Here is a 72089-nt window from a genome sequence, read left to right on the forward strand (position 1 = left end):
TCATTAGTCCACTCTATCATATTTATGGTTGTTTTTTGGACTATCAGTTTTTGCGATTTTTCTGGACTACTACTTCCTTCTACAAGAGGGGGGAGGCATCCTCCACATGGTCTGTAGGAAATGAGGAATGTTCAGGTATAAGGATTTTGATAACAAATTAAGAAATAAACATACTAGCTGTCAAAATATACAAACCAGACAGAATGACAAGATGATATATAAAGGGAGGAGAAAGGTATGCAAGATTATTTGCAATTTATACATATACAAATATGATAGACAAGAAATATGTTTGAGGTCTTAAACAGTAATTTAACAAAAGAAAAGGTAACAGTAACACACAATGTGAAGTACTATACATGGAGGACTACAGATAGGGAAAAAAGAGTGGACTGCCAAATATTTAAAATAGTGGGATTATGTAATATGTTCAAATGAAATGGAAGAAAAAGGCAGAGCACCGTAAGAAGAGTAAGGTGAGAATTACGAGAATAATGAATGGAAAGGAATAAAAAGGTTAACTGGTGAAGTTAGTATGAAAGAAGAAATGAAACTCAAGAGTAAGAACTTATGGGAAGAATATATGAAAATGATGAGTGTTTTAAAGAAAAATGGTGTATACGATTGGTAGTCTTTAAAATATAAAAAAAGTGTGCATAATGGTACAAAACAGAATAAAAAATAAGGAATATAATGAAATAATGCAAGAATTTCAAACTGGAATTGTGAAAAAAATCAAACAGAACAATACAGTTACAAGAAAGTTATGTCATATGACAAAAACAGACAGTTAAAAATGTATTATTTAGGCAAATATGTTTTCTTGAAAGGTGAGAAAGAGTATGTATCATTTTATTTAGGAAAACAAGTAAGCTTAAAAGAAGGAAAAACGTATGTGATATACGATGAAGAGGGGAGTGTAAGATATAAACAACAAATAATGGAAACAGGAGACACATTTGTAGATAAAAAGCATGAAAATAAAGAAGTTGAGAAACCTGAATGGTGTGTTAAAATATGTGAGAGTACTAAGGCAGAACTGGAAAGGAAGTTACTACTTAAAAATGCAGGAAGTAATACAAGAAGGGAGAAAAAGTCAGCACTAGGATTAGATGGATTAAGTTATGAGCTGTACTCATGAATGGAGATAGAAAAACAAGTGGTTTTCTGTAAAGTATGGAATGGTTGGATAAAAGGATAGAGCAGGAAGATAAAGTATGTAATGGGTGATAAAATGTATACGGAAAATAGATGAAATGAAAGACATAAGAAATTGGAGACCTATAATGTTAAGGAATATTGATTATAAAATATGTATGAGCAAACAAAAAAGGATGCAAAAAGTTTTGAATGAAGTAATAGGAAATGGCATGTTTGATGTAAAAGGGAGATACATAAAGGAAATATATAATTTTGAAAGATAAAAATGAGGTACTACTGGTTATGTGTCCTGCACAGAAGGCATTCAATAAGGTAAGTCATGAGGCGATATTATACAAGCATATAGAATAAGTATAAAAAAAAATGAAAACTATAAAAATTTGTTATGACAATTCATGGGTTAAAGTAATAGTAAATGGATGCATGGGTGGGAAAAGACATCAGTTTAAGAAGGTGAGTTAAACAGGGGAGTCCCTTAAATATGTGTATTTTTGTTCTAGTAATGAAATGGAGTTACTCTAACTTTATGTCAAAATAGATAAAGTATTTTGGAAGATGAGAACGGAAATGAGGCATCAGGATATCTATCTTATGTAGATGATTTAGTTATTCTAGCAAAAAAAAAATACTAGAGAATACATGAATTGAAGTGTTATAAGAATCAAAAAGTAATTGAAAGATAAGTTTAAGACTGAATAAAGGAAAAAAGAAAGGAGTATGGTAAAATAAAGAATGGATTTCTGATAAGGAGGAGAAAATTAGTACATTAGGGGTTGAGTTTTGGGAACTATAAAACCATATTTGTCAGTGAAAATTGAAAATGTAATAAATAAAAAACATACTGACATGGTTGAAAATGTTTTAATTTGTCATAGAATAGAAAGGTGTAAATATTACATACATACATTTTAGGGAAACATCCTTATGTTGAGGGGACTACACGTTTCCATGAAAAACAGAAAATGAACTGCTAGATTTTTTTTTCATTTTATACGGGGTTCATGACTGAACCTATTAAAAGAGGAATGATATACAATAAGTGTCAAAACCTCTACTTTTAGCATAATCTGACCTATTTTGGGTCATTAATAATGTGAAAACCGGAGAATAAAATGATGGGAAATTGTTATACGAGAGGTATGAAAAGACAAGTTTAAAAATGCATACAGTTGGGAAGTTTTTAAGGAAATTAATAATCCCAGTTGCCTTTTACTTTCTATGATTCTATGCAGGATTCACTGGCTCAGAATATTTATTTATTTGACATTTGTTGACCGGGTACATCCGACTGAGCAAGTGCCCATTTTCAAAGGAGGCTCAGGGAGAAAGTTCCACACAGAATACAGAGTAATGCACTGTGGCACAGATATCGAGAGACAAGTAACAATTATAATGTAATACTTCAGTAAATAGGTAACAGTAGATACCAACATACATGATGATAAAAAAGTGACATTGATAATAAGGTGCTGTAGGCAGTTAGGTTCATAGGTTCATACTAGGCTATCTGCCCGAGGGCATTTATAAGCCTAGCCCATTGTTTTGTGGCTTACGCCACCCCTTTAGTATGGGGAACTATACCCATTATTTTGCTGTGCCTCTGTCGAGCAGTGACACTGAGGTAATTCCTGGGGTATATCTGCGATCTCCCATCCATTGGACAAGATTTCTCTTGAACAAGGCCAGCGAGGTGCTCTGCCTCACATGTACCGGGATTTTGTTCCACAGCATAGGGAGTCTTTGGGTGATGAATCTATCCTCCAGCACGCCCCATTAATAGCCGCGGTCGAGGTTTAAGTCTCCCCTTGTGGCTCTGATGGATCTAGATTTTTGAGGTGAAGCATATTCATCAAATCTGGGTTTGACATGGCCTTGTATGTTAGGCAAAGGTCACCTCTGAACTGAATAGAGCTGGAGTTCTTTCAGTCGGGCAGCATAGGACAGATTTTTGAGACCCTTTATCCTTTTGGTGAGGAACTTTGTGGCCTCTCCAGCTGCTGCAAGTGTCGGGTCAGATACATTCGAATGGGGCATTGTACTCAATCATTGGTCTGATGAGTGATGAGTAAAGGGAGACTATGACCTCCCTTGATCTAGATGAGAATCCCTTCATGATAAGGTGGGCAATGTAGAAGGACTTCCTAACTACTTTAGCTACATGGGTGTCGAATGACAGACTACTATCAACCTGGGTCCCCAGGTCCCTGATAACTTCTTCTGTGCTCAGTGGATTGCCACCTATTTGGTAGCTAGGGGTAACCTTGTTTTTCCGAAGGGTATGACTATGCATTTTTGGCATTTAACTTTAGGCCGTGGCTCTGGCACCAGTTATCCGCTTTCTGTGAGACCCTTCTGAAGGATATCTGTGTCAGATGTTTTCTACTATGCGCCCAGTTTGCAGTCATCTGCAAACTTTGTCAGCCATAACCCTCCTGTGTTTGCTTGTACTTTGGAAAAGTAGATGCCAAACAAGAGTGGGCCCAGGACTGAGCCCTGTGGGACACCACTTGTGACAGGCTTTGAGTCTGACATGGCGCCAGCAACTCTGACCCTGTGGGTTCTGTCACTCAGCCAGTTTGCAACCCATCTTGTGATGTATGGGTTAACATTTAAGCTGATGAGTTTTTCAATGATACCCGAGTGGGGTATTGTATCGAAGGCCTTAGCCAGATCGAGGTAGGCTGTATGGACTGCCTTTCCCTCATCAATGGCTTTGGTGACTGTATTTAAAAGGCATGATCTGCCTTTGACAAAGCCAAACTGGGTTGGATCCAATGTCTGCAAATTCCTATGTCTTTATTTATGAGGTCCATTATGATCCTCTCCATGGCTTTGCAGATAAGGCTTGTCAAGCTAATGGGCCGGTAATTTCCAGGGTCTGTGGAGGCACCGCCTTTGTGAAGTGGGACCACAGTTGCAGTGCGCCACTCCTGGATCCAGAGGTAAGACTTTGATTAAACAGCTGTCCTAGCTGTGGGTTTAATTCCTCATTGATTTCGTGGAGCACACAGCCGGGGACACCATCGGGTCCCATGGATGCTGTGTTTTGCTTTGGAGAGAGCAGTTCTCACTTGGGCTGGAGATGTTTGGGGGCTGCACTCATTTGGTATAGATATCTCTCCTTTTGGGGAGGGGAGAAGTTTGCACTGAACCTGTCAGCCAGTATGTTGGCAATGTCTGTAGGATCAGTAATCTTCACATCATTTTGAACTAGTTCTGAGCATATCTGGGAGTTTCCTCCTAGGTTTCTAACATAGCTAAAGAAGGCCTTATGATTGTCTTTTGAGTCTTTAGCTATTTTTCTCAAATTTGCTTTGGATGATTTTATGAGAGCTCTTAGTTTTTACTTATAGTGATCAAGGGTGTCTTACCTTTTAAGGATTTTGCTCTATCGTAGTAGCTTCCTCCTTTGTTGTAGAGTTTGTTTATGGCTGGGGTCCACCAGACTGGACGCTTGCCTTTGGTACAAAGAGTCTTTGTTTTGCTTGGGATTGCCTTATCCATGCAGTCCTGCAGGTGCTGGTAGAAGGCGTTGGTAAGTGATTCAGCGGCTTGAGTATTGTTTTCTCCGCCGCTCGGGGCCTGAAAGGAGACCACACTAGTCTTTAGAAGTGTGAAGTCGGCTTTGAGAAGTTCTTTACTGTGGTCTTTTTATTTCAGGTGGGGGTGGGATGAGGACCTCCAGCGAGATTAGTTTGTGATCTGATCTCACCAGTGAGGGGTATACTTCGGTGTTGAACATTGTGCTCCCATGTTCGTGATGATGAGATCAAGTATGTTATCTCCTCTTGTGGGGATGGTGACTAGTTGTTCCATGGCATTTGAGTTTATGAATTCCAGGAACTTTTGGGCTAGGGTGTTTGGGCTTGAGTAGTGTTCCCAGTCTATATTAGGGTAATTGAAGTCACCTAGTATGATGGTGTTTGGTGATACATTTATCCCTCTAGTGTTTTCAGGAAGGCCATGTGAGTTTCCTGAGTTTGTGAGGGTGGCCTGTAACATGCTACAATTTGCAGAGCAGTCTTGCCTATGGTTAATTGCACCTGGATGGTCTCCGATGCATCGACCAGTCTTGAGGTGTGGGTGTCCTTGATGAATATGGATACCCCTCCTTTCTTGGTATTGTCCGGATTTTGGGGCGGAGCATGATATGAGGTAAAACCTGATAGCTGGGGTGCTCTCAGGAGCCTTGAACCAGGTTTCTGTCACAGCACAGACATCGATGTTCTCCATACTGAGAAGGGCCTGTGCATTTTGAGATTTAGACTTCTGGCATTGAGCAGCATTACCCTTAGTTTTTTCCTTTTTGTGTTCTAGGGTGGTAGGTTTAGAATTTGAGCCTTGCCTAAAAAGGCACTATGGGGTGGCAAGAGCCTTTGCCAATATCCGAATCCCAGGGTGACAGGTGCAAGCCGCCCTCATGGCAGCTGGCTTGTCCAGCATGTCATCCCAGGCAGACAGATACTGGATCCCCTTTGAATGACACCAGTGTTTAAGCCAATTGTTAAAGCTGATCATCTTATCTCTGTATTGTGGCATCATTCTTGGTGAAGGTAGGATACTGCTCAAGGTCAGGGTCATACCTGCCTGGGCTACATAATCAGAGAGCTCCTCAATGTCTCTTTTCATGTAGTCCAAGGATTACACCAGCGTGGACAATGACTGAGTCATATTTGTACCTGCTGTTGAGAGACCTGTATGTGGCGGATTCTAGCGCCCGACAGGCAGCTTACTGTGACCTTCTCCTTACTCAGTCTGGTGAGCGGGACATCAGTGTGTCTGACTATGGAGTCACCAATGACTAGTGTGTCTGGCATTGTGTTTGGCCTTAAGGGCTGTGACTGTTTGACACTCTGACTGTGAGGTCTATGTGTTGCGGGTGTTGTGTTCTGAGGTGGTGGTTGTTTGGGTGTCTGCTTTGGTGGCCTCTGCTGTTTTGGTAGATTTTTGATCAGAGCCTCGAGTATGTCTTTGTGTGTTTATGTGTATGATTTGAGGTTGTAATGGTACTATGTGAGACTGGGCCTATAGTGTGTGTGGTAACCTTCTCCTCCTGACTGGTCTTGCCAGTCCTATGTTGAGAGCTCAGCCTCCAGTTTGGCCGTATAGTTGCATCTCTCGCATGTATTTGTGTTTTGTGGGAGGAGGAAAGGGTTGGTACATGAGGCAATTGAAACATTGCCTCAATATTCCCAGGTTCACCAGCTGAGCAGGAGAGGACACTAGCAACTGATCCCTCGACATGCTAGAAGGGTAGCGAAAAACTTTAAAAAAGATTCCGGGGACGTGGGTGACCGAGAAATGGGGGTTGCCTTTTGGGGTACTATCTATGACAAGAGTGCATCAAGGTAATAAGTACTGTAGGAGCAAGTGCTAGGTTTAATAGATAGAGAATAGTCTACTTGGAGTCAAGTAGAGTTGATCTTTTAGTTATAGGATACGCTGATTTGATCAGTAGTATAGTTCGAGGAAGGTAGTTTTAAGGGAAAATTTGAAGAGTGGATTTTAGGTAGCCCGAATAGTTTAAACCTGCTTAACCGGCACTGCCCTAGTGTGCAACAGTGGCAGCTCCGCTAGCGCATTTTATACCAGGGGGCTGGAAAAAGCTAGAAACTGGCCCAAAACGACCAATAAACTACTAGTTACTGGCTGAAACCTCACAAAACTGGACAAAAGGCAGCTCAATGCTTCCCACTCCCACTGGTAAGCAAGGTAGCTTCCCTTCCCCCAAATAAGGCAAGGAAACAGTACACAGGAACTACAACCAAAGCCCAGGAATCAGCAACTCTGAAACTGGACTAAACTAGTAAAGCAGGAAAAACAAGAGATATTTTTTTCTTTTTTTTTCTTTTTTTTCACAAAACAGGCAGAAACAGGTACAGCAAACACTTATAAATGCTATGAATCAGCTACTACAGCTTACACAGAAGAATTTGCTACAAATACAGTCAAATAGTAACAAACAAGGATTCCAAGTGCAATATTAAGTTAAATGCAGTAAAAACAGGAGAATATTACAGTCTTCTGAACCTGTTTCTTAAAGGGTTGCCATCATCCACAATTGTTAAGCCAAGAAAGACTTCAGGCATGCTTTTCTTTTTTGCATAGTGTGTGGGTTATAAACTAGTTTTTAAATTACACACTGTAAATGACTAATGTTATGCTAGTAAGCATTTCATGTCGACTGAATGAAAGTAAGTGTAAAAAAGGTACAAATTTAATCATGATACTAAATTGAAGAACTTTTTTAATGCCGTAACCCTCAAAATATCTAGACAACAGAGCATCATCAATCCTAAAAAGCAGAAAGTTTTTTTTCACTCTTTGCCCCTGCCACACGTGCGCACGCTCACACACACACACACACACACACACACACACACACACACACACACACACACACACACACACACACACACATCAATCATCAGTCCAATCTCCGCCAATCAGCCTGCCTTAAGCCATTCACCATGTATGCAGCTAGTGAAACACCAGGGAAGAGAAATGCAATGGGCTGACGGCAGAGTTCATCCTCTCACTGTTGCAAGGGGTATTCTCTAAAAGTAGACATCCACTCCCCCTTGATGCACTTGGCATTAGTTTCAAAGGTCCCAACAGGGAAAGTGCCCTGCTTTTTTGCCCCCACATATGCACCTCCCTCAGGAGAAATGAGTGGCATACACCCCCTCACTTCTCTGCCCTTCCTGTCTGGCTCCTTCAGTGCTAGGGCTTCTATTCAAAACCTGACTGTCAGGGATACGGTTATGGCTCCATCCCTCTGTACCACAGAACTAAGCTAAAGAATTAATTTTGTTACTCACCTTCTGTGTCAGGAAAAATATCAAAGCTATATTATTTATGGTGTGTGAAGTTCAAGCCAAGTCAATCAAATTAATCTGCAACAACAGCAGCTACCAAGTGCAATCAAAGAAGTGAAAGAAAAAAATGTGTGTGCTTATACATATAAACACACACACACACTAAAGTAATTAAAAAAAAATGCTTACAGCGTGCACACTTACCTGTAAAAGAATGGTATTAAGAAAATAAATATATTAAGTAATGTATCATGAGAGATTTCCAATGGATAGCATACATGTTCATTCTTGTGCCAAAGTAAATAATCCAACAAAAATGGCCTGTAAAGTTTACATCTCCATTTGTTCATGCCACTTGTAGCAGAATGTTTGCACTGGCAGAAAATACCTTGGGGTACCATATTTCAAACTAGAAGCAGCAAGAATACTAAACATGCAGAGCTTAAGTATCCATAATAAAGTATAAAATATTTAAAAGCACTAAGCATTACAGAAACTGATCTCAAAATCTGCTAGCAACTGCTCTTCAAATAAGCTTTCAGAATCCATTTCAAATCATTATCAGTGCATACACAAACTATTTTAAAACACAACCAAATTCAGTAAATGTTTAACACCTTCAATGTGGAGAAGGCCTGAATAAGGCATTAGTGACAGAAATGCGAAATGTTTGCATTTGTCATCCAAAAGGAAACTATACTACTTTCAGGCAGTTATGTTACTATCTGATTATTAATATATGATCATGATGCACAGAATTTGTTTTCTGGAGTTGCTTAACCTGATTGCTAGAATTCTTCTTAATATTTGCTACCTGAAGGTCTACGAACCAAACAAGGCATGTACACTCATATATGTACAGACACAACATAACACACATATCTTGACGTTTACAAAGTCGACAACAAAATACCAATTTTGCAAGTGTCGACACTCTACTACTCACACCTCTAGTGACAATCTTGGCACATGCATAACTTGACATAAATAGTTTTAAAAAAATTGTTGCCTTCCCCCTCCTGCACTTCCTACACCTCCTAATTATACATAATTACTCCAAGACTGCACAATTTTGAGAAAAGGGAATATTTCTGAAACCCCAAGAATTGTGTCATCTTGCACACCTGTCGATCATCTGTTAATTCAAATTTTGTTGGCTAAATGAATGCTGACCAAAGGCAAAGTCAAGCAAATTCAATCAACCTATATATATATATATATATATATATATATATATATATATATATATATATATATATATATATATATACACACACACACACACACACAGTGTCATGTAGTTTTATATATATATATATATATATATATATATATATATATATATATACACACACACACACACACACACACACACACGTAGTATCATGTAGTCTGGGAAGGCCTCACTTTTAAGTCCTAATAGAGACAAGAAGTGAAAAGGAAATGCTTCAAACCGCAACCACCTCCACCCCATGAATTTAATACAAAGCACTTAGAACTCATATAGGTCAGTCTTAAAGCATCATTCAGAGGTATCCAATAAGATAACTGCGAAACTCGGACCACATACCTCTCAACTGTCCACATTTCGTCTCATATTTTTTGTCCTTTCTTCATAAAATTTGTGGTTTTCTGGTGCATCACTGGGATGATCTGAGGATTTCAGACTTCAAATCCTTCAGAAAATATATGTTGATACAAACCCAGTTTCTCTAGAAACTTTCTAAGTATAAAAGAGCAATATTTAAAATATATCCCTATTTCTGGGCCTTTGTCCCCACATTTTAGCGGGCTTTGTCCAGATTTCTTGCACTAAGAGGTTTGAGAGGTATGAGTCAGACCACAATGTCTTCACAGTTGGCACTGCTACCTTTCTTAGCAGCAATGAATTCTTCTGTTGCCAAAAGCAAATGATAAGCCTTAATGCATCAGATATGTTACTGCAGGCACATATTTCTGAACACTAAGCCTCTGGCACTGGCATTTAATGGATGCTGAAATTCAGAGGAGGTAAAACTCAGTCCTGTGTACTGCATATCATTTCCTGATCATTAGCACTCATCCTAATCACACTATAACCAGCAGTTAAGTGTAATTCGTTTTCTTCTTGGTGAAACTCAGTGCAACTTTAGCAATCAAGGTTTTCTTTTTTAGCATTTTTATTTAGTACTGTGAGATTGCTATTTGTGAAACATGTACTGAATTCAAGGCTGACATGCTGCTTGGTATGTTATCACATTAAGTGAATGTGGTATGTGACCAGTGACTTTACTGTCTGGAAATAAGCTTTTAGTCTCATCACTTTCCTGTAACAATATCAAGTCCTTGACAGTCCTTCAGGTGAGAACTACATACTTCAGACCTTGTATTGCCAAATTAAATCATACAACGTCAGTTCTCAATAGTTCCAGTGAGTGTGTGTGTGTGTGTGTGTGTGTGTGTGTGTGTGTGTGTGCATGATTTTAATGAGAACAAGCTGACTCTTGGTGGAAGATACATAAAGCATGTAGGATATACATTACAAATGTGCCTGATTTTCCTACAGCAACAGATGGCAAGTTTCAGTCTGAAAAGACTATTCTTCTGAAAAGGCAAACCAAACTTTAATTTCTACATACTTCTCTTACAAATGAACCAAAAGTGAGATTAAATGCACCCTTTCATTGAGGCCCTGTTATACAGAGTTCTGCAGCTCTGAATACCTACAGAATGTAAAGATGAGCCACGTGTATCTGGCTACTAATTGAGTGATTCTAATCTAGAAGGAAACACATCCAAATGCATCTATTATGAAATTATGGAGGATGGGGAATCTTCTTCTTCTTTTGGCTTTTTCCCGGTTAGGGGTTGCCACAGCGGATCACCTGTCCGCTCATGATTGGCAGTGGAGTTTTACGGTGTCGAGTTGCCAGCCCGGCGCCCAACCTTCCACAGAAGGCACACACAAGCACACACTCACACGTAGGGCCAATTTAGAGTGTCCAATCCACCTAAAGCATGTCTTTGGGATGTGGGAGGAAACCCACGCAACCACAGGGAGGACATGCAGACTCCGCACAGAAGGCACCCCAGCCGAGAATCAAACCGGAAAACCTCTTGCTGTGAGGCGGCAATGCTAACCGCTGCACCACCGTGGTGGAGGATGGGGAATAAAAAGCTGAAATGATGCACAGGGTCTTGTGTGAGAGCTGAACTTCCTGACTATCGGTAACATGCACTGCACTTCCTCCTTAGTTATTTTCAAAGCCAGACTTTTAAAAATGTCCCACAGTGTCTCTTCTGACATACCTGCAATAAACTTTCCCAAACCTAACTGCTGCAAAGGGATGTGATCAACAATTCTGCATTAACAACGCCAATTCTGAACAAAATATTACTTTAATTCAGATAACACTAAAGCACAGATATAACAGTCATCCGTTAGTCAGTCAATGTGGGAAAGAAAAAAAACAATTATGGACTAGTTATGATGTGGCAAATGCTTACCACTCATTTCCACTTTAATGAAAGCCACATAATATTGTGTTTTTTAACAAATGCAGTAACAGACAATTATTTCATCTGCACAAAGGTAGACTACAAGTGTAAACCATTTTGCAGAACAAAGGCATAATGATGTTTGTTCCAAAGGAAGGTTTACACTCATTTTTCTTTCAGGTGTGTTAAATATTCTAAGGTTATTCAGTAATGCAGTAGGTATATGGGTTGTAGTATAGAATACTGGGAGGCAACTTAGTAATTAAACAGAATTATACTAGGTGAAGCAAAAAGAGGAAAGATGATACTGGCCCTGAAGTTTTGCACAAAAATAGGCTGAAGGGTTAAAACAGGTGTGGGCAGGAAAACAAAGGGGTTTGATGAAGCACTGCAGGGAGCAAGGCAATGATTAATCACATGCCTGAGGTGATGGCCAGATTTGCATTATAAACATTAGGAGCACTTTTTCGAGACCAGTGGAAGTTTTTTTCAGTTTATATCTGAATGTGGTCCTCAAATCTAAAATACACTGAAAAGTTTAAGCTAGAAAACAGAAATGGGTATTTCTAAAGGTGTTATGTTCAAATACACATCTTGACTAAAAATATATTTCTTGAATCGTACACCAACTTCCAGAATGTAGTTAGCTCCTCAAATACTTTTTAATGTTGTGCCACCCCCCACCAAAAGAATAAATAAATATAATACTTAAGCAAAACAACACATTTCACCAGTCAAACATTCTGACAAAATAGCAATTTAACAAAATCTATAACTTAAAAATCCACCAAGGCTTTTAAATTAACTTCTAACATATTATTGCCCAAAATAAAGACATATTTTAAGAAGTGTACACTGTAGCACATATGATGTATACCTGTCTATACTGCTGACAGCTACTAAAGGTTTACACAGCTGCCTTTCGGTCGGCCTTAAACAACAATGAATTTCTATGAGGACTAATTGTGACACTATTTCAGGGCCATAATACCCACTCTATGAAGCTTGTATTTTTATAGCGCATCTTAATCGCTTCTCCTTCTAGCTGCCATCTGTGTCCAGATCTCGTATAAAAATCTTATCTGCCCTTCCCTGCTCACATTTAATGTGTAAGTCTGTATTTCAAAGCCTTCCGTGCTAACCCAACCAACCATGTGATCCCCTGAGAATTATCAGCGACTCCCCTCACTATCGTATTGATTCTGCAGGCTTTCAATTAGCCTAATTTTCCATCCTCTTTAAGTAAAACAAAATAATGTGAAGTGCTCCAGCTGTAGCCTTACCAGTGCTCTAAACCAAGGATGGATACCGGAATCGTCCCTAGATTCCGCTCATCATAATATATTCTCCAGCATCATGGCCTTTGCTACTGCCCATTCAAACTGCTTTAACTTAATTCAGTTAAGGTAGTTATGTCCATACCTCTCAACTGTTTACATTTTTGACTTATATTTTTGGTTTCAGCCGTGTAAAATTTGTGGCTTTCATGCAAATCATTGAATACTGAAGTGACAAAATAATGACAGACATTTACGTTTTAGACTTCATATCTTTCAGAAAATACATGACAATACAAATGCTTATTCCAGCAACTTTCCAGTTTATAACAGCAATAATTAAAAAACGGCCCTATTTTTTAGGCCTTTGTCCCACATTATTTTTGGCTTTGTGCACTTTTCTTATGTTAAGAGGTTTGGTTTATGTCCCATAGTCTCTTCTGCTTATGTCTATTTCAAGATCAACCCTATAAAGTCTATGCTTTCTTTGGATAGCACCCCCCCCCCCACAACACACAACCTTGATCTTTTTTCCCTTTCTTAAATTCTATCTGCTTCCTAGCTTCCTTCAGTGCAACTAGCCACAAGTATCTCTAGAGATGAAGTACATACCGTCATCATCCCAGAGTACCACATCAGTTTTTGATGAACAGTAAGTTGATTTTCCTCAGTGTGCTTATGCAAAGAGAGAACACTCGTTGAAAGGGGTGGGAAATGACAAGCAAGTGAGGTAGAATGCCAGTAAGGAAAATCCAGGGAAAAGCATGAGAAAGTAGGCAAGTATTCTGAAAAAAGGTATCCAGATTTTTACAAAAATTAAAACAATTAACATCTCTGCAATACAGATCCAAGAAACTTGACATTTCTCAGAAACAGTCTGCTGAACACTAAACAATGTGGATGACCATAGAATAGGTATGGCACAATTTCTTGAGCAACAGAGAGACAAGATGTTGATTTTAACAAGCCAGTTGCCCCCTAAACGGCACTTATTTTTACCTTATCTTGTCACCCTCATTCTCAAAGATGAAAACCAGAATTATTAGGGTCTTCCTGGAGATAGGTCCTGTAAGATGAGCTTGAGCAACCAAAATCACGTCCTTAGCATTTCCGTGGCAAACGAGATCTGAGGGTTACAACTCAGCAGGGGATTATGGGGAGGGGAGGAGCTTGGGCTCTGGATCTGTCCATTAGTTGCCAGCTCGGATCCAAGATCAGATCCAAGACCCATCCGTGATGAATAATGCACAGATAGCATCTGATCAATGTTTAACTGGAAGACAGATCCATTTTTCTCCTTCATAAAACAGAAATCTCAAGGATTTCTGTATACTTCTAAGAGGTTTCATGCAGTGAATTCTTTTGATTATTCTAACTACCTGCTAATGGTCACATCACCTAGTATGCCAGCAGAAACAGACAAAAGACTATTTTGACAAAATAATCTGAATGCAAAAAGGAAACCTAAGTGAAACACTTAGCAATTTGAGAACTATACTGCGGTGGTGGTGCTGCGGTAGCATTGTCGCCTCATAGCAAGACGGTGTCCCGTTCGATTCTCAGCTAGAGCGTCTTCTGTGTGGAGGCATACGTGAATAGGACGTGCCTTAGTTGAAGGTTGTGCGTCAGGGCTGGTAACCCGGTACGTAAAAAATCCACTACCAATCATTAGCGGACCGGAGTTCCGCTGTGGCGACCTCTAACCAGGAAAAGCCGAAAGACACAAACTTCAGAAATCTGTTCTCTGAAAATGGTTCAAAATACCTGACAAGTACTCACCAAAACTGAATTTCATGAAAGAGACTGTGATTTCTGACCCCAATTTCCTGACTGTCAGGAAAATTTCCTGAGAGGTGACAACCTAAGCATAGCACATATGTAGAAACAAGTGTAGTCAGAATTTACAGTGAAACAGATACCTTTTCAAAATATGTGTTTGTTGGGGGCGGGCAGGGTTGCCAGACGTCCCTATTTGGGCAGGACTGTCCCGAGATCAGCAGCCTGATCCCGAGTCCGCCCTGCCAGTTTAAATCCCGACCAGCCTCCGCTTTGTTATTTATTTATTTTTTTTTTTTTTGATTGTCCCGTATACCTGGCATACGGGCCAATCAAAAATTGCTAAACACGGAGCTTCTTGTGTTCCGCATTAAACACGAGAAGCTCCGTGTTTAGCGATTTTTGATTGGCCCATATGCCGGTATACGGGCCAATCAAAAATCTCTAAACACGGAGCTACTTGTGTTGAATGCGGAACTGCAATGCATTAAACACGAGAAGCTCTGTGTTTAGTGCAGAGCTACTGAGTGAGCTCAGTTCTTTAATGTGGAACTCTGTTCCGCCTTTTTTTTTTTTTTTGATCTTCACTTGCCGTGAGAGACCCTCTTTTTTTTTTGTCCCTACCTGGGGGGGCTGGAAATCTGGCAACCCTGGGGGTGGGAAGCATTGCAGCTGATCAACAAATGTAAGGCTAGTTCATTAAATTGTTTGTGCACATGCTGAAATCCCACATTATGGGTTTTAGCTGTCTGTGTGTGTTCCTTCCTAGGAACTGCAAGAAAATATGATTTATGTTTATTTGCCACTGCTTTTTAACTTGCAAAGTGAACAGAGAAAAGGACACTGCAACTGTTTTTTGAAAATTCAGGCCTGTTTTAAGTATCTACTACTACAGTACCTTCCCTCCAATAAGTTCATACCTTTTAAAATTTAAATTCAAAGTGAGCTGCCATTTCACAACTTGCTTATCATACCATGTAAGCTTCATTTCCTCAGGTATCTTCTTTTCTTTTCCATACCTGCCTACATATTCAGTCAATTTTAAACAAGTAACAGTTTTGCGCACATCCAATCTTCTGTTTTATTTTTTTCCCAAACACCTTTATTGAATTACCACTTGTAACGTGGGCAAATTTACATTCAAATAAAAGTAATCGCACTATAATTAACATAGCAAACATTTTACTTAACATAAACTGCTATACATCATATAACCTAAGCAACATTACATAAATTAGTCAATTCCTGCCTTTTTAACAAGAAACATCTTTATTAAACCCTCACTTACTACATATTCAATCATTCATTTATACAAATGAAAACAAACCACACTGATAAAATCCCACTTGCATTTTACATCACAAACCATACTGACACACTCCCATTTGCAAACATTATACATCACTTATAATCTACCCAATCTTTTTCAAACATTACATAGCTCATTTATGTCCTGCCGCAATTTAAACCACATTCCTCCCTAGTATGTATTGTTCCCACAATTCCCATTTTTTTCCTATGTAGTTTGCTCCTACCCTTTTCTAAATATCTGAATTCCAGTTATTTTATCTCTGTTACTATATTCACTACTTTTAATATAGTTGGTTTAGATTTCGATTTCCATTTTCTAGTAACTGCTATTTTGGCAGCCACAATTACTAGGCACAGCAAGGTCTTACCATGCCTAGGCAATTCCGATTCTTAGTGCTTAAGTAGTGCTGTTGCACATACACATATATACATACATACATACTTTTTTTTGTTTAATTATTTTTAATGCTGTTTGAAATGGGAACTTACTTTACTGCACAAAAATAGGCAGAACCACGAGCTCTTATCATAAATAAAACACTTTCTGCACTTGGTGCCAAAAAGGCAGCAACTGATACATGATCAAAAACCACCTAATTTATACGAGCAATCTGAGCTAGCAATGTGCTTGCACCACTAAACTCTCTAAGACACAAGGTAAGCTTTTGTGACAACAGCACAGCAATCTAATACAGATACAGTAACAAACAGAGCTACTTTTCATAGTGACAGACACAGCATACCATATAAATACTACTTTCATTTACGTACAGACACTAATTCCATGTTCACACGGAAAACACAAAATAACCTGTTCCGACGGTAAATATGTAGGAAGCAGTGGTACTGTGAGCTAAAGTTGAACTAATCTGTTCTCAAATAGGTATTTAGAGCATCGCTGTTAGGAACAATTTTAGTAAAGTAGAAAAACTGTCTTTCATTCTGTGATTCTACTTTTGCCTGTATATGAAATACACAAATTACTGTGTGAATCACGTCAACAATGTATAGCACCTCCACATTTGTACTGATTTACAAAAAACAAACAAAAAAAATAGTGAATTTGAAATGCAACTTGTAACTAGCTAAATAATCAAAGCTAAACTTTCTGAGACTTTCCCAAATAATGAACTGTGAACCCAAACAAAGTAAGAGCAGCCTTGTGCAGTTTAATGAATTAAGATGAGTGGGCCCTAAGCAGTGCACAGAGGCTGCAGAAACAAGTGTAACCAGACTGTACTGTGTGAAAAACGTTACTACTGGAAGTGGTATGGCTGATTAATACCTACAAGAACACCGCACCTTTGAATTTTCTCTCCAGACCTACCATCACTCACTACTCAGTTAATTAAATTTGCTTTTGTGAAAAGCTCCTGCCTCTTCCAGGATTTCAATCCCTTTAAACCACTTTAAAGTATTATTTATGCAAAACTCAACTTCTGTCCTATTTCTGAAATCCTTCCCTCCATTGTATTGCATTGATGTTTCCGGCTAGTTATTATATCATTCCTTGCTCTACTTATATGAAAACACTCTAGCTTGTCTTATTAGTTGAATTCACATACGGTTTCTCCTATAAGCAGGAAATGTGTACACTTCTGAATATAATACATGCAGCATAAGTGTCACTGCTTGTCAGACTTGCTGCAAATCTCCTAGATTTTTTTTTGTTTGCCGAACACTACAAGCTGGACTGGTATGTTATTTACTAGAGCATACAAACAGTTAAACAAGTTTGATGGTAGCTGCTACTGTGTTATAAAGCAGCAGGTTACAGCTTTGCTGCTGAAGAACTCAGAATTATTAACTGCCACATACCCACAGGCTGATTCCATATCACATATATGAATCATTCCCTCCTGCACACCACAGTGCATCTTCACAGCCACAGCCTCCCACCAAGCCGAAGTTTTAGAACATTCCACAATTTTCAGCTCTGTAGTAGACAACTGGTTTCTACTCGTATCCCTCACCAGCAGCGCGCTTCTCTTCATCTTTCATCCTTCAACTACTTTTCCAACATATGAAAATTCATTTGAGCCTATGCCTTACACCTTAACTTCTAAAATCCTTCCACAAAACTTAAACAATTATACTTCATTTTGAAACTTATTCAGTGTTAATGTGCCCACCTACATACTTACCTGAACCATTGTCCGATTGTTTTTTTTTATTTCCTTGTACTTCTTATGCAACTACGTTATATCTTACTTGTTTAATAAATGTAAATAAGTCTTCTCTTAAATTCTTGTATAACTGTATGAGAATGTCTTAGTTTTCTTAAGTATAAATGAGTCTATTTCAGGTATTTGCCATGTACTTACTTTTGTACACAGTTGTTCTCAGAACTCTTGTCCCTGGCACTTGGCTGAAAATGGCCTGTCCCAGTCGGACTTTGGCAGCACACAAAAACAAATGTATCAATAAATGAAATAAAATAAAACTCCCCCACATAATAAATATACCAGAAAAACTGTTACTTGTGTTCTAAAATAAGCTTGACTTCAGCAAATTCAGTTGTCACAAGTATTCTTACTCTTAAATTCTTTGGTCAGAACTAAAGCAGCCTGTATAAATTTGTCACTGTGTTACATTATGCTTTGGCTGCTTGATATATGATTTTGAGTTAGTTTAACAGCAATATATGAAAGTAGAAATACTTATTTCTTCCTTTTGCTCAGTCATAAGGTGATCTAGCTTGAAGTGGACGGTGCAGTGGTGCAGCGGTTAATGTTGTCGCCTCACAGCAAGATGCTGGGATGCCTTCTGTGCAGAGTCTGCATGTCCTCCCTGAATTCATGTGGGTTTTCTCCGGCTGCTAAGGTTTCCTCCCATATTACAAAGACATCTGTCTGGTGCATTTCTCCCCGGGTCTCTACTGAAAATTGGCTTGTTCCAAGTCGGACTTTCCCAGTAAACAAATGTTAAACAATAATAAATAAAGTATTTGGCACCCTTGAACACATTACACTTTGACTAGGTATGTATTTTGCAGGGCAGCTGTGCTCCTAGTACTAAATATGGTCTTAAACAAAGAGCTCCTACAAGTACCAGAAGAGAGACTGCTAGCCTCATGCCAATGATAAGTGTCATTAGGATGCTAAAATACACACACTTACTGACAAGTGCTACAACATAATTATTTTGCAGAGAACATAGTGAATGGGTGTGCCTTCGTTGAAGGTTGGGCATCGGGCTGGTACCTCGGCACTGTAAAAATCTACTGCCAATCATTAGCGGACCAGAGTTCCGTTGTGGCGACCCCTAAACGGAAAAAGCTGAAAGAAGAACAAGAACAACAACAAACAGGAGGTTCATGCTATAATGCAAAGTAGTGCCTTTTTAAATTAAAAAAAAAAAAAAAACTCCTGCAACTTTCAGCAGAAGGCTGCCAACTATTGTCCTATTAAATACAGTACTGGCCCTTCTCTGCATCTTAAGAGAGGGTACTTATCTGTATACCAATCTCCCTCTGCTCTCACTGAAAACAGTGAAATAAACCACAAAACAGGACTTCAATGCTTTACGCAATAAGATAGTATCCTCCTCAGACATACAGTGGGCTACCATAAAGCCCTCAAAGTGAAAAATATCAATAAAATAACAAACAAACCACGACTGAAGGAAGAAAACAAACAAAATGTAATGAGAAGTTAGCACTTTTACGATCCAAACTGATCGCTTCTTCAGACTTAAATCATACTACTGAACATCCAAATTTAAATTAAAAGACAGCCTATCACAGGGGAGAATGCACTAACTAAATTGGAAAGTGCATTTATCTAAAAGCTTTAATTACTTAAACGCTAAAAATATTTAACATCTGACACACAATTTTACTGTTACAATGGTCTGGCTTTCAAATTAGGTTTAAGTAATACCATACCATTAATTCCAGGGGGTTTATCAGCCTGCAGTTTCATAATCCACTTCTGTTCAACCTCCTTTGTTCTGTTCTTAATATCTCTACCTCTTAAGCTTTCTGATAAAATCTCTAATACAAAAAAGTTAAAAACATGATGCATCCCTTTTTCTTGTACATGCTTAGCCAGTGCACTAGTTTCCTTAGTTTTTACAATGTCCCGGGATTCTATCTTCAAGGCATCTATTTGTCTTCCCGATATAAAAAGCATTGCGGTGTTTACAAAACCGAAAATAGACCACATTCTGTTTTACAATCTGCATAGAAGTCAGCCTCAACTTTAAATTTCTGACTTTTGTGCAAAAAAGAAGAGCCTGAATACATGTAATTACAGGCTGTACAATTTCTGCAGGAGAAGGTGCCTACTCTGTTAGAGCATTTCTTGCTGGTCATTCTTGAGGACTTATAACATTGCTGCCTCTTAAATGACTTTCTATTAATAAATGATAAATGTGGTACTGTAACAATTGTATTGTCTAGTTCAGTTATCGATGTTAATATATTCCAGTTTTTTTTTCAAAAATGTTACAAAGTAACTTAATATCACTAGAGTATGATACTGGAAATCTAATTCTGTCATTATTAGCCCTAGAATTACTAGGGCTCACTTCTGTTGAATAGGAAAAATAAGGTTTGCCACTACTATTACGTACTTCGTATATATTTATTTATTTTATTTATTTATTTATTTTACATTTGTTAACCGGGCTAGTCTAGCTGGATATATTTCCATTTTCAGTAGAGGCCCGGGGAGAAAAGCTCCACATATAGAGATAACAGATTACAGACTGGTAGGACTTAGACAAGGAGTATTGTTATCCAAACAAGAGTAGGAGTTAAAAATTTCTAGACAATCTAAATGACATCATAATGAATATTATTACATAGTTTAAAAAACAAGGAAACAAAAAATTGAAAGACCAAGGACAGAGAAATACACATTGTTACCAAAAGGAAAGGAGTTTAACTATCTGGATAATCTAAAATAACATCATATTGAACAATTAAGACCAAGGAGGAGAGAGAAACAACAATAGAGAGATTAGAGATACAGGTTTACAGGAAAAGAGTCATAGCAATAGAGGGGAGAGAAATAGAGAGAGGTATGTAGGGTGGAAGGAAGCTAAGGGGAGAAATGAGGAGGCACAACAGAAGGGAGAGAAAAGAGGGTTAAGGGGGGAAACAACATTTAGTCAGGATTAGAGCAGGGACACATCCAGTGGCTTTTGAGGTATGTTCTGAGTTTTTGTTTAAACAGAATAGTAGATGGAATGGAAGTAAGTTTGGTAGGAAGTTGGTTCCAGTGTTTATCGATGGAGTTTGAGAAGAGGGAGTCACCAGCTAGGTTATTAGATTTGGTTAGGGTAACTAGCAGTTTGCTAGATGGAGTTGAGATTAGCATGGGTATGGGTTAGAGGTTTGAAAGTAGTGTGTTAAGAGATTGGTAGAAAGCTCTTTGGACAAATGTAAGTTGGGAAAGAAGTAACATGTTTGCCAGTTCAAGCCAGTTCAGTTGCTGCAGATTCAGACAGTGGTGAGTTCTGAAAGGCTTCCCAGTAACAAATCTAGCTATGTTATTGTAGGTAGTAGACAGTTTGGAAAGATTGTTTTTCTTGAGGTTAGTATAGATGGGAGATAGTTTTGGCTGGAGAGGTTAAGAAAGTCTTAATTCTATAGAGAGAGCCAAGTTTCCTATTTACACATTTCATGGTATTGTTGATATGACAGTCAAAGGTAAGATTGTTGTCAATTGTGACACCTAACAGTTTGGTAGTAGGGTCGGGTGTTATAATGGTTCCATTGTTAGATAAGATAGTGAAATCTAAAGCTGGGGATCTGGTAATAGGCTTAAAGAGTAAGAGTTTGTTTTTTTTGAATACAGCTTGAGTATTTGTTTGAAGTTCAGAAATGGATTTAGCAGAGCAAATTAGTGTGGAATCATCAGCATATTGTATACAAGTAGCCTGGGGAATAGCTACTTGTAGGTCATTTATAAAGAGGGAGAAAAGAAGGGGTCCAAGGATAGAGCCTTGGGGGACTCCGAGTGAGATTGGGAGAAGAGATGAGAGTTCCTTATTCCAGAGAATGTCCTGTTTCCTGTTAGTGAGATAGGAACTAAACCAGTGGATAGCGTTAGGTTCTAAGGAAAGAGATTCGAGAATTTTTAAGAGGAGAGAGTGAGAAGAGCCTGACACTTTCATCTATCTCAGTTTGATTATAGCCCCTATCCATGAAATCTTTCCTCAATGCAGAGACTGTTGCATTTAACCCATCATCTGTGTTATGTATCCTGCTCATTCTCAAGAACTGCCCCTTGAGAACATTGTTACTCACATGTCTAGGGTGCATACTTGATTTGTGTAGGATGCAATTTTTTCTGCTAGGTTTTTTGTACAGGTCTGTAGTTAATCCCCCAGGCTATATCTTACTAACTTTTACATCTAAAAACTCTATTCTCTCAGAGTACTTATAAGTGAACTTCAGGAAGTTGGTAGACATATGAAGATAATCAATAAATTGTTCTAATCTTTCTACTATACTTCCCCATAAAAGGAAGATGTCATCTACAAAACGTACATACCGTAAAACTGCATCACTAAAATCATTGCCTCGGAGTAGAGTATTGTGTTCCCATTGTACCAATGCTAGGTTGGCATAGCTATTGGCACAAGCTGTGCCCATAGCCATGTCAACCTTTTGCAAGTAAAATGTCTCATTAAATATGAAGAGATTATTCTCCAAAATAATCTCAAGTAGGTTACATATCACGTTAATTTTAGTAGAAGTAAACTTTTTTGGTAAATAGCAATTCACGTACATTCTCAATGCCCCATTCATTAGGTATTACTGTAAAGAGAGATGCTATGTCCATCGTAACAAAAAGAAAGTCATTATTCAGCTCTCTCATTTTAGCATAAAGTAAGCCAAGAAATGTCTTAGTGTCTCTTAATATTGTACCACAAGTTTCCAAAACGGGGTGCGAGCTCTTCTCTACAAAAATGGATATAGCTTCAGTTATCCAGCCTCTACTTGAGACTATAGGTCTCATTGGGGGGGGCACGTCAGATCTTATCTAGAAATACTAGATTCTCCATCAAGGGATTATTCTCAATAAATAACAGTCGACTAAAACGGATCGTGAAAGCGCTAACTTCTCATTAAATTTTGTTTTCTTCCTTCAGTCATGGTTTGTTCGTTACTTTGTTATTTTTCGCTCTGAGGTGAATACCGAGCGTTTTACCCAATATCTGTGCCTTTTAATTAGGAAAAATATCAATATCAGAAATGTGAGGAAAATACCTGAGCTTTTAGCAAAGCAACATATTATATATATATATATATATATATATATATATATATATATATATATATATATACACACACACACACACACATATATATATATATATATATATATATATATATATTCAAAAAACAAAGTAGACTATGTGGATAAACCAGTGCTCTCACAACAAAAAAATATATGTAGAAGATATATATGTAAAGAGCACTGAACCACGGCTAGATGAAATGCTGGCTTAATGAAATAAATGCAATGGTGAGCACTTTTGCAGTCAAGCTGCTTCCTCAGACAATTTAAACTGACACATTCAAACATTTAAATACACTCCCCACACAATGACATCACATCAGTTCAACATTTAAAGAAACAACATAAAAAATGTGTGCATCAAGAATATATATATATATATATATATATATATATATATATATATATATATATATATATATAAATACAAAGAGACCAACAACTCAAAAACAGTCCCTATCTAATCATAAAAATAATAGATACATATTCATAAAAATCATGCATTCATTCATTCATAAGAGATGTGTTCATAAAAATATTTTCATAAAAATGATTCCATAAAAACAATGCAACATCCTCTCATCTATGTAAAGGTCTGTTGGCTAATATGGGTTGAATGGACAACTTATCATTAAGTCCTTTACCCATATTCACCCTCATTCTAATGATCCATTTAAGCTCACTGTTTTCAACCCTATTCCTGACAGGGCCCTGTCTGGCATTAGATGGTACCATCTCTTTAACCATAAATCTGAACTCATGTTCTATACCCACGGTCATGACATGTCGTGCCAATGCATATATATGTGGTTTCACTTCATAATCTCGAAATACCGAATTTTAGCATTCTGAGATCATGAATGCCGAACCATTCATAATACTGAAACCCACAATCACGAATCACACAATCACGAACATACATACCACATAACACACACACACCATTCCACCCACAGCACACAAACCACACAACCCTACACTACATTTAAGCAGGGGGGCTGCGCCCCCATGCAACCCCATGTGATGGGTTGCATCACCCCACACCCCTCTACTCATATATACCAACTCCGAGATCGCATATAACATAAAAACAAAACCTAACACCACGGCATTCTCCACTCGCACTTACACAAATACACATCATACATAAAACACCAACAAATCCAACACTCACACTTACACCTCCCTACCCTTACCCACACATACAACATACAAAAACACACACAAACACTCACTCACCTCCAATTTCAGGCACCATAACACTACACGCAACGTACCAGAAATGCATAAGCACGAATTTGAGATATTCGAATTCGATCTTATGCACTTTCGGCATTCTGAATTTTCAGCTTCATGGTCTCGGAATGCTGAAATTCATTATTTCAGCATTTCGAGATTATGAAGTGAAACTATATATATATATATATATATATATATATATATATATATATATATATATATATATATATATATATCAAGCAGACATTACACCATTATTTGAAATATGCTTAAGCTTTGAAAATCTTATAAAATAGTCTGTAAAAGACTATCAATTTTACACAACCCAAGACTCTCCTGTAAAAGGAAATACTTACAAGAGCAGGAATGGCTATGCGTGGTACGAGCAAACATGATCTTTTGAGGTAATTAGGACCTCCAGGCACCAAAGGCTGAGAATAAACTTACATTACTGTAAATGGGAGGAGGGGTAAATAGACAGATGAAAATTAGCGGCATTTATATTCAACCTGAGCAGTTTGTTTCCCTATTGGAAAGCTCTGAATTTTATTACCATCAACAGTAAAATTAAGACAGTTAAAATTTTACAAGCTTCCTACTTCACACAGTACCTCTGTGGAGTTACTTTATTTGGGTTCATAAAAATTACCCTTCCCAGGAGACTAGATCCTGTGTCTGGGACTGTAAGCACCCTTACAGATGGAATGTTTATTTGACATCTTATTTTATGTGGTAATCGTACTTTATTTATAAATTTACATCTTTAACATCTTTCACACCTCTGCTTCTGTCCCATCAGTATTCACACATGCTTTCATAACCCCTCCATCCAAAACCACATCACCTGAAGTTTTAAAGGATTACAGACCTAGCTCTAAGCTGTTCCCTACACAAAGATATTTGAAAAACTTCTGTTCAACCAATTACTAAATCACATCAATACTTATGGCCTGCTCTCTGATTTTCAACACTGCTTCTGCAATGCATATAGTACTTTTCAGACCTTCTAACTGCCACAGACATCATTTATTACAACTTAAAGATAGGCCAAATTACAGCGGGGTCTCTCTGTAGAAATGAGTAGGGAATTGAAACTGTCAACCATATTATCCTACTGAAAAAGCTAAAGAGACTCAACTTTGGTGAAAATACCATTCTGTGGCTTAAGTTATCAACATAACAGATCCTTCCACGTTTACTACAACCACTCCCTCTCCTCAGTGGGAGTACATAACACAGGTATGCCACAAGAATCACTGAAACTCAAAACTATACACTTTTTTGCAGTCCAGTTCTGCACAAAAAGACTTACAAAATAAACTGCACAAAAATGTTGCTCATCTATGTAACTGGTCCATATCCAACAAGCTTGTCATCAACACCCCAAAACCTTTTGTCATACTCTTCATTAAAATGACCACCTACTATCCTTCCCATTCTCATAAAAGACATAAAAAGGGAATACTATTCCCAGTGTCACAGAACAGAAATATCTAGGTGTAATACTTGACCCAGCTCTTTCCTTCACAGTTCACAACACACACAGATTCTTTAATAAAATCCTTGCACAGCTGAAACTGTATTATAAAATTAGCCACAAGTTCTCCCTTATGGCCCAAAAAGCTATTGCCAAAAACATATCACTACCTAAATTAGATTATGGTCTTCCATTTCCTGTTATACCTTGTGCTTACAATATACACACAGGTTACAAATCATAAGAGAACAAAATTTGTATATTTATGCTTCTCAATTACCTCTTACTCCATCACTGCAATTTGCTTGAAAAAAATAAATGGATGTTTCCATCAGGTCTATACTGCTACTGAATGATCTTATTTTCAAGGTACTGAAAGGCGAGTGTCCTTTACTGAAAGAGAAACTGCCTATCCAGAATAACATTTATGATCTAAGAAGCTTAAAAGTCTGCTACTTCTCCCACAGCTGCCCATGCTTAAAAACTGCACTGGGGGAAAGGGCCTTCTCTAGACATGGACCGCCTGCCTGCTGAAATTCAAAACCAGGAAACCTTTAAAGATTTTGAAGGACGCTCTTAATGAACATCATGCTGAATCCATCTGCAGCATACGTCTGTGTATCTGCTTGCATTTATTATCCTACTCCACATGTATTTTAACCCCAGTATACTGAATGAAAAATCAGCTTGGGGGCTGTTGTAAGGAATTGCTATACTTTTGTGAGCGCACTTTGTAGAACTGTATATATTATTCTTTGAACCCAGGTCATACCTAAAAAGGGTCAATGTACCAGCTCACACAGACAGTCATCAAATATCAGTGAATGAAAAAATAAATAAACCAATGAAATTAATTGGTCCCAGGTCTCTTTTTCAACCATGACCCAGGTCAATGGTACAAAAAACAGTTACATACTACTACCTGTTCTAGTCACAGTTCAAATAATATTTACTAAGACAGTTTGAATGCAACTTTCAGTCTAAAGGATATGTGAACTTACTGCTAAGCTACTCTGGCATACTGGCAAAGCCTTCCTGAATGTCCTCTCTCCCAGTGCAAGTATAAATGTGGGTCACAGTAGGCCAAAATCATCCTGATCTATAGACTTTAGGGGGTAGTGCTAAGTTACTATTAGCCATTTATGTGTCAGATTACATCAATTTTCTCATTTTAATAACTTAAAAGTGAGTGCATTAAATAGTATGGTGGACATGCCTTACTGGGTAGCCATTCTGGCCTAGGAAACAAACAAAAGTGTTTTTCAGCATACTATAAGTAAACAAATCAACATACTTTGTTCACAGCTGTCTGTAATAGGTTGTACATTGCAAGGTGAATGAAAGGGCAGAAGTGAAGTACATACTCAAGTACAGGAATGACAATATTAACAGGAATAAGATGATTAAAAGCAATTGCTTTTCTTGCTTATCAAATCAGATGATTGGAAAGATTACAGCACATCTAAAATTGCTTTAACACTGTCATTCACTATCTTAGTGGACAAACTGGGGTCAAGTTAAAGGTCTAAATACTTAACAAAATAAATGAAATATAGATGAGTCTTCATGCTCCGAAATGCAAGCTATCTGCCTTTATTAATTTTGCAAGGTGCCAAAAAGCATGGTAGCTGGAGCTGAAGAATTTACAATAAGGTAATTATCCATAAGCCTGTTGCCAACTTCACTGAATGCCATACTGGAGACCTTTCTGAACATGTCCAACAGATTCAGTTTCATGTAGAATAATCAGGCCATCAGCACTTAGTGTGATGTGAAACCTAGGTAACGTGTAGAAAATTTTTAACAGACAGCTGAAAAAGATGACGTCTAAACTGAGTGTTGAGGGATGCCTGCATGTAGTCTGCTCTGTTCTAAGAAGACACTATCTAAAGAATCTTTGAATGTTGGAACTTTAAGTTCTACAAAACTAAATGAATTCTCATTTTCCAAAACTATAACTCTTACAGCCTTGTTAGAAGAAAGTGGTCAATCATTTCAAAAGTTCTGAGCAGAACCACAGAAACTGGAGCAGTGAGTTAATCACTTTCTATATTAATAGAACTGATTATAGTAACGTCTATTCCTGTTTGTACTATATGTATTTCTAAACCCAACTTATAAACATGCATGTACATCTAGGTCCAAGGATGTCATTATTCGACTGCACTCAGCCCTCATCAAACCAATCATTGAGTAAAACACCCCATTCAGTATGCATCTAACTGGGCATATGCAACAACTGGGGCATCCACAGAGGTTCCACACAAAAAGAATACAGGGTGTAAACAACATGTCCTACGTGGACTGCCCCAAAACCCTATCCTTGTAATCGGTCTCCTACATATCACTGAGAGCGACCTATGCCTGCCCTAAAAGCATCTTCTGATCCCACTCGGATGGCACATCCACAAAACCAATAGCATCAGACTTGCCCACTCTAGGGACCTAGCTCACAAATGCAACATAAATGGGGCATGATGGAGGGACAGGTATGTGTTTCAGAGACTACCCCTTCTATAGAAATGGCTCCCAGTCATATGAAGCAGAGTTCTTCCCTACCAAATTCAATCACAACTTGGGCCAGTGGATGGAGAATCTGAAATTTATACCTGGTCTGGCACCAATGTGTCTGGTAGATACAGATTGCCTCTAAGTGCTTGCCACCCATGTCTACACTTACACATACCCCTTAAAATAACCCTAGGATATCAAATCTTGTCAGATAAATATGTGAAGAATGGCTAGGCTTATAAAGGCCCCTCCTGGAGATACTAGCGCAATAATCACCCATGAATGGACAAGAAGCTCACATCTGAAGCACTGCTTGGGGCAGTTGTTGATAAACCACTTTGTCTAATGTTTTAGCAAAAGTACTAAAGCTGAAAATGGGTCAAAAGTCACTGCTCATGAAAAGGTACGGTACTTCAGTCCCAGGAACTTTTGCTGTATGTTTAAGCAGAGATGGACAATACAGGTTATCAGTGGTAGGCTAACACATTTGTCTACAAGCTTATCAATTATAAGTGCTGCCATTTTAACACAGAAAGAATGAAACAGCATGTGTGAATGAACTCTTATCCTGTACCTCCTTTATTTAACTTGATACAGTTTTGGTGGAATTTATCTTGAAACAAAGTATTAGTGATGTGGATAATGGAAGTATCAGAATGCCAAGAATGTTAACGCTTGAAACAGCAGAGATGAACGGCTTAACACCTGTGGCAGATGCTCCCAAAGAAGTTGGGCTACATAAAAGATTTGAAGAAATCTGAAGAGGGCCTGCATAAAATATTCAAAGAAATCTAAAGAGGAGGACTGTAGTTTATCAGATGCTGCACTTTCTGAATGTTTTGGACTGATCGTCTAATACTGCTGGCTTCTTTCTTAGAAGATACAGCATATCTGTAGTCACACTGCATTCCTTTCATTCTTTAAGGAATTCAATATTTAAACCAACCTCTGTCTTTCTTTCCCAATCTCTTTACATTTTAAATTCCCTGCTGTTAAAAAGATCCTTCACTGTAAAAGGAAGCATCTGTCCGTGTTTAGCCTTATCATCTAAACTGGAAAACATTCTTCGACTTCAAATCAGAATGTCATAGAAGTGATCATATGCTTTAGTTACACTAGAATGAGATACTCTAATCCGATCTTACCTACAAGTTCTGCTAGCAGAGTGTCTTCCACAGTAGAAGAAATGCACTGCTCTGTGACAAATTTTTCTTTTATTACTTGTAAAAGTCACAGTACTTGTAACAGGTCATACTTGGGTGTATCTCAGCATTAATCCATCTGTGTACGATGTTTGTTATTATCATATCCAGTAATGAGTCACTGCTCATTCTTTAAGTCTAGTGGGTTGAGTAATAACATCAGTTAGGTTATAAAGTGAAAGAGTTCTAATTAGTAACTGTTTTACTTGGACTCAGTCTGAAGAGCAGTATCCTACAACAACAATTTTTCAAGAAAAATCTTTGTAAACAGCTAACAGCATGACTTCAAGACACTACAAAGCTAATTGTGGAGGTATACAATCTACAGCAGCAATTAGTATTGTATGGTCTCTCATAGCTTGCAAAGAAACGAGCCAGTTTACTGATCCAGTTCCTTTCCCATAGTTACTCTTTCTTTTAAAGCAGCACAAAAATATTTACTACTAAGAGCATACCTCTACCAGATGAATGATTTTTACTGCTGCTAAGAAAGTAATTGTAGTTCAGGTTTATTTGAGAAGACAATATTACACTATCTTGCAGTCATGTTTTACTTAATCTACCTACAGCTGGGTTTTTATTATAAATCCAGTCCTCAACCAGGACTCCCTTATTATTAATATTACTTATATTAGTAAGAAATATTTGGTCCTTGTTAAACTAAACATCAGTAGCGCTCAGTATTTCTAAGACAGCCCAGAACCAATTATGGACTAATTTGTTAATACAAATTAGAAAAGGGACTCTCAATGCATGGCAGGTGCACGGATATGTTGTGTTGTTTAGAAGAAAGCCAGGGCATGATATGCAAAGAATCTTAAACTGCTTTGCATATGAATAACAAAACTGCAGTTCTGTACAAGAACTAGGGTCAGGCAAAAGTCAGGAAACTATTCTTGAATGAAAATGATGTCTCTTAAGAAAATGAATCAGTTTATGCACACAAAAAGCAGGATTACAACCAAAATGATGTAATCTGTAATAGTTCAAAATGATAATTAATTATAGCTGTTCGTGCCAAATAGTGAATATTCCCTCAAGAAGTAACTGAGGTGTGCACTGGCCAGCTATAAAAGCAATGGCAAGAGAGGCTGGTAGGAACTGGGGTGGATAATGGAGCAAAGGTGCATTCCCTTGTGAGACAAGCAATGGGAATATGTGCATTCACGATGTAGACAGGAGTTTGACCATTTTACTTTTCTAAAATGTTTCATTCTAAAGTGACAACCTAGATTCAAACACAACAAAAGCATGAGCAATTATAAGGTGTAGGTGTCAGTCAGCAATTAAAACTTAGTAGTTAAAAATTAGTACTGCAACTGAACTCACAAGGAAATGTTTTAACAAATCTTGGCTAGTCCAGTCACATCCACAGCAGAAAAAAAGCCAACACTTCCCAAAGACTGCACACTTATTAAACACAATCAGCTTAAGAGAACGATAGAAAATGTATGGATGCCATGCCTTGTGTTTACAGGCTGTAGCAGACACAGGAGGAGTCAGAAAACTCAACTATATTCCTACCTTGCAAATTACATAAAAGAATACACTGCATGTTGACGTACTAGATCCCCTCAAAATATTATGAGGGATGTGAAGTTTACTTATAGACAAATATGCCACTATTTTTTTAAAACACAATGTAACACAAGCATGAGTTGCTCTTGCATCTGATAAAACCTGCAGCAGACAAAATAAAAATAAGTGATTTAAAATTCAATGCATAATTTTCAGTGGCATATAAAGATGTATTAAACTTGTTATCTTTTTCTATGAAAGTAAAAAGAAAATCTATGGAATTTCTAACTGAAGATGTGATATAGAACATTCTACTTTCTGTTGATAACCGATGCAATTCCACACAAATGTGAAAATGTAATTTATCTGCCCTGTAATTACAGCATCTAAGATTTTTCCTAGGCCAGGAAGGTAGGATCATAAAAATGTAATTAATGTATTCTTCAAAGAAATAGCTCACCAAAAACAAGTAAACATGTTCATTAGCATGCAAATGTGAACATCCTCCCTGGTTACATTTGTGGCTTCCATACAGAGTACAAAGCTGAAGAAAACAAAATAACAGATTAGAATAGTTGAGATGGAATGTTACCTGGAACTTGTGATATGCAGCATCACAGCATTTCTCTCTCTCTCTCTCTCTCTCTGCAAAATCAGTTAAGTCTAGCTTAAGATTCAGTAATTCATCATAGTTCAAACTATTAGCTGTAGCTACTTGTTTCTTTCTTCCAGTCTATTTCTATGTGCAATTCTTGCTGTACATTCAGTCAACTGTATTGCTCAAAAGTTTTCTAAGCATTTGCATTTATTCACTTTTTAAAAAAAGCTTGTGTTTATTTATCTTTATAGGTTTATAGGTTTATACTAGGCTATATGCCCTAAGGCATTTATAAGCCTAGCCCAAAGTTTTGTTTGTTAAAAAATACTGTGCCCATTAGTTTGTTGTGCCTCTGTCCAGCAGTGACACAGAGATGATTCACTTATTTATTAATTGAAAATAGGTTATTTATGCCTAACCAGTGACAAGCTGTTGGTATCCCACCTCCACTGACCAATATGTTTTTCTATACACTATAATTTGTGATTACTCATTTTTGTTAACTGGGAAAGTCAGACATTTAGTGGAGGCCTAGGGAGAAATGTGCCACAAAATGTTTTAAGTACATAAATTGTAGAATAAAGTATAGACTGTAAAAAATATTTCACTTGATGTACAGACATGAAGAATACTTTTACACTAAAAGGAAATAACTTGCAGGATATGCACAGTAAAGTTCTACAATTAAAGGGAAATACTAATTTTCATGGCATGCATGTAACAGTAACCAAAGCAATATTTCTGTAAAATAAAATAAGTTGATGGTTTAGAAATGTGTACACTGTAGTAGGAACTTAAAGTATTGTGTAAAACTGTTTAGTCAGAGGGCTGCAGATAATAGGTGTGCTTGCTGGAGTGGTGAATAGAGCTCAGACGTTAGTACAGAGCTAACAATTTAAACGGGAGAAGAGCTGGAGAGTGGAAAGTTCATGAAATAGTAGATTAACAGTCAAAATGAAGGGTGATGGTATTGAAATAAGAGGTTAAGTTATGCTGGTGATAATATGAAGTGTAATGAGAATAAAGTGGCAGTATAAAAGTTCTATATGATATACAGTAAATGGCGAAGGGGAAGGTTAATCTGGTAGGCATGTCATGCATTCTTTAATAAGTACCTTCCTCTGATTAAATGCACCAAAGCATTACAACTTCTACCAATTATGTTACTTCAACACCCGCTGGCTTCTCCTTTCCCACATCAAGTGGTCAATAGCTTTTTGTGAATTTTAACTCTCTCTACAATACACTTGAGGGGTCCATTTGCTTAAATAAACCTTACTCTGGGCACGTCTTTCTTCCATTTCAAACACTATGCCCATCAGCCTGCAAACATAACAGTAGGGGTAATCCTTATCTTTCATCTCTATGCAAATGTTTTTTTTTTAATAACTATAATTTAGATCAAAGATAAAAAAAAGACTCCTCATAAGGTTTACTTTTCTATCAAAAAATTCATCTGTCACAGTCAGGAGCTCTTGTTTAAAGTAAACCACTTCCAGGCATTCCCCCTCAAAAAAACATGTAACCAGGTCCTCTTAGCCCATACACATACTTCCAGCAGATATTATTAATTTCTGTGGACATCGTTTTCAATTGAATTTTTCCATGCCACCCTGGCATGCCGATTCTCACCGAGAAACTCTCGTACTTTATTTTTCTTAAACTTAGAAAATATCTCTCAACAGGATGGGCTAAAAGAAGGCCTAACCTAGGTGTACCATCCATGGAACTAAAAACATGTTAATGTAATCCAAATCCATCATCATGGTTTTCCATTTCAAAATTTTATTTAATATCTTTGGTTCTTCCAAGATGGCCACATGCTGATCAACAGCTTAATTTCTCCTCTCCCAGTCTGAAAAAAGAAACTGAGAAATAAGAGCCAGTGATATTGTCAGTTTGGGCAAAATTCAGTTACTGGCTAGTAAGCATACAGTAAAATAAATGAAATACTGAAGGAACATATGAACTGAAATAAATAAAGGCTGGAAAATTGCAACTTTAACTAGCCATTCAGATGGACTGATATGACTGCAAATAGCACAGGAGGTCTTTCGGCTTTTTCCGGTTAGGGGTCGCCACAGCGGAACTCCGGTCCGCTAATGATTGGCAGTAGATTTTAAATGCTGAGTTGCCAGCTCTGACGCACAACCTTCAATGAAGGTACGCCCATTCACGCATGTCTCCACACAGAAGACGCTCTAGCTGAGAATCGAACAGGACGTCTTACTGTGAGGAGACAACGCTACTGCAGCACCACCACCGCAGTTTAAATAGCAGAGGATGTAATGAAGCAAAAGCTGCTTGAATATGAAGCTTCTCAGAAAGAGCTGATAGAGTAAGAGAGTGCGGTTTAAGGGCAGGCTGTGGGAAAGCCCCCCTACAATCAGAACCAACAGTGTAATAATGGGGTGTGCCAATACCCTATACACAGTAGTTACATATACGGGGGAGGGAAGTCAGTGGCTTTCATGCTGTGGGGAGAGTGCCACACATTTCAATAAGAACTTATTTGATCACTCCTTGGACTGCAGCTTTCTTCTTCTTCAAAATAGTTTGGTAGAAAAATATTTGTTTGTTTGTGTCTTTCGGCTTTTCCCGGTTAGGGGTCGCCACAGCGGAATTCCGGTCTGCTAATGATTGGCAGTAGATTTTTTTTACGTACTGGCTTGCCGGGCCTAATGCACAACCTTCAACGAAGGAACGCCCATTCACGCATGTCGCTACACAGAAGACGCTCTAACTGAGAATCGAACGGGCAACGTCTAACTGTGAGGCGACAACACTACCGCAGCACCACCACCACAGATTGGTGGAAAAATATTATGTCTTCTAATTCCTTTACCTCAGCAAACACAGCAAAAACCTGAAATTTTAAGTTGTACCAGAGAAAAAAGAGGGAACAGATTGTGTCAATTTTATGAAAACACAAACAAACCATTGCCAGTGCCTCTTCTCATGAAAGCTTTACAAACATTGCAAATATTGGAAGAGCGTTGCACCACAAGTATTTCATTTGAGTATTCAAAACTTACTAAAGAGCCAAAATGGCGAGAAGACAGCTTCAAAACAACAGCTTCAATAACAGGCTTTTACCATGTTGAATCCACAATATATGAAATATAGAGCTTTGCTGTTGAAAAAGTCAAGTGGCATTGTAATTCCACAGCTTTAAAACATGTGGATGTCATAAAAACAGAAAAACGAACATAAACGTGAAGAACCCTTCTGATGTAAACAATGTTAAAGTGCTTTCAGCATTTTCAAGCCTTCTTCAGATCCAAGTAGGTAAGCTGGGTTCAGTGTTTAAAAGTTGGTATCATCCAATGAAACAACCTACAGTGAATGATGAATGTTAACCAATCAAGTTAGTCCATTGGTACACACCTCCATAGCTTGAAGTTAAAACTCTTTGATTAAAACAACATGACAGTTTGACATTTCTAAGACAGACTCAGACATATTTTCAGAAGGAATATTAGTAAAATCTTTTCAGTAGGTTCTAGTTAAAAGAACAAGCTCTACATAAAAGCCAAGATTTGAGAGAAAAAGGTGAAAAATAAAAATAAAGATGGTCATTTAGGGCGCTTCTTTTCATTTCATTGCAACAGTTTCTTTGGGACATCAGAGCCTAAGTCAGTATACCTAAGGTTTCTGGCAATGAAAACAGGTCATAAGTGAGCATAGCTCATTGCTCGTCTATTTTTAAGAAAAGGTTTTAAGGGAACACAGCCATTAAGGCCAGGGGGGTTATTTGCCCTCAGCCGCATTATCCATTTGGCTTCCTCTCTCAGTCAGATTGGTCAGGTCTCCTTCTCTGGAAGTAAAATACATCTTTGAAATGACCATGAAAACAAAGCTATGTCCCTCATGCTCACGTAAATGAAGGAAAAGAGAATTTGTTTCCTTTCTGTTACGTATATCAGATTGATGTTTGATAATTCTTTCCTTTAGCTTCATATTAGTTTTTCCAACATAAAATGCTGTGCAGGAAGTGCAGGTATCTATGTAAACAATATTGCTGGTTAGGCAGTTAGCTAATGCATGAAAAACAAATGCCTGTTTAGTAACCGGATGCTTAAATGTGTTGCTACAATTGATTACATTGCAGACCTTGCAGAAGCCACATTTCTTTGTTCCTGATGAATTATTATGTACGTAGTTGTTATATATCCCATCATTTGAGCATAAAATCCTTTTGAGATTCTTTTTATTTTTGAAAAGGAAACTTGGGTTATCTCCAACAATCTCTTTTAACTTTTTATCCGAAGTTAGAATCGGACAGAAATTTCTGATCACCTGGCATACGTTATCATGGTCCATCGTGCAAGCCAAATTGACCCTTAAGTTAGACGTTCTTTTAGGTATAGCTAGGGATGGTGTACTTTCACCTTCTCTGACCTTAGAGGAATAAAAAGGTTTGCCTTTTCCTTTACATATGTCATTAATTCTGGTCTTGTTTAGTTCTAAACTTCTCTTTCCATAGCCTCGTTGGCTGAAATTATTAATAAGCCTCTCTTCTTCCTGAAGAAAGTTTGCCTCTTCTGTACATAGCTTTGAAATCCTTGCAATTTGATTTTCAACAATGTTCGAGAAAATATGCCTGGGATGCATACTGGAAAAATGGAGCATGTGGTTTCATACATATCTTTCCTATAGAGGCAAGTGTGTATTCCCTTCCCGGATCAAGAGATAATCTCACATCCAGAAAGTCAATCATCTCTCTAGATGTTTTTACATCAAATTTCAGGAAAGTAGTGGTCTGTGACAGGAAGTTAACAAAGCTTCTTAAATCTTCTTCTATGCCCTTCCATACAATGAAGGTGTCATCCACAAACCGATTGTACAGAATTATCTGGTCATTCCAAATGTTATTAGCATCCTTGGACCAAGCTCTCTCCCAGTTGGCTAAAACCAAGTTTGCATAACTATTGGCACACGGCGTGCCCATGGCAACCCCCATCTCTGCCAATAGTAGCTGTTGTCATAGGTAAACACATTGTACTCCCAACACTTTTTCCAAAAGATCACATATCAAATGTGATTCTACCTTCTCTTCAGTTAGAAATTCTCTTACTGCTTCAATGCCATAATTATTTGGTATGGAAATGAATAAACTATTCACGTCTAGGATGACCAATAGCAGACTCTCAAGATCATCACGATGTTCTAGAGTTATATACAGATGTTGTAGAAACTCAGCTGTATCTTTAATCACAGTGGAGGCCCTAGGTAGCATCTTTTTTAGTTCTTGCTCAATAAACATAGAAATAGATTCCGTCAACCATCCTCTACCAGCCACAATTGGTCTTAAAGGTGGGCGTTTAAAATCTTTATGAATTTTTGGTAATCCACTGATAGTTGGTACGGTGGGGTGCTCAGTGATGAAAAGATCATGCAAATACTCATTAATCTCTCTTTGCAATAGCATGTCATAAAGAACCTGCTGGATCTTCCGTTTCATAATATTTAGTTCGTTCTTACTAATCAAGGAATAGGTCTTTCGATCACTTAATAATTCTTTCATCCATTGGACATACATCATTGCATCCATTACTATGGCTCCTCCTTTGTCAGCAAGTTTAACCACAATATCATTCCTCTCTTTAAGCTCTAACTGCCTGATTTTCTTCTTTGGTTAGATTGAAAAACTGTTTCCCTTTTTGAAACATTCTTGTTCTCATTAACTCCTCTTCACAGGCATGAATAAAAGAATCCACGGCTGGGTGGTTGAAGGGAACAAATGTGCTCGGTTTCTTGAGTATAATACTACTTTTAATGGGACATTTATCATTTCCATCCCCAAAAATATACTTCAAAGTAAGATTCCTTCCAAACATTCTAAAGTCCAGTGCAAATTCATCGTGTGTAGATTTGGTTGCAGGAATAAAGCTGAGACCTTTCTCTAATAGATCTATCTGAGAGTGAGTGAGCTGAATGTTCGAAATATTAACCACTAAAGAATTTATTGTGTTACTTTCCTTTTCTTTCTCTCTCTGCTTACAGATCTCCCTGTTCAACAGACTTTGTTCATCATTAAAAAAGGGAGCTGCTCTGTGATGGTAACATGTTGTGCTCCTCTCTTAGGTATTGTTCCTAGTGGATGACCATTGATACCAGTACTATTAGGACTGGTATTATTGACATTAATAATTGCATCTGGGTCAATGTTCTTGTTCGATAACACAAGCATTTTCATTGGTGACAATACTCACATTCAGGACTGTTCTGACTATAGGCTCTTGTTTGTCCATGTGATGGACTTGTGCACTAACCAAAAGATCTCGAGATCTATGGTTATTATTACTGGTGTGCAGAGTTGTACCTCTCTGCTCAGGATTTCTATCTTCTTTCCGTGGATGCTCATTGAAGTTTCTGACTTTAGGCCTTTCAAATAAATGGCCTTTCTTGTATATCATTAAAATCTCTCATTAATTTCTGACTTTTAATGCCTTTTAGCTTTACAAACATGGACTCCAAAAATGTCAGCTATACTCATAAGTACTTTATTTTTCTGTGCCATCACAACAACAGAAATGCTTAGGTGCTGACTGAGGTTTCTTTTTGGGGATACACCTCTTGGCTAGGCTTGTAAGGGCCCCACAACCATTAGCCTAGGAGCCTTCTATGATCCTATTAGACCAGAGCAATTCCTGGACTATAATTTAAGCAAAATTTTTCATTTTGGTTTCTTTTATTTTTATAACCTTAATCTTTCTGAATATTCCTCAGAATCTGAAATAACACAAAGCGGTCTTGGTCTGGTACTTGAGAACATCACAAGAAAACAATGCCATCGTTACTGCCTGTTCATATCCTTGCATAGTGCAAACAACAAAGATGACATAGGACACCATAGACACACCCCCTTATAGAGGGTATATTAATCTGAAAGGTTCCAACATTGTAATTTTAACTTTAGAATCTGTATTTTGAATAGCAATTTGCTAAATCTTCTAGGCAGTAACAAATCCTCCATTAAAAGGTTAAAAGGTTTCGACATACTAACAAATGTTTATTTTCACATCAAGGTTAAAAAGAAGTTATGTCCTTACCATAACGTTCCATGTGGAGTGTTCATCTCGCCTTGGTTATTACACATGGGTTCGGAGCCGATCCTCGGCTCCGTGCCGGCCGACTGCAAGCTCTGCATCGAGAAGAAGCTCGAGGACATCCAATACCCACAATCCCCCTCTGCCTTTACCTCAGATCTAGTTTGCAAGCAAACCAGACATACAGCACGCACACCTGCCAACTATATACATAAAAGTACATATATACAAACATACCAAGAGTATGATAGTAACAGCAATACTGCAACAGCAGAAGGAGAATACTCCAGACCAGGCACCAAATCGAACGTTCTTCCTAAGGGTGGGAAGGGTGGGAGTGTAATAACCAAGCGAGATGAACACTCCACATGGAACGTTATGGTAAGGACATAACTTCTTTATGTGAGAGTGTTCAATCTCGCCTTTGTTCTTACACATGGGTAGCGCCCTAGCTCCATGATCCTGAGGAACTCAAGGGAGAACGTTCTTGAGCACAGTGGAACCAAAGGTTGCCCTATCCCTAGAAACCCTGTCCACTTTGTAATGAGAAATAAATGTATGTGGTTTAGCCCAAGTAGCAGCCGCACAAATGATGTCTAAAGGTAAACGAGCTGCATGAGCCAAAGATGTAGAAATTGATCTGGTAGAATGTCCTCTGGGTTTTGCTGATAATGTTTGATCAGAATTCTCATAAACATAAATGATACAATCAGTTAGCCACTTGAAAGAGTTCGTTTGTAACTGCAAGACCCTTTCTGCTGTCAGCAAAAGCTATAAATAGCTGATCAGATTTCCTGTGATCTTTTGTTCTATCCAAATAAAATCTGAGTTGTCTATGGACGTCCAGTTTGTGCAACATATACTCTAATTTATTAGAGTGGTCTTTAAAGAAGGTGGGTAATTCAATGGACTGTTAATATTACTAGTAGAACAAACTTTGGGAAGAAAGGATGGATTAGTGCGTAGGGATACTCTGTCAGAATGAAAATTAAATAGGGATGTTTGACTGAAAGGGCCTGTAGCTCAGACACCCGTCTAGCCGATGTAATAGCCACCAGAAATAATGTTTTCCATGACAAAAATTTCAAAGTGCAACTTGAAGCTGGTTCAAAGGGTGGTAACATCAATTTAGAGAGCAATAAATTTAAATTCCATGGTGATGTCGGACTTCTGACTGGTGGTCTGATATGAAAAGAACCTTTTAAAAGGCTTTACAGAGTCTGTGAGCCATAATAGGTGCACCACTTTCTTCTATATGATAGCTAGAAATGGCAGCCAACTGTACTCTTAGTAGCCGGAGAAGCTCCTTCCTGAAATAATTCGTTAGAAATTCTAAGACCTTATTCAACGGAGCTGTAACAGGGTCCAACTGATGTGACTCCGCCCAGATGACAAAACGTTTCCATTTACTAGTATAAGTCTTTACAGTGGAAACTTTATGAGAAGCTACCAAAATATCTTGAACCGCCGATGTAAGGGATTGACCTGGCTAAAGCGGTGCAGCCAAGCTGCTAGATGGAGAGATTCCAGGGATGGGTGAGGAACTCCTGACGAGTGAGTCAGTAGATCTGGCTCTGGGTCCAGCATCCAAGGTCCCCGAATGCGGTGACGCAAGAGAAGGACGCACCAAATTTGACGAGGCCAGAACGGAGCAATGAGAATTATAGTCCTCTGAAGGTTGCTTGCTTTCTGCAGAATCTTTGCAATCAGGGAAATGGAGGAAAAGCATATAGGAGACCCGGGGCCAATCGTGCACCAGCGTCCTTGGGACTTCCCTGGAGGGGTAATAGGGCAAAGTAGCTCCTGCATTTGGCGTTCATTGGAGACGCAAACAGATCGCAGGTAGGCTGGCCCCATTTGCGAAAAACCTTTTCCGCAACTGACTGTTTGAGGGACCACTCGTGAGGCAATAGTATTGCCCTGCTCAGCCTGTCGGCTATGACGTTGGATGACCCCGGGATGTGCGTTGATCAGAAAGCGACCGTGGACTCTGCCCATTGCCAAATTCTCATGGCCTCTCTGCATAGTTGGTAGGACCTGGTTCCTCCTTGCTTGTTTATGTACCAGACTACGGACATGTTGTCTGTCTGAACTGCAATGGTCCCTGGAGGAAGAAGGGGAGCAAAGTGTTGCAATGCCAAAAACACTGCCCTCAACTCCAGAACATTGATGTGCAGATTGTACTCCAGATTGGTCCATTCGCCTTGGACTGTCTGTCCCTGAAAGATGCCCCCACCCTATCAGGAAGCGTCCGTGGTTATCATTGCTGACGGTGTGGGTAGCACAAATGGTCTTCCGCTGGATAGGTTGCAAGTCTGTAACCACCACATTAGGTGTGATTTGCGTTTTAGTTATCAATATTTCGTGAGTCAGTGGAAGTTGTTGGAATGACCATTGTGCAAATAGAAGCCATTGTAGCACTCTCATGTGCAGTCTTCCCAATGGTATTGCTATGAGAGAAGCTGCCATGAGACCCAGAACTTTCAGAACAATTTTTGCTGGGGATTTCCTGGGCGACAGCACAAGGGAAATGTTGGATTGAAGTGCTACTATTCTTTCTGTCGGAAGTTTTAGAACTAACTGACGAGTATCTAATTCCGCTCCTATGAATAAGATATGCTGTGATGGCTGTAGCAAAGATTTCGAAATTTACTGAAATGCCAAGATGTGTGCAAAGTTGTAGGGAGTAATCCCTGGCATGTATCAGTTGACGCCTGGTGGTGGCAGACAGGAGCCAGTCGTCCAGATACGGAAACACCTGGAATCCTAGGCGCTCAGATGAGACGCTACCACTGCCATGCATTTGGTGAAGACCCTGGGGCTGTGGTCAGACCAAAGGGCAGGGCTCGAAACTGATAGTGACTGGCTCCCAGCCGAAGCGCAAGTGATCTCTGGACGCCCTGGCCATTTTGATGTGGTAGTATGCGTCCTTCAGATCTATTGAGCACATCCAGTCGCCCTTCCGTAAGAATGGAAGGATCGATTGAAGCGTGACCATTCGAACTTTTCCTTCTTGACAAAGGTGTTGAGATGACTTAGGTCCAGAATTGGCCTCCAGTCCCATGTTTTCTTTGGAACTAAAAAGAACCTTGAGTAAGTTCGAATCCTATTTGGTCTGCTGGGACTGGTTGGATGACTCTTTTTCTTAGCAGCTTTGAAATTTCCGTAGCTGCTGGGTCTCGCAGATGGGGTGGTACATCTGGGAGTTTTCTCTTGGAATGGGGTGGATAGAAAGGGATTTTGTAACCTCTGATAACAATGCTTTTTACCCAATTGTCTGAAGAAAGGTTTTGCCAGGCCTGAGGGTATAAAGCTAAGCGACCCCCGACTGCCTCCAGAGCAGGACAGTCGGGCCTCCTCTCAGGAGTGCTGAAAAGGTTTGCCAGGGAGGTTATCCCTGTCACCTTGATTTTGCGGACCCCCTCTGCCGCCAGGGCGGCGTCTTCCACCTCTGCCCCCCCTCTGCCTCTAGAGGGGCATCACCCTGTGTGTTTGGAAAGACCCTTGGGGTTTACGAAACCACATTTTCCCACCACGTTGCTCTTTGGGGTACGGTCTGGAAGGGGTGGAAAAACGGACTCCGACAGCAGACAGAGTCTTTCCCTCCTGTTCACACCGGGTAAGGGTTTCCTTTACTTTAGGGCCAAAAAGTGTGGCTCCATCAAATGGGGCGTTAGTAAAGGAAGACTTGAAGGCTTCCGAACGAACATAAGCGCATCCAGGATTGCCTACGAAGAGCAATCGCTGAAGCCGCTGCCCTACTCGATCCTTCGGCTGCATAGGATATCAGCCTCATGGACGAGTTCACAATGGACGTAAGGGTGTTGAGATGCGCTGTAACTTTCTCTGAGACAGCGGCATCTGTAGCACCCTGGAGGGTATCTCCCAACTCTTTGACTAGATCCCTCTGTAAACGTGTAAAATGGGTCAAATAGTTCAGGGAACGCATAGAGAAAGCCGCTGAACTGAAAATGCGCTGCTCGTATCTTGCCATGGTCCTAGAATCTTTGTTAGGCGGATGGACAGATGAGGAAGACTCCGACATCTCCTTTTCGTGGCCGCTGCCACCACCATGGCGTCACCGGAACTCCTTTGGTAAGGTAAGCTTTGTCCTGTGGTGCCGTGATGTACTTATTTGGCTTCCTAGGGACAGGTTCCACCGTGTCAGGAGTCTCCCACGCCTTCGAGCAATTAAATCCATTAACTCATCAAAGGGCGGAGTGACCCAGGAGGAGGAAGGACGGGCACCAAATGCCTTCAGCAAAACTGACTCATCCTCAGAAGGGGGGAGGGCTTGCCAGTCACCTCTCTGTTTAAGGATCTCCAAGATGTCAGCAAAGAGACATCCTCTGAAGGTGACTTAGGGGACCCTTCTGACTCATCTAAGTCAGTATCAGATGTCAAGGATTCTTGTGGAGAATCCAAGTGTCTCCTCTTACACAGTCTTTTCCTAGGAACTTCTTCGTGGGGAGCATCCGAAGAAGCCTCCGAGGAAGAGGGGGCACCCTCCAGGGGTGGCTGAGACACTGGTGCCCGACGCTTGGACGTGGCCGTGGGTGCAGAGGAGGATAACGGTCCTGCGGGGAGGAGAAGCTGTACCTGCTGATGTGGTTGTCTGAGTAGACAACACCTTCCTCATGAGGTCGAAGGCCCCCGGGTCCCGAGTCGAGGTATCTCCCGGTTCCGAAGAAATGGGAAGAATCCCCGAAACAGGAGCCGAAGGCACCGACCCCGAGGACGGAACCGAATCGATCCGTGCCGAGGCCCCGAGAGGGAGAGTCGGAACCGAAACATCGGTCCGACTCTCGGTCCCAGAACCAAGGACAGATCTTCGGGCCCGAGACTCCGGTACCGGATCGGATGGAGTCGAGGTAAACGGTGCCGACCGAGAAAAGGACGGTTCTGGCACCGAGGGCTCCACAATCATCAGGTCAGCCTCTTCCGGCTCCGAAGACTGAACAGGTCTCGGAGGAGGAACAGATGGAGATAGTGGCAGGCCTTCAAGTCTCGACATCAACTGAGAGGAGACCGAAATAAGCTTGGACAGGGCCGTATGCTCCATAAGTTTCTGCACCACACGGTCCACGTCGGTGTCGGAAAGGGCTCTTGAAGAACGAGTCGAAGGGATCGAAGACGGAGCCGACCTCAACAGAGTCGGTGGAGGGAGCTCCGTCACCGGTTCCAAGACCCGAGGCTCGGAAACTGCCAACAGTTGAACACTCGGCCCCGAAGTCTGTGGAACCGGTGATCCAACTAAACTCGAAGAGCTCGGAGCCGATGTCTTTGGCTCCGACGCCGACCCAAGACTTGGATGCCTGGTCTGAAGCATCCAAGGCCTCCTGGAAAGAGGGTTTCAGCAATCCTCTATCCATCAGTTTCCTGCGCCTATCTGTCATGACCCTCCCACTAAAAGAGTGACAAATAGAGCAGTCCTCTTGTAAGTGGAGAGGGCCAAGACAGTAGACACAGGAACTGTGGTTGTCTGTGACCGACATTTTTTGGCCACACTGACAACGCTTGAAGCCAGATTTTAATTTTTCTGACATGACAACAAGAAATAATGACAGTCCAGTAATTAAAAGTCACTTCCAATGAAAAGAACAGTCAAATCCGGTAATATGTGTCAAATCCTGTAATAAGCAGACTACACAATACTTAGTCCAAGTTATTCAAGTAGGGGAGGTAGGTGAAAAAACTCTGTACCCTTTAGTTAAACTAAGTAACTAATCTAAGGAACCGAGATATCAAAGTCCACTCACACACCTACTCTAACTATTCATAGACTATATTGAAGAAAATTTTTGAAAAATTTAAACAGAAAGATAAATTCTTATCTGTAAAAGCCTCGAGCTAGTCCCCAGCGATGCGTATGCAGCAGCGGCAAACTAGATCTGAGGTAAAGGCAGAGGGGGATTGTGGGTATTGGATGTCCTCGAGCTTCTTCTCGATGCAGAGCTTGCAGTCGGCCGGCACGGAGCCGAGGATCGGCTCCGAACCCATGTGTAAGAACAAAGGCGAGATTGAACACTCTCACATTTATTATTAACAGAGGACTTACACTTTCCATTGCCTCCTCAAGGACCTTACATTTCTGACAATGCTATCAAAGGTCTGTCTGCCAGCAATAAAGCCACACTAATCTTAGCTTATAACACTTGGTAGTCTGGCTACCCTTGTTGTTAATATGCCCATAAATATCTAACAGTTGTGGCTCAATACAGAAATTGATCTGTATGAAACAGGCTTAAGGGATGTCACCCTATTTTAAATTACTGACACTATTCCTTCTTTCCAAGAGTCTGGGGTCCCTCCCATCCTATAAGTTGGTTAAATACATGTATTCATATTAATATCAATTTCCCCCTCCCAATTTTCAGAATTCCAAAGGGAAATTATCATTTCCAGAAAATACTCCTGTCTGCTGTTTGGTCACTGGATCTTGATCTCTTCATATATAGCTAGAGAAGTACAGCCATTCTCTGAGCTTCAATTATTTTGGGTACTCGCACCAGATCACAGTATTGTCTAATATGTGATCTAAGCTCAGATGAGTGAAGGTCTTCACTATGAAGTTAAGAAAAAATCTTCTAAAGATCCCACAAACTTTTCCAGGGTCACTTGTAGTTCAATTTATCGGTGTCCCTCACCCTTGCAAGCAATTCGCCTTTCTTCTTTCAGTTGCCTAAGTCTTTGTGCTAAAATGTTTGCGACTGAGGGGGCTTTATAAAGTATCCTTGTTGCATGGCCACATTCTTGTATATCTCTTGGCTTGATCATATGTCTCATTTTCATTTTCTGTTAGTTCTCAATTCAGGTCCTACATCTACTTTTTTCTTCAATATATTTATCCCTACATTTCTTGTTGTCTGCCTCCTAAATGCCCTAGATTTTATTAATTACCTTTTCTTTGTTTTGTATTATTCCACACTTCTGCCACTGCATCATTACTTCCTGTTAAGCCATTTAATGTCATTAATAGCTCAGTTTTACAACAGTCCATAAATTCTTCCATTTTCAAGTGACTGGTTGGAAACATTCTGTAATGGCTCTCACTGAAAACATTCTTGTGGCCCAGTGCAAAAATAGTACTACATTGTCCAAATCACCACTGGCATAGTCTCAACCCAGTCTACCAGATTTATATGTTCCTCCAAAATATAAAATCTGTCATTTTCTGACCATGGTTGGTGGCTAGCTCAGTAAAAAGTAAACAATGTCCACCATCCCCCATTATGTCAGCTACATCAGTTAGCCCAAAAAATCTTATAAATGTCTTCATACATTTGACTACTCTTGATATTTGGTGCATCATGGTCCTGCACTTACCGCTCCAGGAGAATTAATCACATTTCAGTCCCCTCCTATACATAAAATACCTTGATGGAAAAACACTATGTCTGCTAATTTCTTTACCTCCTCTTGTGTTATTTTTGGGGAAGACATGTACATTAGCTATAGTAACCCTCCTGCCTCGCCAGTACCGTCTCATCATTACTTATTGTGCCTACTTGTCAAACGCCTCCTTCTCTATCACAAGTGCCCTTCCCATTACTAAAAGTATTGTTTCCTGCATTGGCCTTCAATTTAACTGAATAAATGAAGCCTCTAAATCCTTGCTTAACTAACTTTATGCAGCACTGTTACACAAAGCTTTAACTTTCTGATACTCTAGCTTGCTTGTCCATATGGTGCAAGACTATTTACATTCCACTTTACTATCTGCATACTCTGTAATGCATTACACATGACATTTATTTATCAATGGCTCTATAAATAATCACTTTTCTCTTTTTACAACCAGATCATCTCCCATCATAAATCTCAAGATAAAAATTAGTGTCTAATAACAGTTTGTTGAAATGCCTGGCATTCTTCAACATTATTATTATGAACAAACCCTTCCAACTATTTCAATAATTATATACAAAATACAGTCATACAAGGAGAGAGAAATTGCTTTAGTCAGCCTTGTATATAGATGCTTCCTCTTCTTCAATGAAAAGACAATAAGTTCTCATAGAGTTTTGAGCCAGTTAATAAACATGTAATTTCAAATCCCACTACGTCCCTTCCCGGGTAAAGTTGTCAGTTGCTAGTCATTCACATCTGGCTGGCAAATAGAAGGTTAGGTGTGTACAGAAGGGTACCCCCGAAAAAAAAAAAAACAATAAAAAGGTACGGCAAAAGAACCCTATGCAGTTACTAATATTACACATGGATTCTAGTCTAGACATTCAGATTAAACAGCTGTGTTGAGTCTTTCAGTCTTGGATTTATGTACTACTAACAGCTTCAACTCTTTTGTCACTGTTGTAATTTATTCTTCACTTCTACTCAGTAATTAGGAGACTGAAGTATAAGAGCATCATTGGCATAGGAGTCCCCTTATCATCTGCAACTCTTGCATAGGTGGCAACAGAACAACTGAAAAGCATGCAGTGCAAACGTCTTCTATTTAATCATCAGTGACATGAAATCTATCACAAGTTACTAGGCTAATGGCCCTATGGCCCTTACAAGCCTAGCCAAGTACAATCCCTGTTCCCAAGAATATCAAGGTATTAAGCCGAACTAAGTCAACAACTACTGCCCCTATCCAAGAGGGACACAGGTGAAACTCACAGGATGAATTTGCAGTTTCCCATCCAGTCATCGAAATTACACTTAAATAGGGTCAGTAAGCAGATCTGTTTCACCTGAATTGGAAGTTTGCTCCAGAGGAGAGGTAATATCTGTGAGATATATCTGTCTCTACAGCAAGTCCTGTTGATGACACATACTAGGCTGAGTTCCCTAGATCAAGTGCATCTTATACCATTTGATTTACAAATGTACAGCATTTCATTAGACCAGGATGTGAGATTGCTTTATAAGCAAGGCAGAGGTCACGTCTGAGCAGTCTGTAAGACACAGAGTACCGTGACAGTGATTTCAGTCGGTCAGTGTGTGACAAGTGCTGAAGACCCTGAATTTTCTTTGTAAGAAACCTTTGAGGTCTTTCCACTTCTTGCAGGTGCCTGGTAAGGTACATAACAAGGGTAGCATTGTACTTTATTATTGGGCTGATGAGTGAGGAGTGCAGGGGGGGGCTTATAACTTGTTTTGTTCTGGATGCAATGCCCTTACTTATGAAGTGGGTGACGTAGAAACCCTTTTTTACTACTGTGGAGATGTGGTGGTTAAAGGAAAGGTTGCGGTCAACCTGTATGCCAAATGTCTCACCACTGACTGCCTGCTTAGGATGTCAATATAAAATTATTTCCACTCCATGTTGTATGTGGTTCAGCTTGGTAAACTCCATCTGTTTATATATGTGAATATTCCATCAGTAGTGCAATTATGGTCATTAGACTCAGTGTCATTGTTGGGACTTCCGTGGTGGTGCAGCAGTAGCGTTGTTGCCTCACAGCAAGAGGTTCTCCTGTTCGATTCTTGGCTTGGGTTGGGAATGCCTTCTGTGCGGAGTCTGCATGTCCTCCCCGTGGTCGAGTGGGCATTCGAAAGACATGCGTTGAATGGGCGTGCCTTCGTTGAAGGTTGGGCGTCGGGCTGGCAACTCGGCACCATTAAAAAAAAAACAAAAAAAAAACAACTGCCGATCATTAGCGGACCGGAGTTGCGCTGTGGCGACCCCTAACCGGGAAAAGACGAAAGACAAACAACAACAACAAGACTCAGTGTCATTGATTTCACTGCATCAGACTTGGAGACTCATGTCATATACAAACTTCCAAAGAAACCAGTGTAGAATGACCATGCCTATTTTAAGATAAATCAGCTGAAAGAACAATCAATGGGTTAAATTTGCTCTAATACAGTTCTTCTGTGTTCAAATGTCCAGGTGAGCCCACAGTCAGTGTAGCTTTAAAGAGTAAATGAGCCATTATCAGAGATGACTGAGAAGGCTGTCTGGGCAGACTTAACAAGCAGTCCAACTTCAGCTGTGGGGGTAATGAGTGACAGTTAACATTACCAAATATTTTGCAGGTCTTCCTGTCAGAACTGCTCCTCCTTCTTCGATCATATCTACGAAATGCCCCTAATAATAAAATATCCCCTGCATAGCTGGATCATGGTCAATCGCGTCTCTAGGCAGGGTAATGGATCAGTGTTCCCGTAGCCATTCACTGTCCCATTACTTGTTCTCTTTCTCTCGGTCTCTGCAGTTACCATAACGACTGCTGAAATCTGTCAGTACGCATGGTATTTTCTTCTTCTTTTCTTCTACAGTGATTACAGATATTTGGATTTAATTTAAAATGTTTACTTCAAATTTTGTAGCACAAACACTGATAGCCATTTGCTAAACAATACAGACTTAGCATGAACAACAGTAGACTTCTCTGCCCTTGAAAGTCACATTCATTGAAACTGCATTAAAACCCACATTTAATGAAAATGCAAATAGCCACTGGCAGATTAAGTATATGTTTGAGCTGTTTTCAAGCCATGGGTCTCCAGCCCACATTTTTCGGACCACGCATCAATGCATATGTTATTTAATTCACTTTCCTGATTGTATTAAATTATATTCCCTGTTTAATACAGTAACACTTTAGTGTTATTTAAATTAGTTTTGAACATTTTTCCAGTAAGCAGTGAAATTAAATGTACGAACCAATACTCACAAAACTACCCATTTCAGAACGTTTCAACCAAGAGTGGCCATTGAAACTGCTGTCATTATAATCTACCAGTATCAGTCAAAATGCACAATCACTGCAGAAGTGAAAGTTACCTGATTAATTCCACATTAAAGAGAACTATTAATAATGCAGAGGTTGCTGGCGGTGAACAACTTTGCATTTCAGTGCTTCATCTACAAATGCAGCACCTGCTACCCTTGAAAAATAAACTGCCTATGTGACTCACACACACACACAAAAAATGGTGTACTGGTAATATGCAATTGGAAATGGATGGCAAACTGACAACAGGCTCAAACTTACTAGACATCTCCCCCAAAGAATGACACACTCAGGCATGCAGGACCCCCCCCCCCCCATGCTACAATCTAGCACTAGGTGATTACAGTCTGTCAATGTCAGTCACACAGTTTTTTAGTTGTGTTCATAGTCTGTGTCAGTGGTGCAACAGGTAACAGGTGTTTGCTTTTGGTGCAGAAGGGGTGGGTTCTTTTCCCACACCAGGTAGAATCAGGGAGTTTAAGGTTGTTGACAAATAAATAAGATTCAGGGTTTGACTCTAAGCAAGGACACTTAACTAGAGAGTACCCCTAACTGTGGCATCACACACACACACACACACACACACACACACACACACACACACACACACAGTTTTTCTCTGCAATCTCCTCCACTGCTTGGGAATTAAGAAAAGAAAAGAATGCTGCTAGGGACACATGAATGATACTACTGCTTAAAAAATCTGCTGCTGGAATGGAGTTACTCTTGTTGTGTTTCTCTCCTGCGAGGAAACTCAAAACCTTTCACTGTACTTCTGTACTGCTACTCAAATCTCCTCTGCAGACAATGACCCAACACTGGTGTTTCTGGAACTGTGCATCTTTTTCCCGACAATCTGACATACCGCTACTTGTAGAATTTGTGCGAGAGTTTCTGGGCCTGTTTTTGTTTAAAGCAGGGTATTTTTTTATATGGAAGGGACTTTATACAGGGAAAGCAGGCCCTCCTCAGCCAACATGGGCTCTAGGCAACTGCTTATGTCACCTAGTGCTGAATCCGGCTCTGATCTCCTGTTCGATATGTTACTTTACACTCCTTACGGGTGAAAACTGAGATAACAGAACTTGCCTTTTGTTTTAAGATTAAATGAAACAGATGCTTCTTTTTATTCTTAGAAAAGTCTGCATACTGCTCAGTAGTTCTTACTAGAGTGCAATGATTGGAGTATTGTTCAATCTGACTACCAGCCCTAATGGGTTGGTAGCTCAGTCATTTTGCTTTGCACCCTTGTTTTGTCAGTTAAAGAAAGGGTTTCACCTTTTCTGACTTCCATCATTAACGTCAACAGTGAAAATGGTTTAAGAGTTGCTCTTTCATAGGCAGGTCTCTGTTTTCCCCAGAAGATTCAAGCAGCTTGACTCTCCTTGATTCAGTTTCTTCATATATTCTATTTGCCTGAGAAATTTTAATATCCAAGACAGCTGTGTCTGGATCTAAACAAGTGTTTGCTCCTTCTGACTACATGACCTTAAAATACACAGGGTACAGTGGCTTAACTTAAATATCTCTCTTTGCTCACGCTCATAAATGAGATGAAGAAATTCCTCCTTTCTCTTGTCAACAGAGAATATGTGAACACTCAAGCTTCTGCTTTCAGACACACAGTATTCTGCCACAACTTTAACAATATTAGTTCTTTTAATTGAAACATCTGCAACTTAAATCAGGTCTGGACCAGTGCCCATCCGGGAAAAAATATGTAGGAAGATCTTACCAGTAATAAATCCTGCACCATGAACCAGACCAATAATGTACGAGCAGTAAGCCAGGGGTCTGTGACTTTCACTATCAAAAGATACATTTTTGGCCCCTCTCCCATCAAATAAAATTCACTGGGAGCCACAAAACCTATTTGACCCCTAAAATGAAGATAACACAGCATAAGTTGCTTTTCTTCCCGGGCCTCCGCTGAAAATGGACCTATGTCCAGTCGATACTCCCAGTCAACAAATGTAAATAAATAAATAAATATAGTTATTGCACTAAATAAAAAAACTAAGTTTATAAGAGCAATATTTAAAATCAGTCCCTATTTTTGTTCCTTTGTTGGGATTGCTCAAATCGCTTAAAGTGTGTGTGTGTGTGTGTGTGTGTGTGTGTGTGTGTGTGTGTGTGTGTGTGTGTGTGTGTGTGTGTGTGTCATATTTCTCGACCTCTTAGAACAGGAAATCTGGACAAAGCCATAAATAAGGGGTGCAAAGGCCCAAAAATAGGGACACTTTTTAAATACTGCCCTTGCAAACATAGAAAGTTGATAGAATACCAGATTTTGGATTAGCATGAATTTTCTGAAGGGTATGAAGAATGAAACGAAAGTGTCTATTTTTTCTGACTTCAGCCCTCAACGATTTGCCAGAAAACCCCAATTTTATGAGAAACAGACCAAAAATATGAGGCAAAAGCCAGGACATTCTGTGAAAATCTGTACAGTGTGTGTATGCATGGAAAATGCATGTTAACAGAAAAGTACAGTTTTGTACCTACCATAAATGTAGATGTTCGAAGATCCACATTGCTGCAGTCCTTACATATGGGTAAGTCCGCTGTCCTCGGTCGGCCCGAATACCAAAGTATTAGGCTGACGTCGGTCAAGGCGCTTAAAACTGACATCAGGACGTCAGGGTACAAAAGCGCATGACCGACGTCATATCCTCAGTCTTTTCTTGCCCCAGATGTCAGAAGGCCCTAAAAAGAAAGGCCAAAGCCAAAACAGCAAAAACAACCAACCACCCACTAACCATATTTACAATATTTACAACCCAAACCACACAACCACCTTTAACCACAGAGGGAAGGAGGGAGGTGGGTGGACTGCAGCAATGTGGATCTTGAACATCTACATTTATGGTAGGTACAAAACTGTACTATGTTCTTCATCTCACATTGCTGCAGTCCTTACATATGGGTAGAATCCCAAAGCAGAGGTAAGGGAGGATGGCAGAACTATAAAGCATTAGGAGCTGCCAAAATGCCCTGTAAAATTGCAGTGGCAAATCCAGCCCTAGATTTAGAGTAAAGTGGAAGGTGGTAATGCTTAGAGAAAGTATGCACTGAACTCCAAGTAGCTGCCTCCAAAATATCTTTAGTAGCCACCCCCCTTAAAAAAGCTGTAGAAGTGGCAGTAGCCCTAGTGGAATGAGGCCTAATTCCAGCTGGAATCTCCTTACCATGATGGGAATAACAGAATGCAATACAAAACCAATCCACTTAGAAATAGTTTGTTTTGAAACAGGTTTGCCCTGAGAACCCAAAGCAAATGAAACAAACAACTGCTGAGACTGCCTGAACCCTTTAGTTCTGCTCAAATAATATCGCAACTGTCTGTGTATATCCAAAGTGTGCAAAATCTTCTCCCCTTTATTTTGGGGGTTTGCATAAAAGTAGGCAAATGAATAGTTTGGTTTAAAGCCACACTAGAAACCACTTTAGGCATAAAGGAAGGGTTAAAGACACCCTATCCTTGTGGAAAATTAAGAAAGGCTCAACCGCCATAAGGGCCTGTAATTCAGAAACCCTTCAGAGGTAATGGCCAACAAAAAGCAGTCTTCCATGATAAATATTTAGGCTCAAAAGGTTGTAGAGTGAGTTTCTCCAACACAAAATTGAGATCCCAAGCAGGAGTAGGAGCTCTCTTATATTCTTTCTAAGGAATTGCTTAAACAAAGGATGAGAAAATAATGGTGGGTCACAGTCATAGTGAGCAGAAATTGCAGCAGCATGAATCTTTATAGAGGAGAAGGACAAACCTTTGTCCAATAACTCAGTAAGGTATTGAAGAGCAACACTTAAATTAGGTTTAGAAACATCAAGGTCCTTTGCTGTACTCCAAATTAAAAATCTCCTCCATTTATCTGCATAAACTTTCCTTGTACTAGGCCTTCTGGCCTCCAAAATAACATTCAAAACTTGTTGTGGAAGCTGAGACCCTCCAGGGTTTAAAACAGAATATGCCAGGCTGTTAGATGCAGAGAGTGAAGTTTGACATTGAGCAAATGACTGTTCTCCTGAGACAGCAGGTGTGGAATTGAAGGCAAAAGCCATGGAGGCTCCTGTACCAGACTTCTCAGTAATGGGTACCAGTGCTGTAGCTATTAAAATCATGGTTGGCTTGTCCTGTCTGACCTTCAGGAGTACCTTTGGGAGGAGAGGCAGTGGTGGAAAGGCATACACGTGAAGATTGCTCCAATTGAATGAGAGAGCATCCACTTTCCAAGCTGTGGGATGAAACCTTTCAAAACTTTGGCAGCTGGTAATTTAGTGGAGAAGCGAACAGATCTATGTCTGGAGTTCCCATAACACTGTCAATTTTTGAAATACATGAGGATCCAATTTCCACTCGTGGGGATCCATAATTTGTCTGCTCAACACATCTGCTAAGGAGTTCTGTGCTCCTGGCAGAAACCTTGCCTGAAGATTTAGCTGTAAACTGAGAGCAGTCTCCCACAAAATCATTGCTTGTCTGCATAGAGGTAAGAATGTGTCCCCCTTGCTTGTTGATGTACCACATGACAGTTGTGTTGTCTGTTTGAATCAACACCTGCCCTGGAAGAAGTAAATCCTTGAAAGCCATCAATGCAAATTGGACTGCTAACATCTCCTTCAAGTTGATATGTAAATGTTGAAGTCTGGCAGGCCACGTGTCTTGTACCCATTTTCCATTTAGATGAGCTCCCAAGCTTTGTCTGAGGCATCTGTCAGAATCTGTCACAGAGAGTCCCTTGTTTAGGTGACATTCCTGAGCCCACCACAAAATTCCTTTTGAATGCAAGGTATTATCTGAATGACAGTGTCCATATCTTGGCAGTGTTGCCCATACATTTTGAGATACCATTGTAGCTTCCTCATATGCAGTTTGGCATTGGGAAGTACCAGAATACAAGATGCCATGAACCCCAAGGCTTGAAGGACTGTCCTTGCAGTCAGCCTGGACTGACGAGACAATCGATGGAAGTAAAGAGAAAGATTCTTTTGTTTGTCCGGGGTCAAAAAGGCCATCTGGGATGCTGTATTCAGTCTCACACCCAGAAAGCACATGTCCTGAGAGGGTACTAGACTGGACTTTATTTAGAATACCCTAGGCATCTTAACACTGCCATCACATACTGTAAATGATGAAGAAGTTCTTCCTTTCCTTGAGCCAGAATCAGGCAATCGTCCAAATAAGGATAGATTTGTATTCCTCTTAGCCTGAAGAAAGCTACCACTGGAGCCAGAACCTTTGTGAACACTCTAGCTGCAGTAGATACGCCAAAGGGCAATGCAGAGAACTGATAATGAAAAATCCCAGCCGAAAACGCAGATACTTCCTGCAACTGGGCCTGATAGGAACATGAAGATAAGCCTCCTTGAGATCCAGAGTCACCATCCAGTGATCTTTGCCCAGCAGAGGTAAAAGCTGTTGTAACGTCAACATTTTGAACTTGGGAATGTCCAGATATGTGTTGAGGATAGATAAATCCAAAATTGGTCTCCACGTGTTCCCTTTCTTTGGTACTAGAAACAGGCGAGAATAAAATCCTAGGCCCACTTCTGGCAGAGGGACCAGTTGTATAGCTCCTATGTGAAGTAGTAGAGAAATCTGTTTGTGAGCCTCTAGTCTTTGCTGAGGAGGAACGTCTGGCATGCCTTTGAAAGGAGGTAAGGTATGGAAATAAAACTTGTAACCTTGGTGTATGATATCCAATACCCATTTGTCTTGGGTAATTAAAATCCAATTTTCCTTGAAGAGTGCCAACCGTCCTCCCAAAGGTGCTGCCAGGCAAGAAGAATCTGGCAGGTCATTGGGCCTGTTTACGAAAGGACTGGCCCCTGCCCTCACAAGACTGTGCAGGTGAACTCCATGTTCTAGGTCTGAAGGAACTCTGAGCTCTGCCCCTACCACATCTAGATCTACCCTAGACTGAGAATCAGAAGAAGGATACGTCCACCCCTTAGCAGGCCAATTTCTACTAAACTTTGGAGGCTGAACTTGCAAAAAATCTTTAACAGTCTGCATAGACTTAGCCTTGTCTTCCAATTTCTTCAAGACTGACTCCACAGGTGGACCAAACAACACTTCAGACTGCAAAGGAGCATCCAAAATCCTTGTCTTAACATGGTCAGATAAATTCTGATCCTTAAGCCAGGCGTGCCTGCGAAGAACTGAACCAGTGGCAGCCACCCTAGAAGAGGCCTGCAAAGCATCAAAACCACACTGTAAAGAATGCTTACCCACCTGTTCAGAGACATGCACCAAATCCTGTAATTCTTTACAGTCAATTCCTTCTGCCAGAGCATCCACCTTAGATTTCAATTGTGAAAGAAGAAAATTTTGATATTTCAACATATGAAACTGGCAATTCAAAGCCCTCATTGCTAAGGTAGAAGAAGTATAGACCTTCTTTCCCCATCTATCCAAAGCTCTGGCCTCTTTATCTAGAGGAACGGATTCTTTACAACAGAGGCCTTGACACCTTAGGTCCCTGACTAACAGTTTCTGGGTCTAGGACTCTTATAGAGATATTTATGAGCCTCAGGCACCCTGTAATACCTATCCGGTTTAACAGGAGCAGGCGGCAGAGAATCAGGATTAAGTGAAGCCTCTGAAAATACATCTTGCACAACATCCAGAATAGGTGGTATAGCTAAGGGTCTATGTTGAGGTAAAACAAAATTCCCTAAGCCTTTACGTGAATCAGAGAAGTCCTGACCTTCCCACTTAAAATGTTCCCTCATAGAATGAAGAGTCCCTGAAAAAGAAAAATCCTCTGGAGGAGAAGCAGAAGGAGTGGAATCTTCTGCATCAGAATCAGAGTAAGGAGTTTATTCCTGCAAGTCTTCAGTCAAGACTCTGAAACATCCAAGCCTGTTCAAAACTTTCCAACTCTGGCTCCACCATAGGCCTCTTATCAGGAGGGGGTAAAGAACCTCTAATCAGAGTAATCAAATCTTCTGCCATTTTAAGCATGTGCTTCTTAGGCACAGACCCTGCTGAACTAGGACTGACACCAACAGAAGCTAATCCTGGCCTGCCTCTGGAAGAAGCCTTGGAAACAGAAGGAGAGGGTCTAATCACCCTGGGAAGGGAGGGAGTACAGAAACCTGAGAAGCCCCTTCAGCCTGACCTGCCTCGTGAGAGGCCACATCCTGCAAAATCAAAGTCTCCCCTGAGACTCCAGAGAAGCCCATCGGAACCACCGGTTCCACTGACTCTGCCTGGGTTTAACCGCTTTGTCTTTGCGCTTCTCGTATCCGACGGCATATTATAATTGCACGCCACCGAAGACCAGCCTAGCACAATCTAACAATAGTGCGTTATTAAACCCTCAGGCCCCAAACGAGGAATGCACAAAGAATGATAATCCCTATATCTGTTTCCCACAAGAAATACAATTATTTACTTTTCTGACATCCGGTAATACACTGAGGCAAGAAAACAAAATATTCCCAACTTGGATTCGGTCTGAAACTCCGAACTCGAAAAATTTCGGCACGCGCTGCTTCTGCATCGGACCATGCGGCAAAAGACTGAGGTACCCTGACGTCCTGATGTCAGTTTTAAGCGCCTTGACCGAGGACAGCGGACTACCCATATGTAAGGACTGCAGCAATGTGAGATGAAGAACATCCATGTTATTCTAGCAAGTTTATAAGAACAATATTTAAAGTCCGTCCCAATTTTTGTTCCTTTGTTTTCCTTTATTTATGAATCTGTCTAGATTTCTTTTGGTAAGACGTTGAGAGGTTCGGAAACCTTTCAGGAGATGCAGCTGCCGCCATGGGATCGCTTGATCGTTCTCAGTGTGTGTGTGTCTGTGTGGAATGCATGGCAACAGAAATCATATTATTCTAGCAAGTTTCTGAGTTTATAAGAGAAATATTTTAAGTCCTTTACCTGATCACTCTCAGTGTGTGTGTGTGTGTGTGTGTGTGTGTGTGTGTGTGTGTGTGTGTGTGTGTTGTGCGGTAGAGTAGCCATTATTTTCCAAAGCTACAGGGAGCCATTGCAGAAGGGTGGAAAAGCCACATGCGGCTCCACAGCCACAGGTTGCAGACCTGCCTCCCAACTTTCTGGGGATCTCTGTCAACCTTCTATTCTCTCTTCTTGATTGATCCTTAAGTTCAAACAACTACTGCAATTCCTCAATCTATGCTTCCAACAAAGACAGCTTTAATTTGGTCTTTGCAGGTCCTTCTGAAAGAGACTATACAGCATTTGAATGACTGGATAATGTTGTTTCCATTCCCTCCAGTACTTCATTATTTGAGTTTTATGATCCAGCAAATATCTACAGATTTTTATTAGCTCTTTGTACATTTTATTAAACATGTTTTTGAAACAGCCCACGTTTACTTTATCACCTTGCTTTCTGCAGTGGTTCAGCCACTTGGTTTCTCAATTGTGATGAGTCTTTGCTTTGTTTTAACTGATTGGACCTTTACTGGATTTTTTTATTTTTATTCTTTTTACTAACCATGGAGTCCTCTCGTGAAGAATTATTTCTAACATTTTCTTACACATTTTAACAGTGTAAAACCAGAAAATTTAGTTTTTACTAAGAATAGGAGAGCTTATTGTAGTAACCTGTAATCAGCAAGGCTTCATACCAGGACTGCCTTATTCAGACAGTTTTATAAGATCCATGGTATGTAAGGGAGTTGTGGTTACCTATTCATTCAAAACATGTCAGAAAGAAAAGCAAACTGTGAAAAGGAAGTAACATTTTGAAATAATTCACCGTAAGCAACTCTGCTTTTCCAGATAACATTCCTTACTGATCTGTCTCAAGCTGTTTGCAACTAATAATCTATATTTGTCTTCTAGTGCATTTTCTTATGAAAAAAGCATCTTCAAGAAATATTGTATGTCATTTGTGTTACATATGTGCGTGTGTGTGTGTATATACATATATATATATATATATATATATATATATATATATATATATATATATATATGTATATATATATTGCGGTGGTGGTGCTGCAGTAGTGTTGTCGCCTCACAGTAAGACGTTGTCCTGTTCGATTCTCAGCTAGAGCGTCGTCTGTGTGGAGATGTGCATGAATGGGCGTACCTTTGTTGAAGGTTGTGCGTCTGGGCCGGCAACTCGGCATGTAAAAATCTACTGCCAATCATTAGCGGACCGGGGTTTTGCTGTGGCGACCCCTAACTGGGAAAAGCCGAAAGGCACAACAACATATATATATATAAAAATAAAACTTCTTCTATTTAAAACACTAAAATAATAAAGTAAATAAAACTCGCAGGCACCAAACAGTTCAATTAAGCTTTCGCTCTTATTAGATGAAAGAGCTTCTTCAGAATCCAAGCTCTTTCATCTAATAAGAGCGAAAGCTTAATTGAACTGTTTTGTGCTCAAGTAGTTTTATTTACTTTATTATTTTAGTGTTTTAAACAGAAGTTTTATTTTTATATTATTTTCTCTTCTGGTGTATGTTTTTTGTTGTATATATATATATATATATATATATATATATATATATACACACACACACATATATATATATATTTATATATATATATATATATATATATATACATACATACATACATACATACACACTCACAGAGGGAGGGAGAGGTGATTTATAATTGCATATACTAGTCAAAACCAACTCTCACACACATCCATAACAAACAGGAGAAAGTTGCATAGTACCTACGCTACAAAATCTGTACTAATTCTCAGGTCCGTCCACAACATGATTTTGTTTGCATTCAGATGATGTATCAGAATACACTACTGTGATAACTACAAAAGTAATACCTTCCTCACTCAACTGCAGAAAAAAAAAATTTCAAATTTAGTACCACTGCCAATAGGGTGCTGTGAAAAACAGTTAAATATTATTCCTCTGAATGAATTTCCTGCCATCTGAAAAACAACCTATAGCTTCATGTTGAATATGTGCCATCCTTAATATCGCTCACCCTTTTCTTAAGCTGCAGTATGTTGTATCCACGGTTCTGAAAACATGCTAACCACAAGTCTAAAAAGTTGCTATTAGAGTGCTGCAAAAGGCAAGCTACTTCACTGTCATCACTACCAAAGTATTTTGCTGGAACTTGCCATCAAGCCTGCAATTCTATAATTTGTTATTAAAGCCAATACAGTATTAAAGTAAGGAAACCTTTCAGATTTGATGCCACTAAGATCACTACCAGTTTAAGACTGGAGGGCAAGTCAAGTGCACGTGACTTAGTCATTTACTCATGCAAAGAGCAAGGGAAATACAACAGGCAACCATACAAAAAGCCTTGCATAGACATTTGTTCCATAAATACCTTGCACTAATATAAATTGAACTGCACACTAAGAATTATTCTAGTGGTTTTATCTGCAAGTGAAAAAAAACAAATGTGCAGATCAACATGAGGAACTTGCCTAAAAATTCATTCAGTACTGTTCTAATTTTCAATAGTTTATACTGAGGGCTTCAATTCAGTAAGGTCCTTATTAAAGATCATGTCTATACCTGTGAGACAGTTATATTTTTACACAAAAAAAGTGTTAGTGTGCATGTCTTTTTGTGTAAAAACAAAGTGTTTTGTCAAAGTATTTCTTGTAAAAACTAGCTTAAAATACCTCCGAAAGCACAATTCTAAAATCGAAACAGCCACATTCTCCAAATTAATATTAATATGCTTAATTAACGTAAGTATTTGCAAAACAATTATTTAATTGCTAACCTGTTAAATTGAGAGTTTGACAAGCAAAAAGCTTTGTGCCGGTCTGTAGCATCAAAAAGACATGGGGGGAGGGTACACTCCGACTTCTATCTCAGAATGGGATCTCTAATACAAAAATTAGAGCACTTAGGTCATATGTACCTAGCCATTTCTTGGCTTGCACAGCACAGGAAGCATTGTGGGTTAAAGAGAACAATTTTTACAATATTTTCTTAAATTCCAAATGGATATGGCATGTAATGATACCAGACTACCTGCCATACCATGTTTTCTAAAACCTCCTCCTGCTATTGAAGAGAAGAGGGGGATAGAATGCTAGGATTGCTTGGTATCCAAGTCCTGCGAGGGCTGAATACTTGTAGTTAAGAAATTAAATAGAAGCCAGATACACATGCTGATCTTTAAAGGAAAATCACTTTTAGCGATAAAGAAAAAAATACATATACACATTTTAAAGCAGAATTGTTTAGAACAGCATGAAGCCGAAAGAGGCAACCACAAAGCAGGATGTGTCCCTAAAATAAAGGCTGCATACCTCCAATATGGAAACAGCAATGCACCAACAGTTTATTCAGCATCTGTTAAGTATCACTGACCACAAGGAAGAAAAATCGCAACCCACATATAAATCTGTTTCCTTTCAAATAACCCTATTAGTGCCTTGACTCATCAGCTTGCTGTTAGTTTGCTATTGAAATTTTACAGGAAAAAAATTACACACACACACACACACACACACACACACACACACACACACACACACCTTCTTTATTTAGTAATCATAATAATCCATGGAATGGGTTAAGTCTGAGAACTCACCCTTTCACACATCATGTTTCCCAGACGTCAGTAAGGTGTCACACATCAGAAGGAGCAGCCAACTTCACCAATGGATGCACAAGTAGTTAAAGTAAGAAAGGTGCAGTCTCTTTAAAGAAACCTAGTTTAGTCCAGAAAATACGTGGCCAAGCTTTCAACAAAGTTGCTTCAGCCAGATGGAATACACTGGTTACATACCTCTCAACTGTATTTATGTTAGCAGAATGTCCAGATTTTTTGCCTCCAAATTTCAGTCTGTTCCTCATAAAATTTTTGTTTTTCTGGCAAATCACTGTGATGATCTGAGGAATTAAATTAGTATATAATGGCATACATTTGAGTTTCAAACTTCATATCCTTTAGAAAATGCATTTTAATACATACCCTGTTATTCCAGTAACTTTCTAAGTTTATAAGAGCAATATTTATACTTTCCCTCTTTTGGGGTCTTTGTACGCTCTTTACGTCAGGCTCTGTCCAAATTTCTTGGGCTAAGAGGTTGAGAGGTATGGACTGGCTCCTGATATGAGAAATGAGCTCAGTTTTCAGAGTTCAAAAAATGTGCCAACCACTTAAAATACCTCTACAGAGGTAAGTGCATTAAGGCCAGAGCATAGATGTTCACCTAAGAAGGATATAAAGCAATGATAACTGATTGTCCTTTCTCTTAATTGGGTTCTTTTACTCATTCAATCTGAACTTATATTCCTGTGTACAAACTGCTTAACTTACTATACCTCTGGTCGAGATATTCACTGTAAAAGCACTTGTACACTGTGTGCTGTGTGTACCGCTGTATAATTTATGTAGACAATACATATTGTATGCATCTGTTTGCGCCTTGAGGATGAAATGGGGCCCTGGACGAGACTGCATACCCAGTTAATTAACTAGCAAATTAAATACATAAATGATGAAAAACTTTAAGAGAGGCCATTTATTTTGAAATGTGACTGTTTACTACAGGACAGCTCACACAATTGTTGAAAGAATGCACTGAACAATAATGCTTTTCCTTTATATTTTCCGCAGACATAAAAGTTACATAGTTATGCCATGCTGAATTGTCAGAGTGAACTTGAGTGATGTCTCTCTTACACTAGGCACAAGACTGTGTTGAGCAACAAGTGTTCTATCCCAAAGATCACACTACAAAATGATATCAGACTACTACAGTCTACAACCAAAAAGAGAACGCAACTATTTCTATAAATCCTAATATTATTCCTCACTCCCAAGGCAGACAGTAAGGAGTGACCCCCAAATGCCCTATGGGAAATGTTGGAAGAGTATACGTCAATCTACAAGATCAACACCACTAAACAAATTATACAGCAAAAGTGACTATGATTCTCTCTCATGACTACATCTTTTAAATTTACCACACATCTGCAAAGCTTCACTCTATCAACAAAAAAAATATTAATAATAATATTAATAATAATAATAATAATAATAATAATAATAATAATAATAAAAGACAACATTACTGGTTAAAAAGAGACTTCTGAAAACGTATGTCATGAATACTAAATATGGATCAAGTTAAGGATCAAGTCGGTAGTGTTACATAACGGGATGCTCTGCTTCAGAATTGGTTTAAAAATGTCTACTGAAAGTACTTTATTATTGCTTCCCTTGCAGTGAGGGTATGGATACATAATGGCAAAAACTTTATTAGCTTCTGACTATGGAAGTGCGCTATCTATTAAATGGCCATGTATAACTCAAAGAGGGACAGAAAGCACCGACTAAAACACAAAAATGATATTTACAATGGTACAAACATTTTTGGTGCTAGCATTTACAAACACTGTGCATAGCTGGTTTAGCCAATCAATAACAAGAGGCTCAGGTATAGGTAAAGATGGCCTCCTCTTAAGATTGCTGACCAAGAAATCCCTGATACATTTACAGTGGACTGGGATACTGTAAGGGTTTTAGTAAGCTAGTAAGGCCCATGGAAGAGGGCTGGGAGGCTGCATGTCTTCCTTTACCTGTGGACAACAGGATATGTGTAGCTCTCATTAGACCTGCCATAGGAACCTTCCAGAAACAAACTGGGAACACTTGGTTATTTCTCAGCTTCTGCCTCCAGAATACTTCAGCAGTTCTTCAATAAAATCTTGGCATGTGTGGATCGGTATAATTATCTGCTACTGTCACATCCAGACTGAGCCAGAACCAGTGAGTGCCTTCTATGGGACGACACATTTTCTGCAGGTGCTTGGTGCAACAGATTACATCCATGTTGTGGTTAGGTCCCCATCTGGACCAGAGGAAGCAGTACTACAAAAGGAAGGGCTATCATTCCATCAACTGCCATGTGGTGTGTGATGCATTGGGATGCATCACCATGTTGGCCCAGTATTCGGGCAGGGCCCCTGATTCTCATATCTGGCAAACAAACTCACTCTACTGTCTCTTCCTGCATGGTAGGATACCCAATAGTCAGCCTGCTGACAAGCACAAAGTTTTTCAGTCATTGTAACTTCTGCAGGTATAATTTAGAAAATATTTTGCTTAGTACTAAATCACCATTCTTTTGTTACATCTCACCCCCTTTTTTCTTTTACAGGTGATGCAGGCTACCCACTCAAACCCTGATGATACCAGTCCACAACTCTAGGGAAGGTGCTGAGGAACGCTTCAAGACCAGCCTGTTTCAGGCAAAGACTGTTACCAAGAGAGAGTTTGGCCTGTGTAAAGCCTGCTTCTGCTGTCTGGCTGAGTCTGTGGGGCATCCTTCAGTATGACCCTATTACTGCATTACAGGTGTTTACATTGTGTGGCATTCTGCACAACATGATTATGCACTGGTTTGGTGCTCAACTACCCCATGATGGCAGTTCAGCTCCTGCTAACATTCCTTCAACCACTGATGACAGTCAGCTGAGAGCGGTGTGAAAGGACCCTATGCAGCAGGCTTGCACATGGGTACAGTGTTGTGCAGGCAACGATAAAGTGAATAACCAAGTATAACACAGGAAGGAAAAAAGCACAGTGTCTCGATCGAGTGGCTGAGGATGAAGTTACACCAAAGAATACAATGTCTTACGTTGGTTTTTGAAAATAATTCCAAGGCCAATAAACGCTCCAATGATAGTTCCAAAATTAGTTTATTACGAAACAAACAACCTGCGTCGACCTAGGTTTCGTCAGTAACCACTGACTTCTTCAGAACACAAGTTGAACCATACAAATAAGCCACTTAAAATTGACAAACAAACAACCTGCGTCGACCTAGGTTTCGTCAGTAACCACTGACTTCTTCAGAACACAAGTTGAACCATACAAATAAGCCACTTAAAATTGACATATTGCTTAATGACATGTTACATCAAGGTGAATTGGACGAATTGGAATGGTCATTTATGCAGAATGAATACCCAGTTATCAGTGGGATTTTTGGTATTCTAAAAATCCATAAAGGACTAAGTAATTTACAATTTAGACCTATAGTAGATGGGAAGCGGAGTAAAACTCATTTCATTAGTCAATTTTTGGATTACCATTTTAAGAAGGGTATAAACACATTCACATATATTCTGAAGGATTCGTGGGATTTTTTAGATAAAATAAGTACCATCAAATTTAATCAAGGTGACATATTTGTCACAATGGATGTCTGTAACCTCTTCACAGTTATCCCACACGATAAGGGACTAGAATGGTTGGAAGAACAGCTGTTCAATACCAATACATACGACCAAAACAAGGTTAACGTCCTAACAAAACTAATGGAAATAGTACTGAAGAATAATTTTTTGTATTTTGAAGGTGCTTATTATCGTCAAGTGAGTGGAGTAGCCATGGGGGCGGCATGTGCCCCCATGTTTGCAAATTTTATAATGACATACTGGGAATTGAATTATTTATTCAGCACACAATTTTATACACACATCAAATTTTATGGTCGATTTTTGGACGACCTATTTATTATATGGAATGGGGGTTCATCAGAATTGAAAGAGTTTTTGGAATATATGAACAATAACGTTTGGTTTTTGAAATTTACACATGAGATTAGCATGGAGAGTATCACCTATTTGGACATAAGGTTAACATATGATAAAGTTAACAAGGTAATCAAATCCAACATTCACAGAAAGTCCACCTTTTCTAATTCTTATTTGCATTTTGACAGCTGGCACCCTCACCACCAGAAAAAGGCGGTGGTTAAAGGCCAGATGGTGAGGGCGGCCAGAATGGTCAGTGATGAGGTGGACTTTGAAAATGAGTTATGTTTTATTATATCTTTATTTACAAATAGGGGATATCCAGAAGAATTTTGTATCAACATTTCGAGAGAGGTGAAAAATAAAAGGCAAAGTGGGATGTATAAAGCTATACTGAACGGTAAACATCATAATAGCGTGGAGGGTACCAATTCCTCCGTTGGACGGTACAATTTTAACACAATACCTTTTTTTATTACTACTTTTAATGGTATGTCAGAAAATATTAAAACTATTATACAGAAAAATTGGAAATTGATCAAGTTGGATAATACTCTGGGTACTTTGTTTAATGGTGACATTACATATATTTATAGAAAGGACATGTCACTAAAGGACATCTTTGAGAGTATTAGTTACAATATAGGTAGACATTCTAACAAAACACCAGGCAATTTTAAATGTGGAAGGTGTTCTATTTGTACATATATGTTGAATACGGGTCCAACAATGATAATCAACAGACACACTATCAAGATTAATGAACACATTAATTGTTACACTACTAATGTCATATACATTGCGGTTTGTCAACATTGTGACGCCTTTTATGTTGGAAAAACGTGTAGATATTTGAGGAAACTAATACAGGAACACCTAGGAGATATCAAAAATCTTAAGCTTACTAACGCATTAGCAAGGCATATAGTAAAAAACACCAACCATCAATTTAAGTTTTGTGGTGTGGCTCATTTAATGCAAGATCCACAAGGCAGGATCACTAAGTATAACTTGGATATATTAGAACTCAGGATGCAAATTTTGTTAAATGCACACCAGCATCCTGGGTTGAATTAATTTATAAGTATAAAACCGGTTTTGAGAATGCACAACATAAAAGGAAAATGAAATTCATTACATATTGTGCATGTATTATACATTAGCAGTAGACACGAGTTGATGGTGGTCATATTTATTCATTATTTATCAATTATTCAACTGGTACAAACGTCTAAGGGTATTAACATGTCACACTTCTACATATACATATACATATATACATATATTTTTTATATATATTTTTTACATACATATTTTTTACACATATATTTTTTACACATTATACAATGTTTATATATTAAATAATAGGGAGCACATTGGGAACTGTTTTACATTTAATCATCGTACATTAATATAAATAATCTTGTTACGATTGTTATAGTGTTTTCAAGAAAAGTTTTTATAGGCATTACACATCATAAAATAATGTATAAATGACTAATGTACGTCAATGTATGTAAGTAATACTGTGTATTTCCATTCATACATATTATTGTTTACACAGTATAGGGCGGCAGGCTCATTAATTGTTTACAATCAGGCAATTCAGATTTTTAACAATTTTAGTATTAATTAATTAAATAAATAATTGTGGGTAGTATTTAAGTGGCTTATTTGTATGGTTCAACTTGTGTTCTGAAGAAGTCAGTGGTTACTGACGAAACCTAGGTCGACGCAGGTTGTTTGTTTCGTAATAAACTAATTTTGGAACTATCATTGGAGCGTTTATTGGCCTTGGAATTATTTTCAAAAACCAACGTAAGACATTGTATTCTTTGGTGTAACTTCATCCTCAGCCACTCGATCGAGACACTGTGCTTTTTTCCTTCCTGTGTTATACTTGGTTGTTTGGTTCTTAGTTTGTCGTGTGCAACGATAAAGTGAATATTTCACCACTATGGAGCATGACATTCAAGTGGTTGTACCTTTACTATAATATCATGTATATTAAACCTGATGCATGCTATGTATTGTGCAGAGCCTACTGTCACTGTACATCAGACAGTTTCATTATTATTATAACATTTTTTTTGAACAATTAATTGATAACTTTTTGTGTTATCTGTCATCTCCATTCTGACACACAACTGTAAACTGTGATCTGTACAGGTAATGGCAACAGCATATGCAGAAGTGTAATGACACAAGTATTATGGTCATACAATGTTATTCAGAAACAGAATTTTTGTGAATCGGGGATGGAGCAAGACTGTTATCTGTTACTTTTTCAGTCTGGATTGCAAGTAGTAACATAAAGGATGCGTACTGCTGCATGAACAAGAGAAATTTGTGTGTAATTTTGGCCATTGCTGTGTGTCCTCAGTTGAGACTGCTGAACTCTCATCATTAGTTTTTAAAATTACATCAATCCTGTGAGTCATCAGAACTAGTAAACAGCCGTATGTGCAGCCTCAAAGGGGAACTGACAACAGTGCGTGTTTCACTGACAGGATTTATCATGATGATAAATACATGGCCTTACTTAAACATCCCCCTGCAGCACCCACAAAATATTATTTGAAGTAATACTTTGCAGTACCAAATCAAAAAGATTACACACACACACACACACACACACACACACACACACACACACACACACACACACACACACACACACACACACACACACACACTTTCCTTCCTTCTGCATAGTATCATCAAAGTTTGACACATATTGTACATAGTTCTGTACTTATACCCATGGCTGAGCATTATCCTTGTGGTCTGCAATGTAAATACCTAAGGTGTCATACACAGTGTCCACAGTGAAGGTGTAGATGACGGCCCTAGTGATCATGAACTACTGCAATGCCATGATCTGCTGGATGCAGGGGAATGTCGGATGCAGGGGAATGTCAACACACTGATCTGACAGTGCTGCAGGATCGAGACCTTGACTATAAAGTTCCACCATGTGTTGTGGAAGGCTGATGAGTCCTGCCTGCAGCTGTTGCAGCAGTACCTCGAGAATCACATGGCATGCGGTCTACTCTGACCACCATGTGTTCGGACACTCCTATATCCACGGTCGGGCTGTGCTTCTTATGAGAGTCTGTTAAAGTCTTTACTATTGTGTGCAAGTGAACGAGGATGCTGCGTGTGCCACCACGTGAATTCTGAGGATCCTCATGACAGTCTCTCTGGCCTCCACCAACCTAATGTGCTGATGGGATTCTTCACTTATACCATGCTGTACTTGAACCATCGCTACCTGACTCCATGTGTCAGTGGCTTGTTCTTGAATAATGTCATGTAACATCTGCTGTTGGGCAGGGAAGGCCTTGCGTGTCTCAACCCTGCTGGGAGATATACCTTCGCCTAGCATCTATTTGCACAGGTGTCCCACGAAGCACTGCTAACTTTGAAATGGCAGCATATTCCTGAATGGGCTCTTGTTGTTCACAAGAGAAAAGTATTGAGCTATGTGGTGTGTCTGCTCCCTTCCAAATGTCCCCATTATGTTGAATGTGTGAGCCAGTATCACTTCTTGCAGAGTTATGTAACTGCTGTGGGTATGGTATTGCTGCGAAAAAGGATTCCACATCAAGCATTGCAAACATATACAAAGAAATAATATTATAGTAGAGCACAAAATTTAAAACAGAAGATAGGTTATAAAGAACAGAGAATATATAAATAAAATAGATTTACTACACAAAGGACTGGTACACACTAGTGTAATAGTTGCATTTTTTGTAAATACATGTAGTTAGAGAGGACCTTTATACACTTCCTCACTAAAAAGATTTACTATTTAAGAACCTTTGCTAATTGTAACATGAAAAATTTAGTTTATATAGCATCCTGCGCATGGACTGTTTAAGCATCCTGCATCAGGCAGGAGATATTGCAGCATCCGCTGCAGGACTACAAGATTCAAGAACAGTTTCTACCCTACAGTGATTAGACTTCTGAACTTGGGCACTAGTTCCAGGGGTCTAGACACACAATAAAAAGAAGTTATGTACTCACCATAACATTCCATCTGTGTTGTAGATCTTCATCCATTCTTTAACAGGCGCAGGTAACTTTTGGTTGTTATGTGCATAAATAAAGGTAACACAATCTCTCAGCCATTTAGATAAGGTCACTTTTGATACAGATTGTCCCACAGTAGGACCAGAAAGGGAAATGAACAATTGATCTGATTTCCTGGACTCTCTAGTCTTGTTGACGTAAAAACATAGTTCCCTATGTACGTCCAGTAAGTGTAAGAAATATTCACCTTTGTTAGTAAATTTGGGGAAGAAAACTAGTAACTCAATAGTTTGATTAATATTGGATTCCGAGACCACATTAGGAAGAAAGAAAGGGTTAGTTCTCAATGACACCCTGTGTTTATGAAAAATGATATACGGGGGTTTTGCACATAATGCCTGGATTTCAGAAACTCTTCTGGCAGAAGTGATGGCTACTAGAAAAGGCAATTTGAGATGGCAAGTGGCCGATGGTTCAAAGGGAAGTAATACTAAAGATTGCAAAACCAAGGTTAGATCTCACGGAGCTAAGGGATCTTTGAATGGAGGTTTTAAACATAAGGAACCTTTTAGAAAGACCTCGAATAGGCGATGGGATATTAAAGAATGATCATTGCATCTGTTGTGAAAATTAGAAATGACTGCTAACTGAACTCTAAAGATGGAATCAGAAGCCCATAGATCAAAATGGTGGCTAAAAATTCCAAAACCTTTTTAACAGGTGCCAAAAAGGGGTTTACGTTGTTTTCAGGAGCACAAATAGAAAATAACTTCCATTTAGTGGAATACAGTCTCCTGGTGGAAGGTCTATAGGAAGCCAGAAGAATTTTTTGTACGGGGGAATTTATATTATTCTGCCTGGTGACTAACGGAATTGGATGAACCAAGATGTGAGCTTGAGAGAGCGTAGATCTGGATGCACCAACCCCTGTGGGTGAGACAGCAGGTCTGGGACTGGGTCCAAAATCCATGGATGGTGAATCAAGTGAGGTCAAAGAAAGGGGAACCAAAGTTACCTAGGCCAGAAGGGGGCAATGAGAATCACTTTGCTTCACAACCCTTGTGTTTTCTTTAGGAAGAGGGGCATGAGAGGAAATGGGGGAAAGGCATAAAGAAGACCTGAGGGCCAACTGAGAAGGAAAGCATCTCTCGGGGATGCCCCTGAGGGGGATCAGGGCAAAGTAGCTGCTGCACTTGTTGTTTGTTGGGGAGGCAAAGAGATCGCAAAAAGGCTGGCCCCATCGGAGAAAGATTTCTTTTGCCACTTTGGGATTGAAAAAACATTCGTGAGGCAGTAGAATGTGTCTGCTCAGTTTGTCTGCTATCACACTGGAACTCTCCGGGATATGTGTTACCACAAAAAAGTGGTTGGAAGATAATGCCCACTGCCACATTCTGAAAGCTTCCCAGCAAAGTGTGTAGGATTTGGTTCCACCCTGTTTGTTGATGTACCAATCCCCTGACATGTTGTCTGACTGGATCACAACTGTTTCCAGAGGAAAAACAGATTGAAAGGCTTGCAATGCTAGAAGCACTGCTCTCTTCTCCGGGACACTGATGTGCAAGTTCACTTCTTGTAGAGACCAAGTGCCTTGAACAGTTCTTCCCATCTTGGAGGCGCCCGTGGTCACTACAGCCTTCAGTTGCAAGGAAACAAAGGGATGGCCGATTATGATTTCTTCTGACTGCATCCACCAGGATGGATCCTTACTGCAATGTCCTGTTACTAAGATCGGATGAGATACGATGGACCACTGTGAGGCTAGAAGCCATTGAAGTATCCTCATGTGAAATCTCGTCAAGGGAACTAGGGTGATGGCTACCACCATAGATCCTAGAACTTGAAGGACAAGTAAAGTGGGCACTGTTTTTCATTAAAATGAGCTGTACTTGAGACCTTATCTTTTGAAGCCTTGGAAAGGGTAGGGAAGCTATGCATGAAACTGTGTTGAGGCGTGCTCCTATGAATTCCAGATCCTGAGTGGGAGACAGCTGTGGCTTCTCTTTGTTGACTGTTATACCCAGGGCACTGAACAAGTGTATGATGAAGTCTGTGGCTTGAAGAAGTAGATGCCTGGTAGGGGCAGTGAGGAGCCAGTCATCTAGATAAGGAGACACCCATAATCCGTGTAGTCTCATGTGAGCCGTGAATGCTGCCATGTATTTGGTGAACACTCTGGGGGCTGCGATGAGTGCAGCACTCTGAACTGATAATGGCTGGCCCCTAGCCGAAAGCGGAGATATCTTCTTGAGCGTTTGTCCATGGTTATGTGATAATACACATCTTGAAGGTCAACAGAGCACATCAAATCATTTTCCCCTAGAAAGGGGAGAAGAGAATGAACTGTGACCACCCAGAATTTTGTTTGCTAAACAAACATGTTCAGAAGGCTGAGGTCCAATATCAGCCTCCAGTCCCCTCATCTTCTTTGGCAATAAAAAGAACATGGAGCAAAATCCGGATCCTATCTGGTCTGTTGGGACTTCTTGGATGACTCTTTTTTTCTAACAGCTTTTGAATTTCTATGGCTGCTTGACCCCTCTGACTGGGTGGAACATTTGGGATTTTTCTCAATGATCTCAGGAAAAGTGTGAAGGGTATGTGAAAGGCTCTGGTAATGATTCTCTGCACCCAAGAGTCAGAGGTTATTTGCAGCCAGGCTGTCAAGCACAGTGACAGTCTTCCACCGAGTGCTTCCAGAGGTAAGCAATCAGGCCTCCATTCAGGAGTGCTGGTAGGGATGTCCACAGAAAGTCTGTGGAACCCTGGTTTCACAGGCCACCTCTGCCTCACAGGTGGCATCTTCCATCTGAGTTTCCCCCTCTGCCCTGAGGGGAGCCGCTACCACATGTTTCCTGGAAAGGCCCATGGGACATTTTTGAACCACATCTTTCCACTCCTCTGATTCCTGGAGTAGGATCACTGAGGGATAGAAAAACAAATGTCCACAGCAGACAGGGTCTTTCCATCCTTCTCACACCTGGCTAGTGCGTCCTTCACCTTGGGGCCAAACAAAGATGATCTGTCAAAAGCAGCACTGATGAAGGAAGACTTGAATGGCTCTACAAATTCACACAAGTGCATCCAGGCGTGGTGCCTTATGGCAACACTGGAAATTGCTGCTCTAGTTGTGCCTTTGGCTGCGTGTACAATGAGCCACAGAGGACGAATTTGATATAGACTCCAGGGTGGCTAGCT

Source organism: Protopterus annectens, chromosome 1.part2 (assembly GCF_019279795.1).
Source record: "Protopterus annectens isolate FY-2018-M chromosome 1.part2, PAN1.0, whole genome shotgun sequence".
Lineage (NCBI taxonomy): Eukaryota > Metazoa > Chordata > Ceratodontiformes > Protopteridae > Protopterus > Protopterus annectens.